The sequence below is a fragment of the Strongylocentrotus purpuratus genome, unplaced genomic scaffold, assembly GCF_000002235.5.
Source record: "Strongylocentrotus purpuratus isolate Spur 01 unplaced genomic scaffold, Spur_5.0 spur5_scaffold_4, whole genome shotgun sequence".
Taxonomy (NCBI): domain Eukaryota; kingdom Metazoa; phylum Echinodermata; class Echinoidea; order Camarodonta; family Strongylocentrotidae; genus Strongylocentrotus; species Strongylocentrotus purpuratus.
Window position 1 is genome coordinate 872964 of NW_022145610.1, and position 72089 is coordinate 945052.

Sequence of the window (72089 nt, forward strand, 5' to 3'; positions counted from 1 at the left end):
TTTTGCAGTGTAAATGCAGGTAATGTCTAATCATTTATGGGCACCATACCCAGCCAGGTAATACACCCTACAGCCCGAACAGCAGGGAAACCTTCTTATTTAGGTCAACCCAGCTATGTACAGGTCAAATGCAAGGTCAAAAAAATTCTCCTCCATAGAGTCCACAGTTAGGTTTAGAATGGTGATTTAATAGGGATAAACTTACCTGCAATGGACAACATGGTACAGGTATGTATATCAATTACAAAAAGAGAAAGCGAAGTTCAGAAAAGATATTAAAGCTTACATGAGGCATGAGTATATTCATTCCTCATGAATAATGATAGCAAAAGTATAATACCGGTATTCTGTTCTATCAATATCACCAAGTATGCATGAAAAAGGAATAATGACAAACTTAACTTATGTGAAACTGCCATTTTGCTTTCTACCACTTTCTAAACTCCCTAGGAGAGTTGAGGGTTGGTAAGGTCAAGGCAGACTTACACATGCCCTCCAGCATAGAAGCTGGAAGCTACATATAACAATGTTCACATGACCATCATGGTTTTAACCTGAAGTATTTGAAACCTTGAAGTTGAAAACAACAATCCAGTGAAACGAACAATGACAAGGGTTCACACGGGACTGAAACAATGAGTATAAGATTGAAAGTTAACTACCCTGCACAAGCAGGAGAAAGCATACAACTGCTGTAACCTCTAAGTTCAACTGAATCCACGAAGAACTAAACTTTGAGTGATGACCACCTGCTGCTCATATTTATCTCTAAATTAAATATCTGTCCTGGTTTGTAACTTCGAGTTAAGGTTTCGTAATTACGAGAGCATCCACACAGTCCCTAAAACTACAAGGTAAATTCAAAGTTTAAAACCACAACATAAACTTAAAGTTAGCGGACTGCCGTGTGAACCTCACATATGCCACTATCTGGAGCTAACATACTGTTTATGAGCTTGATTGTAATACAATGTGTATGTACTTCCATCTAGGGGCATGCTCTAGGGCATTTGAAGACAACATTAGCTACTGGTTAGTGACCCCACCATCTTACCTTCGGGATTGGGCCAATGTCATTTCCTACTCTCATGTACATCTCACTTGAGTTGAGATCCCCTGAGACAAGAGGTATACTCCTTTTCTAGACTTTTAAAATGGCTCAGAGTATGTAGGTATATGATATTACTTATTAGAGAACAAATTCTTGTTTTCGTCAAGTATTTTCAATTTTGGTAAAGTCATTACCGGTATCTTACATTTCCCTCAACCAAAGACTCTCCAAGAGACTAGGGGGTATTTCTTGATGGGACTATGGCTTTGCTGTGTGTAGGACTTGTACACCCATTGATGGTATTTCCACCAAATCTGGTATCAGTGAATTACGACCTACTGCTCATAGAAACTGATGACCATCTCTCTTTAAAGGTATCGTTTAACAATGTTAAACCTGAGATGCACGGCCCTACATGTTATCAGTGTCTGTAATATGGTGTAATATTGCAGACCTAAAACAAATGCGCTTCAAAATCATCAAGAAGTGCCCCCAAAAAGAAAAAAATCTTTGAGTGACCGGTTTTACCATACTTGTATCCCCAATAGACTGTAGTGTTATGAAAACCGTTAGGAAAACACAAAATTTAATTTTGATTTCCAATCATGAATATCTTGATAATCAGACAGGCGATCGGCTTGTAAACGTCACAGGGTTTCTAACTGACCTAAAGGTTTATAATTATCATTGCAAAATCCTAGGTTTTGTTTCAGAATCTGAGACAAAGTTACCCAATCCCTTTCAAAGTTCTACATAGGCAATCCAAAGTAAGCTATGCATGCAGGAACAGGAACTATGCACAGGTCTCACCTATAACATTACATGTATTTCAAAAAGGCATTTGTGACATAAGTCAAGTGCAATATTCTTTACAATGCTCATAGATCATGACTAATGTTTTTATAAGTACATTCAATAATAACATAGCTTCTGATTGGCTTACAGTGCAGAAGTTGATCTGCAATCCACTATAACCTGGCCCCTGATAAGTTGATATTAGAAGGTTGACAGCTAGCTCTTACCTGCTTTCTTGGCTGAATGAGCGAATGTAAGCATATCATCTAGATCTTGAGCGTAGTCTTTGAGAGGTTTGTAGGTAAGTTTATCGGTAGCTTCATGATTGAGATTGATCAGATAGGTAGAATGAACCATAGGAACCTTGAAAACTCCGGTCACATTACGCTTTACTATCTTCACATACTCCTTAGTACGCTTGTAAAAACCCTGTAATCAGAGAGAGAATAAATATGTTAATCATTTCAATATTTACTACCGGTACTAAAAAAACTTTGTTTGAAATATCAAATCTCAGTATGATTTCAAAACTTTTAATGAATTGTGAATGTTTGCCATTCTTGTAGCAGAATCCTAAAATCCATCTGAATATGACAATAATTCAATGTTGTGATTACCATCTGAGGCATAAGCTTTTTCTCATCAGGACCACATGTGACAATCATGTGGGTTCTCTGTTGAAGAGTAATCAAATATACCGTACTGAACATCTAGTTGAATTTCTAAAGTACATGTAGTCAGTATTACCAGACGTCAAGTCAATGACATAAATCTCATTTACATAAAATCATAAAACTATAAGTCTATCTGCAAATGTAATGTTTTAACAAAATATGTTTTAAACTTTGTTTTAACATAGAATCAGATTGCAGATTTCAAACCCACAACCATCAAAAAGTATTAGGCCTATACATCTAACTACCGTACTACGTAAGTAGCCCACTACATATGTTTATATGAAATACCCCAAACAAGAACTTCAGTATATTGCTGAGCAGATGGAGAGAAAAGAAGATGAAATAACACTTACCGGTGTAGTAGTAGAGACTTTACCCCCCCCCCCCCTGCCCCTCCCCTCACCCATTCAGACATCCCATATTCATTGTATGTCTATACAAGAATCATCATGCTAAATTTAAGTGTTGAATAGCTTTGTTTCTAGTCTGAACTGTGTAAAGCGAAAAATGCCGTATAGCAAAAGGCATGTTCCAACAAGAACTCATTTAATGCAGGACTGCACTCTTTTAGCTACTTGCGCCCTCTATATAGGAAACAATGCCTAAGCGGTGCCTGTTGTTACCTCATGTTCCCCTTTTTCTTTTGTTAATTGAGAGCTGATTTGATAAGATAACCACCTGTCAGTGACCTTGCAGGGAGGTCTAATCCCCCTGGCCAAACTAGTGCAGGCAGGCTTTAAGTATCAAGGTCCAGATCTGGTCTAAATGTAGTATTGTATGAAAATCATATTTATAACTGGGCGGGCTTATCTCGAACATGCACAGATGGTTGGCCAATTGTCATATCAACTGAACTCTTCAAAACTATAATGTACAGGTATGCATGCCTGCTATACATGTACAATGACCGTTTATTAAAAAAAAGTTAAAAAACATTTCATTTACTCCAGTCTGAACAGAGTAATGGAGTTTTGAGGGTTAAAGGTCACAAGATAGAGGTCAAATTCGACTGAATTTGATATTTATAAGTTCTAGATAGAACAGAGCAATCAATCAATCAACGAGTACTGATGGAGAAACCTGCACTACACAACAGAGATCAGTCTGCATCTAACAGATGGCAATGACTTTCATTACTGATAACAGTTTGTATTACAGGTCTGGTGGTTGGTTTATTTCCACCAGTACTCTATCAACCTACATGTATTCATGAAGTTATCTTGAATGCATCTTGAATGCATGCACTATAATATAATAACTAGGTAATATTTGACTTTTAAAATATGCTGTTATCTAACCACTCGCTAATATTTCAATAACAAAGAAAGCTCTCCTGGATAAAGCTACCCTATAACTAGCATCATTTAATAATGACATGATACCAAACAACAGGTGTCTGGCCCTGGAACAAATGTGGAAGTATCCATAACTTTGATTTATGTCATGACAAAGTGTTCTATTGAATAGTCAAGTTCTGTCTGTCACAAAATGTATGATGGGTTAAATTTCACAAAGTATCACCATAAATGCATCACTCATGGTTAGACCAGAGAATTAGTATTTCTCTGATTAGAACAATCTTATGTGCCACAATGTAAATTGAGGCCAATTGTTTCTTCATATTCCGCAATAATGACTATAATCAGTTACTAACATCAACGCAATGTCTACTTCAAAAATGCAATATTAGTTATTATAAGCAAATTACAACTATAAATTCATGTTTCTGACCCTTCGTTAATATTGCCAAGTCTAAGGACCTTGTAAATTCCTTTATTCTACACAAAATTAAATTAGTGTTAAGAAATCGACTAGTACCACTGCATAAATGCCTTGTCTTTTGAGTGGATTCATACGTGTTAGCATTTAAACAAAATATCATATGCCATAGATTTTAGCAGTTGCAAAAATGTGTTAACAATAACATTGTAACCACGACATCATTTTGTAAAGGCAAACATAAACTACATTGTAGATTGCTTTTCTATTTCCGACCTTTTTATGTTTTCTTAACATTTTCTGCTTCACTAATATTTTCTTTTGCAGCAGAAAAATGTGACTTTCCCATTGGAAAGCAAGTTCTACATATTTTTCAACCACACTTTTTATTCAGCTGAAGTGGCAGTGATATATAATAAGGAGGAAACATGAAACAGGGAGAAAAGGAAAGACACCAAGAAAGAGAGAAAGAGAGAGAGAGAGAGAGAGAGAGAGAGAGAGAGAGAGAGAGGAGAGGAAAAGAGTAAATGAGTAGGCCTACACTATGAGAGTAAGACTGGAAGAGATGTCTGAGAAAAAAGAAAGTCAACAAAAGTCAGAGAGAGAGAGTAAAAAGACATTTGTTAGAGGGAAGAGAGAAAGAGAGAAAGAGAGAGAGAGAGAGAGAGAGAGAGAGCCCCAAGAGAAAACTAATTATTAGGAGTAGACAAAGTTCAAATGACGAGACTCTCAGTTGGAAACAATCAAACATAGTCTAAAATAACCCAATGTTCTCCCTATGAAAATCAGAGTATCTGCATGCACATGTTTGTGCTTTTTAAATAAAATGAAGAAACTGATAATCAACATAGTTCAGACAAAGGACAGAGGTGACCAGTTCAATGTCATTCAAAGATTTATTCAAAACAACTTGTTTAACTTCCCAAGGTTACTTCAATTTGTAAAACTGTTAGTTGGAAGGAGTGTTAGTAAAAGAAAAAATATTATTTGAAGAAAGTACTACCGGTATTCATTTCATTTTATTTATTTATTAACAAAATTTCCTATTTTGCCTAGTATGGTGCAAGATAGTAGCTCTAAATTTTGAACTACCTGTATACTCATAATTAGATTGAGCAAGTTAAGGATGGAGAGAACATTTCTGCACATTCTGTGAAGTTAGTAAGACAAATTGCATAAAATTGACGATGACAATATTTATATTGATATACCTGTATACCCTTTCTAATCATATTAAATCATGTCGGCTTCGCTCATAATTCAATAATGACAATACTGGTATGTAAGTGGCCTGAATCTAAAATTAGCACTGACATTTGGTAGAAATCTCTAGGCCTGCTGCATCAGCAAAATCTTGGTACTGCTATACATTTACACTATACTTACATTTGAATACTTCTCGTTTGCAAAGGTATGTGGAAAGATATATACAAAGTTTTAAATCAAAAAATATTTATTTCTTGCATTAAAAATGAAAATACAACTTGACAGAGTGTCCATATCAATTTGTTGTTCACTGGAATCCCTCCTGTCAGCTGTAGGTCTGTCCACATCAGCCCGAGTTGGCCAAATTGCCCACTATTTTGTGATCTGGGAAATTAGCCGGAAGTACATCGTGTCTTCATCCGCTGGGAAACTCAAGAAATTTAGTTAGAGTTTCGAGAAATTTGCTCAGCGTTCGCGCATAGTGCGATTCTTCGGGCTGGTGAAGACGAACCGCAAATAGTGGGCTATTGTGCAAACTAGCCCAAGATATCTTGGGAAGATTTCCAAACCAAATAGCCCGCTATTTGCGTCTTCACCTGTCAAATAGCCCACTATTTTGTGATCTGGCTAATTTCCCGTTAGAAATAGCGGGCTATTTGGCCAACTCGGGCTGATGAGGACAGGCCTTACATGTATTTCAGTTTTTCCAGAATATGCTGTTCAAGGTCAGGTATTTCAGTTTTTTATAGAGTAAATATGGTACAAGGTCATACTACATTGAACTTTATCATGCATTACAGAACATAGGGAGCAAGGAATGGTATGTGGATGCACAAACTAAATCAAACATTCATTAAATAAAGGAAACACTTCATATTGTCCATGCTGCTAATTGGCTTATTATCATGTATTTTTCTTCTTCAAATTTGTGCATGTTTGTACTAGTATGCACAAAACAGACAAATTATACATTCCTTTTCACCCACTCTTGTTTGGCTTGTGCAGTAACAGTAAAACTATATTTTGATATCATTCTCTGTAAAAACATTTATTCTCCTTTTCTGAGCACCTGGGTAATTTCTAGTTGCTATCAATTTACATATGTAACTCTCGGCTTCCCAAAACATCCCATTAACCTTCCTTCTATCAAAATACTCTCATATTTGCTTTCCAGCATTGTGCAAAGCACCTTCAGTAATTCTCTCCTTTCCTTCTTCTTCAACCCCCCCCCCCCATCTTTTATTATGGCGCAAGGGGTTTAAATGATCAAAATGATCACGCATACAAACTCAGGTAATTTTAAAATATGAAGAAAAAAATACCTGCAGTACTGCATTGCTTGGCTGGTCTATTCAATTCCCCTTTCACCAAATCTGACTCCGCCTCCACACACATTCACATATATTCATAAAAACGCATAAATGTATTCATAACACTTTGACGTAGGACATATTAAAGATGATGTATTAAAGATAAAGACCAGTTATGGTCATGCCATTGCATTGTGAAAGAAACATTGTGAAATCGATCAGAAAAGGTTGATCATCTAGCATAGATGTACTGCAAGGTTCTGGAAACATCAAAATGATAAGAAATTTGGCCCAGTCTTCATAAAGTTACAAGCACTGTACACAGAAAGATGTATATGGGACTACGCACACGTGCGATTTTATCTCTCACAGTCCAATAGATAAACTAATTTACCAAATATATCAAATAGTAGGCGGTTTAATTTTTATCATCATGTATTATTCAAAACATATTCTTTCACATGATTGGTAATAAGAGCTTCCATTTCATTTCTTGAAATTGGTGCATTTCCAATACTGGTCTTTACCTTTAAGTACATGTATGACTTACTTTTGATGTGACTCCACCCCAGAAATTTGAGTAGTACGTAGTGGACTGAAGCATGGGTGCAATAATAGTTTTCTTCTCACTCATCAAAACATCCAAGATGTTCTGCTCCCAAACAAAGTTATCAACATCCATTGTCTGATGAATCAAAGATTTAAAAAAAAAATATTATTACTGTAATTCATTGACCGGTGAAAATAGAATGTCTGTTGAATGACAGATGAACACATAAATGGCATATTGAATGACAGATGAAAACAATAAATTACTCACCCATTCAATGACAATGCACTCCCAGGATTGGCTAAAAATACTTGAGACGCCTATTAAATGCTTCTTCAACCTCATACTTGCAATACTTAAACAAAATATTCTTCATTCTGTAGGATATCTGTTACCAGAATTCAAATAGACAGATTTTTTGTGTAAATAATCCAATACTATTATCAAATATTTTTCGATTAAAAACAGTATATCTTAGACCATGCATAGAGAGTATGACATGTAATAATCAAGATAAATTTTGTGCTGTGAAAAAATAATATGTGTAACAATAGAAAATAATAAGATCAATACAAGTTATTCCTGGATGTGCAATAACAATTGATGATGAAATTCCAAATAAAACCTGTACTATTATTATCATTATTCATTTTTAATCTCTTCTCCTCTTTTCTTTTCTAATTTGTACTGTACATGTATATTGTGTTTCTGTTGTATTTCCTTCTGTCTCGAATTGTATAGTATTACTTTGCAAATGCTATGTAAAACATATTTCCACTTTCTGTGGACAAGAATAACAAAAATCTATATCAATTATTATCAATAATAAATATCATGATTAGTAATTCATGTTATTACTTACATAGAAATAATCAGCCCAGACATTTCTAGCTTCTTGTAAAGCTTGATCTCTGAGGTCGATAAGATGATTAAATCTAGCAGACGGCCAATCATGGGGTCCCTTCTCCAAGGCGTAGACCTGAGGGTGCTCTTCAAACGCATAATCCACAGTGTGGTAATAATGTGCGACTCTTTGAATCCATTCCCTTAACATAGGGATTGTGTTGTCTACACTGTGATCAGCACGGATCCTGCAAGCAAGGCAAAGTGGAAAATGAAAATGATAATATTAATAACAATAACAACAATAACAACATCAATAATAATATAATTCATACATGTATCCTTTTAATGCTGGCAAATTGGTAGACCTAGGCAAAGACCAGAACTTCAGGTCTTGACCTTCGCAAGGGACAGATTACCTGTGCACTGGACATCTTCACTCTGGATACTTAAATGTTAGGAAAGACAATTTAACCTGTTGACTCCTGAATTCTCTCTTTCCCATACACACCACTCTATTCCAGAATGCAAAGAGTTTTTAAAAAAATGAAATAAAAAAAAATACAAAAAATACTAGTATATGATAAACTGGGTAATGCGCAATGTGAAGCCCTGGGTAAGTTAAGGGTGGGGTCTTCACCAAGCTGGTTTTCCAAGACTTATCCTTCTCCCTCTTATATATTTGACACAATTCATGTTTAACTTACAGAAAACAGCATAACCCCCCCCCCCCCACCCACTTTATTTCACCATTTAACTACAGGACTTTCTTAGTTTTCCACAAGATGCTTGATTGATGATTCTTCTTCTATAATACACCCTTTCCTATCCCTCTCACATTATCCTGTGTCTAATTAATACAAAATTATCTTTAATTTCCTATACTTCCTTCTTTGTACCCTTCTTCCTGTGAATCCTGTCCATCCCTACACTCACTCTTAGTGTTAGTTTTTTGTTCTTCAATTAGGCTCTTCAACGAGGCCCTTCAACGAGGCCCTTCAAAAAATCTAAATCCCCAGTTAAGATTCATCTTCTTGTCTCAGTTAACAGTTTAGAAATCATGATTTGTAGTCAGAAAAGCGTGTTATGATTCACACACCTACATGTACATGTACATGTTAGAGACAAGATTAGGTCTTTTTATCTTTGTCATAGAATGTAGATTGAACTGTGATTTTCAGCTCATCAATAGCTTTATTTACAACCAATATTGCAATATCAATGCTTAATGTGGAAATGTAATAATTGCTTTGTGATTTTGAATAAACATCTGAGACACACAAACATGTACAATATCTACAAAATATCTTGTTAAAGATTCTTTTAAAGGAGTCTTTATATTGTATTCAGTTACATGCAAGATTAAGTTTCCTGTTAGATTGGTGACACTTGTAAATTGCTCTTGCAAGTGGTTGGAACTAACTAACCAGCAATCCAACTTTTATTATAATAACTCCATTAGTGTGAAACTGAAAGCAGAAGAAAAAGGGTGCGTTTATGCTTGAATTTTGAAGGTAGAATGAGCGATCTGAAACGCTCATCGTAAACGCTCATCGTAATCGCAGTTCCACGGTGTACTGTTTATGCTCACTTCTCTGGCTCCTCCAGGCAAATCTGGCTGGGTGGCCTTGCAGCTGGATTCGCAAACCTGCACTGCGCATGCTACACAGACCCACTAGAGGTCAGTGCGTTGACCCCATTTAAATGCGTTTACAAATGATTGTGCGTTTATGCTTCCAAGAATCGCCGATTTTGCAGCATCGCCGATTGTAAACGCACCTTTTTGTGAGTTTACGATCGGTGATCGTGATCGCCGTTTTTCGGTAATTCTACAAAAATGAGAAAGGACGCAACCGTGTTTTGAACTAAACGCGTAACAGATGCCTGATTCTGGCCAGAAAAAGTTGAGCATAAACATACCTTAAGAGAAACAGAATGGTGATAGTTTGAAAATAAATCAGGCCAAAACAAGAGAGACTTTACGAATCTCAAATTGGCCATTTGGTCAGTGGATAGTGGCGTAGTCATGGGATAACTCTCACGCCTGTCATGTACATGTATACAAGTATTATTACCTGTATTGTCTCTTTCTCCTAGGCGCCTTCTTCCCTTGGGACACTACTCAAAATGTATCATGGATAGCATAATTATTACATTACAGGTCCTCCAAAACAAATTGATATTTTAATCATTTTGTATGTAGAAAGTAGTCCGGCACTACGTAAAAGTGGCATTACCAATTCAGCCAATTTGAAAAGGCCATATGTAGTGATTACAAATTTTTTAAATGTGCAATTTTCTTTCTGTTCGTCCGATTTCATTCAGACTCTCACCAGTCTGCTTCTCTGATTTTTCTGCCATTTTTTTTTAGATTAGTTGTCTGTTAAGGCTGGATTTCCCTTCATGTTTCAAAGTTTATTCTGTTGAGAAAGTGTTCTCTAGATGACTAGATGTATAGTAGGTCTTTTTTCTTGAAATTCCAGAATCCAGAATGTGGGATGATGATATTTTCTTTATCTTTAACATGATTGATTGACATGTTATAACACAAACTGTCAGGAGAACCCTGCAAAAATAAACATTGTGACTGCATCTACAGGGTATTGTGAAGTTCTTCTAAACCTCAGTCACACGTACGAGACTGACATTAGACCGACATCAGACTGACAATGATGCGAAGAAGACTCGATTAATGTGGATTTCATTGGGTGATGAGACTGACACATAAATTGTAAGTCTCCATGTAGTGTATGCTGATACAATGAAATGACAAATGTCGCCCACCGCAGATGTTTAGTCTGCCAATGCATTTGTTTTTAATAATAATAATAATATGGATATTTATATAGCGCCGGTATCCGCCAGGCTCTGACGCTCATGGCACTGTACATATTACTCTCACAAACATAGAACTTTCTTAACTTAAGTAAAATAAAGTAAACTAAAACAACATATTGGAAAGGATCCAGGATTACACAAAATAACAAAGCTAAGACCTCAGTCACATCAGACCCCGACAGCAGACCGACATCGAATAATTAGATTACACTGAATGGCCAAGAATCAGTCAGTATGGCTGTTATGTGTGGCAGAGGTATCAGATAAAGGAACTTGGGTGATTGAACTTGTGTAAATTATGTTTGCATGAGATGTGTCTCATACGTGTCTCACACCGTCTTATTTCTTGTTTGTTCGATTTTATGTTTGATCCTATATGTTTGACCTCATGTATGTTTGATCTCACTCTTATTTTTACTATTACATGTATATATACATGATTTATTGAATAAAGCACAGATGTATAAATTGTGTGTTTATTATAAGTTTTGGTAAATAATTTTTGAGTCAGACTATGGTGCGCTTAGAGACACCAGTATTAAGCGCCTAATAAATATTGTGTATTATTATTATTATTATGTGTGTGAAAGTGATCTTGTACCAAAAATACAAACCTGACTTTTTTTTTGTGGAGATGAACTACTGTATCCCTGCAAACTAGAGAGTAGATTGAAAATGAAAAAGGGATAGGTATGCAATGAGGTAGACATAACAAAAGTCAGACACCAATCGGAAATGAAAGATGAGAGATGACCACCCTAACTACAAACCATTTCCTCTAACTGATCTATTTTCCTGTCTTCATGATCACAAAAGGCCTGTCCTCATCAGCTCAAGATTGCCAAATAACCCGCTATTTTAACTATCCCGATCACAAATTATTCATCAGCCTGCAGTTGCAATTAGCGGGATATTTGGTCGAGATAATCATTCCAAGATATCTTGGGCTAGTTTGTAAAATATTCTGCTAATTGTCTGGTGCGTTTTCACCAGCCAGAAAACTCGCTGAGCAAACATCTCAAGCTATTTTCTCGAGCTCGAGTTGCAAGTTTCAACGTCTAGTCTCGAGCTGATGAAGACGCGATTTGTAACTTTGGGATTATTTCCCAAATCAGAAATAGCGGGCTATTTGGCAATCTCAAGTTAATGAGGACAGGCCTGATGACCAGAATTCAACCTTTTATCTCAGCAGAGACCTTGATCGTGAATGGCAAGATGGAGCTCCCGGGGGTAGGGCAATAAGGAGCTCACTGAGCAGCGTTTCACAAAACAGTTATGTAAGTACATGGTGTACAAGTTCGCCAACAACCCAATGTAATGTGTATAGAATAGAATTAAACACATGTTTCAATGTGATGTCGGGAACTTGTACCGGTACTTATGACAGTTTAATAAAAACGATGCCCTGATGTCCAAACGGTGACCAATAATTATTCAATGATTGTAGGTATAAGAAATGCAAAATCAAAACAATTTTCTACTTGTATTGTACATCACGTGCAATTGTACATGTGTGTACATACAGAAAGAAAATGGCAAAAATTTATGGATAGAACTTTTTAAATAATCACATCCCTAACCGAACAAATATATGTCTACAGGCTAAGACCAAATATGTTGATACTGTACATTACAAGATGACCATAAACAACTACAATATGGGTAAATAATTTATATCTCGCGCTGTCAAATTTGCAAAAATACAACATTTAATTTTTCAGTTTTCAATAGCTGTTTTCATTTTACAAACAAAATTTGCAAATATTCAAAGTCTTGTCAGACTTGTCATGACTTTGAAATGAGGGAGGATTGGCTACATTTTATGAATTACCTGGTACTCAATCTATTGTCGACTTGACTATATGATATTCAATGTAAAACGCCGCAGGGAAAAAATTAATATTTATTTTTCGGGGGCTACTTTTCAACCTTGCCTGTATGAAAATAACATTCTAAAATTTGTTTTGCTTTGAACTCTATGCAAATTTAAAGGGGCTCTTTTCTGATTTTCGGGGGCTCTTTGGGGTATTTCAACGGCTATTTCGCCCTGAGCCCCTATGTATTTTTTTCAATGTAAAACGGTTTCATTGGTATGTTGCTTGTTTTCAGTGTCCAGACACTCAAGGATAGCTTCAGAGTCCCTCCCACCTCCCTGGTTCAACCTAACTACATGTAGACTGTATGTGGATGTTGAAAATATTGGGTTGTCAGGTTCCTTCTGACAAGTGACAGATGAAGAATCCCCCTGCAGGCATGCAGGCCCTGCTTGACAAATAGAGTAGAAACTCATTTCCTCAATTTGAATTCGATGTCACCAGCATGTGCACTACCAAAACATGTAAGAGGAGCAAACAATACCTTTACAAGTTTTTAATATTGATATCAATTGATTAATAGCAAGTGACAGGTACAAAACTCTTAACAGCAGCACATTTCCGCCTCCAGAAGTAGAGCTATCAACTAAGAATGAGTAAACTGATTCATAACACCTGGCAACACCCATATTATAAATAAGATTGTTTTGTTACCACAGATGCATGTTAACCATGTACATGTACCACAGTAATAGCAACAATATTTTTGATGTTCTGATATACATTACTGCAGTGTAAAACCTAAATGCAGTTCTTATTGCACTTTTTTGTATCCCTTTCTGATCATTAAGATGCTTCAGATTTCAAAATATCACAATAATTGGCATCTTCTTAATCTCAAAGAAAGTCGCAGTAAAAGATGACTGAAATGATATCACACCCTTTATTGAATATAATAAATTTTCTTTACAATGTAAAATAAAAGACTGTACACTACTGACTAAAAAAATACATGTAGCGAATACATCTGAAAATCAAGTTGACCTTCCCTTGACCCCCACCTTTCAGATATGACCTATGAACCTGAAGAAGGACTCCCCAATGAGAAAGAGGATTCCTGAGTCTTGAGTCTTGACATCTTGGTCAGATGGGTACATGTACTGTTCATGTCTTATTAAACCTGTCAAAGATATATCGTTCCCATCATTGTTTTACCAGGGATAAGTCCCGGATAACCCTGGTTTTACCATGGTATTCTGTCATTTGTTTGTAGGCAACAGAGTAAGTAATGATCGAATTATCAAAATGAAAACAAAATATTATTTAATAAATTGTATCACAAATTGTAAACAAAACAAATTTTCAAGTATGTGATTAATGGATGATACCCTATCAAACTGAATTAAATTGAACTTTCAATTTCATGTAGATTTAAAATGATGATTACATTTGATTAATAACTCTAAATTTGATTTGATATGCATCTGAGAGGAAAACTTGAGAAATTCAGTCCATCAAATATCAAATTTTATTTCATCCTTTTATTTTCTTCATAATAACTTTAACTTTTGACATTACCTGAATTACATAAGATAGTATAATGACGCAAAGAAAGTACCGGTAATTCTTAGACTTGTAGAGGGCCATTCAACAAATTTGTTCCTGATCACTTGAAGCTCATCGAATCAATCTTCATACAGGGTCAAAATTTATTTCAAACAATTAGGTTCAAAATGACTAAACTTCTGTTTCCAGTGGTCATTGAGTTCTGACTTACTTACTTTAAAACATTATGGAAAAATATCCTGTTTAATATGAAAAAATCTAATTCAATTAAAAATTTTAAACGATTGTATAAATCCCATTTTTTATCATTGTATTCAATCTCTAATCGAATGATGCAATGCTTCAGTAAATGCACTTTGTAATGTATTCCCCTCCCCTTCCCTTCTCCTTCACTTTTTTTGTAGTATTGGGGTTCAGGTTTTCTGCTTTTCTTTTCCTTTTTTTCTTTTCTCAACAATACAGTGTATACTTTTTAAGGGGATGTCGTTCATAAGGCTAACTGCCCTTTTTGTTAACCCCACATTCCCATTAAATTTTGTTTGCTCCTTCCCTTTGTATTTTTTTTGTAATCGATATTTTATCTGTATAGACAGCAGTCGAGCTTGTATGTTTAATGTTTTTTATGGAGAATTAAATAAATGAAATGAAATAAAACATTGACTGATGATGCCTCAAGCCCTCCATGTCAGCAGAAAGGTCATTCCAAGAATTAGACCGAAAACTTCAGTCTCTCTAATCGTCGGCTCCACTATTGGGGAATGTCAACAAATGTCAGTTTTATTAAAGAAATGACCCAAATCAGATGGTTATTTCTGTCTATCCAAGAATTAGCTACCTTTTAACTGAAAGAATGTAGCCTTTTGCTGGTGGGATACTAAATATATTTTACATGCATACATGTACATGTACATGTAGATTCTACATCATGCACATTCAGTCCATTTCACTTTAGGCTCAGCCATTATTAACTGCCCGTATTTGGAACTGCTTGTTTGAAAATCTGACATTAACTCTCTCTCTCTTGTATCCTTCCTCCGCTCAGTAAAACATTGGCACGATTGTTAAAAGTTTTTTTTCAAAAAGACTTTTTTTTGGACAACCTACCCATCCAATTAATATATAAGGTTAAATGTATAGATCTACCGGCTAGTTCGCTAATCTTGAATTTAAATTTCCTTGATTATTATTTTATCATGTCATCATTTCGGCCATCTTCATAAAATCATGGACCCAAATAAAATAAACCATTTGAGATTAGAAGCATCATTGATGACTGCATCACAGATCACTTGCACCTGGATAAACAAGACACCAATCACTTCATATCTTTCATAACGTACACATACACATGCACACACACACACACACACACACACACCGTATTCATCTGCAAGAATCTGAAGGAGCGAAGGACACTCAATTTTCAAGGAGGCCCAATAAATATTATTTGATTTACTTCATTAATTTTCCACACACAGTTAAGAAGTAAGAAGTGCAAAATGCACATAATAGTGTACATTTCATACAATACAAAAAGGAATACACAGAGAAACAAGGTTATGAACAGGTAAATAATTTACAAAAGGGAAAATAATGAAAAAGTTCAATCTACATTATACTGTACATGTAGTAGCATATTAGTAGTAAATACAGATTGGGGGAAAACTAGAGCAATTTGCTTTGCCAAAATCAATCTCCCATATAAATTGCCAACCATATTGTAAAAGAAAGAGAAAGAGAAAGAGAAAGAGAAAGAGATAGAGAAAGGAAGAAAGGAAGAAAACAAAAAGAAAGGAAGAAAGAAAAGAAGAAAGAAAGAAAGAAAGAAAGAAAGAAAGAAAAAAAAAAGAAAGAAAGAAAGAACAAGAAGGAGGAGGAAGAGTACATGTAGGAGAACTGAGATGGAGGAAGAGAAGGATGAAGAAAAGGAGACTAGCTCAGCTCAGCTCAGTACTCACCATAATGTGATACGGTCTTTCGGGTAGTTGAGTCGCTCCAGGTAGCCGAAGAAATGGGGCAACGTATGTGCCTTGTTCCGAGCTAAAATTGGAATGAAAACAGTCGGTTTTTTAATCGTTATTTCTGATTCATATGCCGGAGGTGGGTTCGCCGCCAATACCAGTGAGATCGTCATGAGCGATCCCACCAAAATACAGCAGAAAAGCTGTGAATAAATACGAGAACACGACATCTTCGCCATAATCTTGACGGATTGTCCAAATTCTGGCGTAGCTACGTGGCGTATGCAGCAGACTGCTCACATTTCCTTCGGAAGCCAGCTGGAGTTCCACCCTGACCCGCCGGGATAGACATGCAGCGATGTGATATGGCTAATATCGTATTTCCCATTTTACGATGACCCACGGCATGTAGTATACAGTATAGAGACGTGTACAAATAATACATGCAATCAAATAATTGGACGCGTTCATTATTCTAAGGGGGTTTAATAAGTTGATAATGAGTCAGGAAAATAATATGTATCGAATTTGCTTCAGATGTCGACTGAAAAAAAATCAGATAATATAATTTATATAATATTATGAGTGATTACTTTTACATTACTAATCATCTTTCAATATTTCAACATTTTTTTTTTTTAAAATGTATCCTTGAAGAATCGACGCGTCCAAATCTTCCTTGTAATGCACTGTGCTATCCATGGCACACTCCTGCATCAAGCTCTCTATATAGAGGTCAGAGCGAGTGCAACACTCGTTATTAGCTCGTCCTAAAATAATTCGTTATAGAGATAAATCGCCCAAGATGACGTTCATAACATGTTACATACAAAGTACAAACGAGAAGAACTAAACTCTATGCAGGAGCGTAGCCAGGGGGGGGGGGGGGGGGGGGGGGGGGCGGTCGCCCCCCCCCCCCCAAAAAAAAACGCCGGCCAAAAAACAAAAACAAAAAATAAGAAAGAAGAAAAGAAGAGGACGTAAGAAGAAAAAGGATTAAGAGTCGAGAACTGTACAACGAATCGTCTTCTTTCTCTAATAATGTAATGAAACGTCAAAGCTTTCGCGCGGGAGGGTGGAAACTGAATGGCAGGTAAGGATTTAGAGTCGAGAACGGTACAACGAATAGTCTTCTTTCTCTAATAATTTAATGAAACGTCAAAGCTTTCGCGCGGGAGGGTGGAAACTGAATGGCAGGTAAGGATTTAGAGTCGAGAACGGTACAACGAATAGTCTTCTTTCTCTAATAATTTAATGAAACGTCAAAGCTTCCGCGCTTCGCGCGGGAGGGGGGGGGGGGAATTGAATTCTGACAAGGATTTAGAGTCGTGAACGGTCGGTACAACGAATCGTCTTCTTTCTCTAATAATTTATGAAACGTCAAAGCTTCCTCGCTTCGCGCGGGAGGGAAGGGGAAATGAATTCAGACAAGGATTGAGAGTCGAGTATGGTACAACGAATCGTCTTCTTTCTCTAATAATTTATGAAACGTCAAAGCTTCCTCGCTTCGCGCGGGAGGGAAGGGGAAATGAATTCAGACAAGGATTGAGAGTCGAGTATGGTACAACGAATCGTCTTCTTTCTCTAATAATTACACCCGCGCTCTATAAGTGAATCACACGCTTCGCGTGCTCACTATACCGCCCCTAAAATAAAATCCTGGCTACGCGCTTGGAGGTATGTGACATATTCAGAAGAGTTAATAAGATAGTCTGAGTTATAATGGCGATTTACACACTTCATAAGGTTTCTTACTGCTAGTAAATTTCATATTAGTATATAAATTTTACTATGCAGTCATTGCCTATAAAAAGGCGGGAACCTAAAATTTGGGAGAAGGGAAAATAGAATTCTACATTTATAGTAGGCAAAAGAACTATGTGTGCTTTCAGGAATGTAAAAAAAAATCATATTGGACTTAGGTCCAATGTCCATTGTCCGAGAGTTACTTGTTGAAACCATATCCTATAAATTCAGCCGGAACCCCCATCCCCTTTTCTCCCCCTCTTATTTCTTATCTTCTCTCACTTTCCTTTTTGCTATGTTCTCAATTAATTTCTCTCACTATGAATTTAATATGTTTGCTATGAAAAACACTGTCTGTTCTGCAATATTTCATCATTATTTTTCGTTCCAATATAATCAAATGGAAAGGATTTTAAAATTATGCAGAAAAGTACAAAAACATTTACTCCCGAAGATACCTGCTGAGTAATCTGATCCATTTAATTACATGTTCGTAGGCTTAATCAGTCTTGTATGATTACTCTTGTTGTTTGTAATAGTTAAATGGCGTTAATTCAGTATTGAATATATACGCCATATCTTCAGTTTTATAAGAAAATCAGTTATCCATAAAGAAAACTGAAAATAAAAATTTGCATGATTACTGAAAGGCTATATTATATAGTATTCACATAACTTCATTCAGCAGACTTGAATTAAGAATATCTTTTATTTGGGAATTTTCGTATTAATGATTTCATTTGGAAACCTAACTATTTGTTTAATTACGGAATAACGAACCATATTTCACTTTCAGGAATTATGAGACCTCATAAACCAACTTCTTTCAGATTAATAAGGAACATTCAGAAAGAAGAGCCGTATATCTGGCTGCAAATGCATTTTCCTGTTTAAATAGACAAATCTGTTTAATTATCTAAATACATACCTTGCTAATGCTAAATTGTTAATCACTGAGACTTTATAATATGATTATAATATTTGTGCATGATTTCATTTGTAAGATAGTTGCTGTTAGCAGCTGTAACACAATAAATAGTACCACGGTGATAAAAATGATAACAAAACGAAATATAGATATTCAGGTATTCTGGATGGAATCTTTAGATGAATTCTTTAACGTCATAATTGTATCTAAATGTGAGAAAATAAGAAATTCCAAATTATTATTTAGCACGTTTGACTTCCTTGGATTGGGTCGAATTTATTTACACCAGTTATTTACAGGACGACTTCTCTATATCCCAAATACTCACAATCACACAAAATATCATTAACAGCCCTATATCATATATGTGCGCGTTACAACTCGAATAATTAGAAGCAAACGCTATTAGGTACTCACTAGTAGACATTTGCTTGATTATACGTATTTAATGAGAGACATTAGCCAGTTTTGATACAATAATGGCAACCTTTGGAGTAGTAGAAGACAGCGATGGAAAGTTTTTAGAAGGAGGATCGGCCAATTCGGCAGACGAAATGGATTTCCCCCGGGCTGTTATTGATTTGGTGAAAACTTGTGAAATCCCACCGATGTATTTCCGGAATAGGATATTCTCTCCCCATTCCCAAGATATGAGCAGCTTGATGCCTGCAAGTAAACCAGCGTCAAGGCATAGATTGGTAGGTCAATTTCTTTTCAATTATATTTAAAACGAACACCAAACCACCAGTAATATTCATTGCTATGAAGTCTATGATCAGTGTTATCAATTCAATTATTAAAAAACTTCGTTTGTCACATTGCATAGAATCTAGACTACTTTATTTATTGAAAATATATTATCAACAACACAAATCATGTGGAAAGAAACATACAATAATCATACTGACATACATTTACAAAGAAATAAAAACAGGATAAACATACAATAGAAGAAATACAATGATCAGTTATATGGAATTGCTACGTACATATGTATTTGGGCACTTAAAACATTGATTGAATTGAATATTGTGTATTAATATTATACAACACCTACGTGGATCCTTGTCATTTGATTGGAGTAAAGTAAAATCTACTCACCAGAGTCGTCACTATATGTCAGAATCCGTCGATGCTGTCCTTTGCTGGTTGCTGTGATGATCTCCGTTGCTTGTAGTGCACTCCGATGCGTAGTCTATACTTCTGTTATCTAGTTACTGGTAATTCTGCTCCGACGGTGTGCGGATAACCTGCTTATATAGGACGCACGCATGTACGTGCTAATCAAGTATGGAACGCCATCCAACGCACGCACATGCGTGCGGTCCATATTAATAATTCCCCATAGGAGGATTGTTGGTCACATGATATTCAATAGACGTTATATTGCACAGCTGTGCATTTTTGGTTATATGTGCCGTGCATTTTTGGTTATATGCAGACTGCGTACCTCTCTGCCGTGTGAGCACGTATCCCGGCATGCATATGACGCGACGCGAAAGCAATCTGAATGTAATCGAGAAGGCTCGACTCCAACTTTAATTTATCTTTAATATGAGGAGTTTTTTAGCTGCACATAGAATTCTTGTAGAGCCTTTTTACTTGCACTGTACACTCGGCACTTGACAAGCACAAAGTACGATAATACACCAACAGCGGGCTGTACTATACTGGAAGAAGAAGAAGTATAATTTGTTGATTAACGTTCTATTAGATCTTCTTCGATGTTGTATAAAACAAATAATGAATGTTTTTCATTCGTTCAATGGTGCGAATATTTTCATGAATTGAAAGATTAACGTTAATTCTATTCAACTCGGCTGACGCCTCGTTGAATAGAATGTTAATCTTTCAACTCATATTCGCACTATTGAACTCATAACCATTCATTATTTGTATACTATAATATTGTTTAAAAAGTATATACAACACATATATAGCAACAGTTGAACAGGTCGATTAATAATCATTCAAGAAAAAGGGACTTCTGTCATGGACAAAACTGGTCCGAGAATACACCCGACGTTGGCCTGTAGCTGAGAAGAAGAAGTGAATAATTGATAAGATATATGGCATTTTAACATAATGTACTCTGACTCGGTAATTGTATGAATGTCATTATACTAACCAATTTACTATTAAACTGCCATTTACCCTGTCGGATTAAATAACAAAAATGATTTGAAATAAACGATATTAGATTAAAGGCCATAAATAAGTTAATGTTTGGGGTCAGAAATTAAGCTAAAATATCCAACTTCTGCCCGATATATATGTCTGAAAATAATTGTCTCATACTTATAGTAAATCATGTAAAAACTAAAACTCACTTTCCATGCCTAAGTGAAAGAGAGAGACTGAGAGGGACAGTGACAGAGACAGACAGACATACAGACAGACAGCTAGCCAGCCAGACAGACAGACTGACAGACAGACAGACATACAGACAGACAGCCAGCCAGCCAGCCAGACAGACAGACAGACAGACAGACAGACAATGGGGAGGGGGTGTAAGAAGGATGTACAGTACATGTAATAGACATTACAGGTTAGAGGAATGCACCATGACCATGTTATATTAGCATTGCACCATGCACCTGGCTTCGTAAGTCGTAAGCAAGTACACATACACTCATCAATTTGCAAGAATCTTCAACTGTGAAGGAGGCAGACCCAACCCAAAGAAGAAGAAGACAACTTATTAATACCTGTAATCTATCAGATTGTCTACACATTCCTGTTTCAAGTGCTTTATCAAAGACTGAACCTTGATCCATATGTTCAAATAATTAATCACCAGAAAAAAATAACACAAACACAACCTTATTCAATGGATCTCACTAAAGCTACATACATGTAGCTGTATGTCTTTAATTAGATCAGTATAAACTCCTAGGAATCCCTCTCGTTCCATGTCTTGTAGACTTGTAAATTTGTGACTGGCTCATTCATATGATCATATCAATGACGATGTGTGTTTACCATAAGAGATATATAGCATAATCTTTGGATTGTTTATTTTGTATACAAAATTATACTCATTGAATTCTTCAGGACAAAAATAAAACTGAATTCCAACTGCTTCCACCGTCTCTGAGAAGATTTTTGTTTGATGAAGGATGAAATAAAATAAACTCTAACCATTTTGAGTATTTCTTTAGCAGAAAGATACTATTCCTCATATTTATCAAACTATTGCAATCTCATGAATTTCATTGTAGACATGTACAGTATATCTATCTTTTCAAATTTATTCCATATTTTTTCAGAAAATGTAATGTTTATTGGTACTAGATGCATTATCAATGAATAGTCTATTTAGTTTTACTGAAAACTGTCCTGATATTGACTATAGCCAGGTCAAAAGGTAATATTGAATTGTATTATACACCTGTAGTACTCATCAAAAACTTTATTCTAACAAGCCAAAAATATTACCACCAAATATTTTGAAGTCAGTTTTTTGTGATAGAAAACTTGTAATAATCAAGTCATTTGGTGAAATGTCTCAAATTTATCTAGGCCATTTTATGCTGTTTGACGCACAGTTTGTGTGTATTTTTTTGCTGCATTGTTTACATTTGGCTGACGTAAACATCACCATACAATGTATGATATAGAGATTAACTCCTTTGGCATTCACAATTTTTTTAAAACCAATTATTCTCTCAAAGTAAAGTTTTTCTGCTTGTACTTTAGATAAGCTTCATTCTGCACCCATATAATTAGCTGCTTTTGAGTAACAAGATTACTTTTCAAATGTTACTTGGCTATGTTCAAGTAGAGTATACCGGTAATGTAAAAAAATGGAAATAGTATTATTTTCATATCCCAAATCTGATGGATAAAATTCCACTTTATTGGCATGGTGTCAGGAGTGGGATACAAACTAATGTCATCAACATGCTTGTTGGCTAGGACCATAGACCTACTATGGAGTACAGTAGGTACATCTACATGAACATGTGTACGGTAATCTAATGCGTACATTCCACTTCATTAGAGTGCTTTCACAAACATGACGGAACGAAGACGACGGGAGAAAGATGGCGATACAGCTCTTCCGTCGTGTTTAAGGAACGAACACTATCATGGCCGCGTACGGTCATGAAAATCAACAAGACAGAAAATTCTGGTTCGCGCATTTTTTTCCGCTCGCGCTACCGTCTTCTTTCCCTTCCGCCGTGATTGCGAAAGCGCCCTATTGATAGGATGGCACCGGTGGGATGCAAACCAACACCATCGCAATGATTGATCACTCAATCATTGTTTCATTGTTTTTCATGTACAATGCAATCCCATGTACTTCATTTATTTTGTTGGAAATGGAAATGGAAATGTTCATTCAGTTGACCAAATCTGATATAAAAATTCAACTTCATTTGTGCTGGTTTGGGATTTTAGTAATTCCATGTAGAGGAATGATACAGCTCTAGTTACGGTATATACAGTCAAACCTGCTTTAGTGACCACCTGTCTACAAAGGCCACATTTGCTGTTTTTTTCCTTGAAAATTGTTTCTCATTGAATCATGTACTAGAGGAACCTGTCTACAAAGACCACCTGTCTACAAAAGCCACTTTTTGTGTTTCCTTGGGTGGTCGCTATAGACAAGTTTTACTGTATTGAGTTTCGTTTGATATGCAAACATTGCTGTGAAAGATAATAGATCTTTATATTTGCCATATATGTTTAATTATAATGTTTCCACTTTCACAGATTCACAGAGAATGGGGAAAGAGTGTATCTCGCAGAGTGGAAGGTCAAGGAGTGATGGCTCTCTTGACGATAGATGACCAAGCACTGGACGAAGATAAAGCTAAGAGAATAGCACATTATATTCAGAACATACTCAAAGAAACTCAATGTGAATTTCTAAAGTAAGTACCATGAATTTTGTACTGAGTTCCATACCTTTCATTTATCATGTGAATGAAGCATTAATATTTGAGTGTTTACCATGATTCATTTTGCATTATGCATGAAGAGCTTTAATTAGAGCCTGTTAGACCTCCCTGCATGGTCACCGACAGGCGGTTACATGTATCTCATCAAATGATCAAATCAGCTCTCAATTAACATAAGAAAAGGGGGATCATGGGGGACCAACAACTACCGCTTAGGCATTGTTTGCTACAAAACATATAGAGGGCGCAAATAGCTACAAGTAGTGCAGTCCTGCTTTAAAACATATTCAACTGAGTTCTCTGTCATGGATTTAACTTATGTTGTTGTTGAAATAATTATTTATATCTATGAAAAAACAAGTATCAAACAAATTAGATTCCATGACCCCAGGGTCCTTGGAGTACATATTAACACCATCACATTTCACAGCAAACCTTTTTTTGCCAGCAAAATAATTACTGGTATATGCAAGTGCCTTTATACGTTACATGTACATGTATGGGACTATGCTGGGACGGGAGAAAAGTAGACAGACAGGGACAACACAAGGGTGTTCATGTGAAACCAAATCAAAAGAATTCTAACTACGGTATAGATGAGTGGGTAGATTTAGAAGTTTCAATAGAGATAGATAATGTGGGAGGTCTGTCATTCATGTATATATTTGCCATAATTAACAAATGATAATACATGTAGGTGCTTGATTGGAGTTTGAGGGATACACATGTATAAGCACATTGTTCACGTGCTGGCGTATATTTAGTGAGCCTGCCTGTCCTGTAATATTGATTGTAAACATGAAACCTGTATGCATACATGTAATCAAGTTTAATAGAGCCATGCAATGCCACGCATATCAATCTCATCTTGAGTCACCTCGTACATGTTTTATCACTCAGTTATTATCTTCTTATAAGTAAAGTTATAATGTACAATGAATTGTGAGAAACGAATGACCGCTTATAACTGATTCAATTGATTTTATTTCTACTGCAAAACATAATACAAAAATAATTATATCGCAACAAATATGCCTTGAAATGATAAATATAATGAAAATAGCACGAGAAAAGAGGAACTAACTTGAAACAGAGCTTGTTGAAGTGCAAAAAGGTTTTATCCTTGATATCTGTATGCAATGTGTTTATTGAGACAAGCATGTCAAAATAGATCCTGTGGCTTTGGAAGATCTCAAGAATAATAGGAAAAGCATGTGTTAAGTAAATCATGTGACACAGTAATAATTACTGGATTGTTTTTGTTCTTTGTGATGTAGATGGGACCAGCAGTGTCTTCTACTCTACTTTAGCTCACCCAACGATTACCAACGTCTAGGAGAACGTTTTATGCACAGAGAACTGGACGATTGCGCAGGATCAAGAGTCATGCAACTGGAAGGTGAGACACATTGCTTATTCTTTTATCAGATTACTAATTAGAAATTTTATGGATTGAAATACTTGTGTTCTGTAATTTGTAGGTGTATTATTGTAAATTCTAGATTTTGTATTATTTTTCAGCACTTAGAAATACCCACTCTTATTCCTATTTTTTACGCAGATATATGAAGTAGACCCGCGACTAGCATTTGAATATTCAAATTATGTTGTATTTGAATAAATCAACAAAACAATGTAATCAACTTTAAACCTGCAGGTGGCATATTAGTTGAGACCATGTAGATGGCTACTACACTGGACAAGCAATAGTCATACACTGAATTGTAGTGTTAATTTGCTAATGGCTCATTTGATTTTGGTATCAAACTTGATATGCAATTATTTTCCAACTATTCAAATACTCTTTTGCCTGAAATATTCGAAAAGTACAAAAAATGTTCATCACCCACATCAATGTAACTATATTTTAATAGTGTCGAGTTAGTGGTAGGTACCTATTAATTTTGTTTTTACTCTGTAACAAATCTCTTGTAATATCTTTTCAGCGGCTAAACTGACCAATCCACCTCGCAGTCTGATAGAGATCTCAGTACCTCGTGACCAAGGGGATTCTACAAGACATACCATATCATCTTTCCTCTCATACTTCTCCGGGGCTTTCACTCATGCAACCATCATGGAAGAAGACAACTCCACTGCCAGCGCCGCCGTGTCCTCCGATGGCATTCCATCCATGGGCGTGGTCATGATGTTCCAATCAGGTGCGGGCAAGGTCCAGGAAGTGTTCTCCTCTCAACCTTGGAAGAGCCAAGCATTCTCTGACGAAGTCTCCCAAGTAGAGTTCGCAACCCAGTTCTACGTCCACACACAGAAGGCGCTTCCATTCTGGGGGGTACGTACAGGGGCCCCCGCAAACGGCGTGCGCCTCCTGCTGTTTGTCCGCGATCCTAGGAAGTTTGATGTCATGGACGAGTTCTATCAACAGTTCACCGGTGTGACACCCTTAGAGCACAAGTCTACGGCCAGTGCGCTCCGATACAGTACATATACCCTCTCACCACGGTGTGAGTTTACACTAGCTCATTATCCTGGTCTGAAGCCCTACTCAGTAGACTCGTTATCAATGGGATTTCATATAAGAAATTTGAACAAGGCTGCAGGGGCCGAACGACTAAACGATGATCACTGGTCCACTAGAGATCCCGAAGATAACAAGGTTACTCTGTTCTCTGTCAGAAGGTAAATCTATTCAACAAGTACTACTACAGTCATCCTCTCAACACAAGTATTTAATTTAGGTACACATCCTTATTTTACAATGTTAATAATTGTTTCCTAACAACTTTTAGGATTTTAGGATTCTTTTCATAGAAATGCTAGTTATCTCAACTAAACAGTTTAAGTTGAACATGTATCGTATTGCTTGGTGTGTAGTTACTGAAAATGTGCACTAATTCAGTACATTGACAGTATGCCTTGATAAGATACATCGAATAACAGAGATCAGAAGATATATCAAATCAATCCATGTTTAATACATACACTTATGATATGAATGAGCACCAGTAATATACATGTAGTTATCATTATTTGATCTTTCAAATATTTATCTGTTCATTTCTTGTGAGTTTATTTGCTTCTCTTACTTCTAGAAATGAAGAAAGTCTTCTTCTGTACAATACAGGCACTTTTAGTATAATCTTAATTTATTGATTATATTCATGTACAGTATACATAGTCCGAATTTGTCATTTGTCCGAAAAAATATGACCCGAAACTAAAAATTGTAAGAATGATAATAACTTTTGCAATGTTTTGTGGCAGCTCGTTGATTCTCCTTGATTCATAAAGTATTCTTCTATCTTTTCAAAACACCACCTTCTGATTTTAGCTTTAAGCTCCATTTATTTATATGTTTTCTTACCTGTAAACTTATACAAATACAGTTGTATATCATATATTCCTAACATATTTATGATCTTATTAGTTAAAACCCAAAGGGGAATCCATTCTTATTTGTAGTTTTTTATATTACAATTCCAGTCTCTTTCTAAAGATAATTATATAAAGGAATCACATGCACTGGATTCCAAAAGCTAAGTATTCAGCCGCATAAAGACTGTAACTACTTTAATATTAAACTTGTGAAAAGAATGTGTTCCTCTCTTCAAGGATTCTTGGATGCTTAGTGTAAGAAGGTATATATCACCATAAGCCCTCCCAACGAAGAAAAGGAATATGATTTGTTCCGTTGAATTTCATGCAAGTGTGCTGATATTATATTGCTATGTTTTTAACAGGTTCTGAGGAAGACCATACAGGTTGTGTTTATGAACTGCTTTCCAAAGTACCGGTATCTTTTTATGTTAGGACAATTTAAAGATCCTGTCGGAAGTGAAAAATGAAATGGATGAATTATATATCAATGGAAAGTTTATAAGCTTACAAAATCAGTTATATGCTAGTGTCTATCAGAGTTGTAACAGCTCTCTGAAAACTGCTTTTACTAAAAGGGAAGATATTTTGTATTCCTTTATATTTGTATTCTACATTCATTCAGCTTTCCATTGATATAAAGTTGTATTGTGTTTTATTGATTCTAACATAAAGACAAGGTTACATGTAGCAGTTAGTCTAACACTCAATTCTGTTGCAGATAACCAGCAGTATGTAAGCAGGGACATGTCAAGTGCAAAAAGAATGTTTAACTACCGGTAGAAATATTTTAAAGGTAATTTGTATCTGTGAATTAATAAAAATACTTTATAGAAATAGATTCCATTGAGGGTGTGAGAGACTGGGAGTGCTGTCCACAGTGTTGTATTTTTGTGTATCTGCACGTATGGGTTATATTAGCCTACATGTATAACCTGATCTATATGTTCATGTGTAAACTTGTTAGCAGAGAGAAACAAAAATATGTTTTAAAACTGATTTGTCTTCCTAATCTTAATGCCAATTTATAATTATGGTGCAAAGTGACAGAGTTAAATTTTTCAGATCGTATTTTCTCCCTTCCTTAGAAATATCAGTAGAATAGATGGAGTTTGTTATCTGACATCCCTTTACTCTTTGGTAACATAAATAATTTTGATTTCGTAAAATTAACTTTTGTTCCCTATCTGTTTGCATGCTAAGCTTTTGTTAGTAGCCGTACTTTAAAGATTTTCCAAACATTTCTCTGTTTTATTAGCTTTATTGTAATTTATCAATGGCAGGACTAATGTTTCCATGCCACATATAGCTATGCTATACTCACAGATATGTTTGTACATATATAAGTAGTACTCGTAGTTAGGCTGAATATTGTTTACATACGATTATTAAAAACGAGGCATTGCTCAGATTTTGTAGAAGAAATATGATCTTTACTTGGGTTGTAAAGGATGACTTGTTCAGGTAGATCAAAAATTGCATCAGATTTACCATTTATGACGATGTAATAATTATGTTATTAACTTTCAGTTCCAAGTTTCATTGAATGATTTAGGGTATGCAATGTGTGTAACTTCATTCAAAGGCCGGCGATGCTATGATCTGAATACACACTATTTATTCTCATTCAGATAAAATGCGGCATTTTTGTTATGATGATGACGCTTTAACCATTTCTGCATCTCATAACACAGAGGAAGAGAGAGCTCAGTGAATACGCAAAGGACCTTTGTTGTGTGCAGGTGTCATTCTTTTACACGTTTTAGAAGAAGAAAAAAAACATGGTAGCTTTACCGCTTCTTATCTGAACAAGCCTTAAGACACCATCCACTGCTATTTATAGTGCCCATTTTGTTAATGTCTGTTTAAAAGTTTTTAATATGAAACCTATAGCGTTTTTATATTTCAATTCAAATATTCTTGTTTTAAATTGTTTCGTACAATGTACTGTTTTTACATAACTTTTTATGTTACTTTAATGATGGTTACGTTAATTAAGACAAATAACAGATTTCTTATTTACTTTATGTTTAAGATGCTTTACAAAACATATAGAAAGCTCTCTAATGCAATGAGGCAGTGTTCTGAAAACATGTTCATCTCTTGAACACATCAAAGTTTCCCATCAGCAGTTTGTCATTTGATATTACAGGTAGTGACAAGAGCTACATGTAGATTTCATTTGATATCTGAGACTATGTTATAGTAGTCAACTAGTGGCGTGTACACTTGGCTTGGGCACAATAGGGTACCTGGTAGGATTTCAACACCCAAGAGAGAAATGGGGACCTGGTAGGATGACAAAAGCATTTGTGTGAGTAATTGCCTATGTCCTCACGATTACTAGATGGTAGGAATACTCCCCAGGGAGTGGAGATGGTGCACATTGTGCATGAATGAATCCGATGACCGGTGTAATAATATCTGTAAAGCGCTTAGAGACGGTATTCCATATGAAGCGCTATATAAATCTGGATCATTATCATTAGAGCTGGACTATTTTTCCCAAAGTACTTTGGAAGTGCAATGTGATATGATATTGGCTATACAAAAATAGAAAATTGTTTTGTCACAAGATATATTTGTGAAAATACAGATTTCACATTTATTGCACTTTGCCAAGGTCAGTTAATGTCAGTTGAGGCAGTGATACCAGGATATCAAATATTTGGGGACTGTTAAAGTTGGTAAAATATTTCTTCCACTAGAAGTGGTCCCTTTTGAGTTAAGGAGGTGAGTCATTGATGTTTCAACCTTTGAGCCATGTGATAAAATTTTGTTTCATTTTGTTGCAGAGAATGATATCTGTCTTGTCTGTTTGTTTTGCAGCATTATGATAACAGTCATCCAATTGAAAGTATGTGTACATAGAAATTATAACGTCCCACATTCCATGATTTAATACAGGTCATTTTCTTTTTAAAGTTTGTTTGATTAATGCTCTGAATTATGAATCAACGACTTGGTGACAGTTATAACTAAATAAAGGTTTCATGACAATAATGTATAAAATGCTGTCTTGATTGTTAGAATGAACTTGCAACAAATGCCACGTGATTGATTTTTATGCGCATTTAATGATTTAATGGGGCGAGCGTGTATGTGTGTGTAAAGAGAGAGAAGGAGGGGAAAACAAGAGTACTGGTAGGCTAATTCTCAACATAGAAAGGGAGAGAGATATAGAGAGGACAGAAAGAGAGGGGGTAGATACTGTATGCAGTTCCACCAGGTCAGAAAGGGGAGAATAAGGATAGAAGAGAGGACTGGATAAGAGGAAGGAAGGGTTAGGATGAGAAGGATAACAGTATGAAGATATAGACAGAAAGCAGGGGAATGGGGATGTTATGAACACATAAAAGGGAGAGAGAGAGAGAAGGAAAAAAGAGGATTAAAAAGAGGGGGTAGATAAGTAGTACCACCAGGTCAGAAAGGGAAGAATAAGAATAGAAGAGAGGATGGATAAAAGGAAGGAAGAGTTAAGATGGGAAAGATTATGAGAATGAAGGTAGAGATAGAAAGCAGAGGAAGAGGGATGTTATGAACGGATAGAAGGGAGGAGGAGAGAGAGAAGAAAGGGAAGAATAAGAATAGAAGAGAGGATGGATAAAAGGAAGGAAGAGTTAGGATGGGAAAGATTATGAGAATGAAGGTAGAGATAGAAAGCAGAGGAAGAGGGATGTTATGAACGGATAGAAGGGAGGAGGAGAGAGAGAGAGAGAAAGTGCAGTAGTGGTAGGCAGTGTACCATCATGTGTACACTGCAAGCACACAAATTGATTTAAACAAAGATTTAAAAGGAACATTTCAATCCAGTCTTCAAACAACTCTCAAAAGAATACACCGACCAATATTGATTCATTATTTCAAATCACTATCAATCTTCTGTTTCTGAGATTATTGAAGGTCTATGAATTAGGACACATAGATTTAAACTTGCCATGTATTGGTTTATTTGTTTCAATTATATATTCTCGCCTTCATGGTTGTTGAGTACATTCAAATCAATTTTAGCTTGTTTGAAACATTTTACCAATTTAAATAACAATTACCGACATTGGTCACTATGGTAGTCACTTTACTAAGCTAGCTGGTTGAATTTGACTTTGAAATGAATTTATTTAATCATGGTAAAACTCACATCGGCCTAAAAGGACTACTTTTTAGCAAGTCCGTGGTAAAAACAGAAAACAAATCATACAGGCACCAAAGTGAATATAAATACAATGTACATGGGTAAAAAACACTTAAAGATGACATATATATATATATATAAATATATAACAAAGTCAAGAAAGAAAGCTAATACAAGAAAAGGAATTACATGGGTAAAAAACACTTAAAGATGACATATATATATATATAAATATATAACAAAGTCAAGAAAGAAAGCTAATACAAGAAAAGGAATTACATGTACAGAAAAAAAAACAATGTATATAAAAAAAGTGTCACATGAATGAAAAAGGAACAAAAAAATTAAATTAAAAAGCTAGCGTATCAAATGAATGTAAAAAGCATAAAGATATATGATATAAAAAGTTTCATATGAATAAATTAGGAAGAACAATTAAAGTAAAAAGCTAACAATTTAAATGAAAATAACATACAAAGATATACAATATAAAATGTGTCATTTCAATTAATAGGCAAAGGGGAAGAGTAAAATGGGTAAGAAGAGAAAAGAAAAGGGAAAGAGAGAAAGAGTGTGAGAAAAGGAGAAGAATCTCAATAATGAAAGAGAAAAAGGGAATCTGGAAAACAGGAGTGTAAGAGATGGGAAGGGGCGAAGGTGAGAAGAGAAGGGGAGAGGGTGAGAGATAGAGAAGAAAAGGAGTGGGAAAGACAGTGAGGGAGAGAGAAGGAGAGATATAGAAGAAAAAGAGGGTGAGAGCGACAGACTTTTGAACCCATCGACTACCAACTTCTCTCATTCCATATGCTTTAATACAGGAGCCAACTGGTTCCCATACGCAAAATGTTAACTATGCTAAGCTATGATGCATTTATCAATCTAAATTTTTCCTCCCGATGTTGTTTCCTTTCTTGCAATGTAAAACCAAAACTTAAGCAAATTGTGAATGAAAGATGTTTGACCATAAAACTACATTGAGAATTGGAAAAGGATCGAGGTAATTCAACAATGAAACCTTGATATATCTTTACAAATCTTTCATGAACTTTGTGAAAGTTTCATACACATGCAAGTGTCTGATTGAATTACTGATTATTTAGATTATTTTGAATAATACCCAACCATCTAATGGAGTTTTTATGATGAAAAACAAACATGTGTATTTTACAGCTTTAACAAAATTAAATGGAAACAGTTAATATAACACACAAAATTGGAATGAATGAGATGACAAATTAGCACCAATTTTTATTGTAAACACCCATTTCCATTCTGTTAGCAAACCAGCAAATATCAAAGATAAAAAGTCTACACAAGGACCGATACATGATGGGAAAGAATGAAACTAGTGACACGCTACATACCTGTACATGTACATCAGGGTAATACATAGGGTAGGCATGTATTAACCTGAATTACATAAAGGCCACATCCAGGTGTATAATAATAATAATATTCTGCTTTTATATGGCGCTTAATACATCAACGATCATTTCCCCAGTCGTCGGATTCAGGGTTGCACACACACAATGTATGCACATTCTACGCTCCCTGGGGAGCATTCCAGCCAGGCGTCATTTTACAAACGCTCCCATTGCTTAGCAAACTACATTAGCTTTCGCATCCTACCAGGTATCCATTTAACGCCTGGGTGGAGAGTGGCAAATGTAGATTTACATCTTGCTATAGGACGCAAGTGTGGGGCTGGGATTTGAACCCCGTACCTTACCTGCAGTCGGGAGACTTATTCACTAGACCACAATACCTCTACATGGTACGCCCTAACCATTTATTTTTGGGGTCATATTTTTTTAACTTTAAATCATAAATAGGACAATAATAGCAATATGAAGCTGATTTGTAGTTTCTACCTCCATAAGTGAAATATAAAAAGCGGTAAAAAATCATTCACATGACTGACCGAATACCGGTACATAAATTCAAACAGTGTCACTGTGCCCAACACACATGTGCCTTGTGTGTTTGCCACACATGATATCTTCAAGCATATGTGTGCAGGAAGCCATTGAGATGGCAGTGTCCTAGTGTATGAAAGTGCCTGGCTGTGATATAGTGTTCTCTTCAGGTATATTACGCTACTAATTCACTGGAAATCATGGACGGAATTTAAAGTATTTTTGCACTTGTATCATTCGATACACAGAAAACAACAGGAAACTATATTTCACACATTCATTCCAATATCATTTTTGCTACCAAAACTGTACATGCATGAGATGTAACATAATTGGGTGAAAATACATGAATGAACTTGGCAATTTACACATACAGCTAACAATCTTCCTCTCCACACAATGTCATAAAGTGTAAGTACAATATAAGTAAATGGATTGAATTTATTTTGTATAAAAGTATACCAGTCTGTTGCATACAAACTAGGCACTTAAAGAGATTTATCATATAGACAAAAATCAGTCTGAATACAAATGATTCTCTTTAGTTTTAGTATAGCATAACATGGAAACAAGATTTGAAGAAAGACACCAACAAAAAAAATCTTATTTGGCAAGATAAAAGAAGCAAGGAAGTAATATAATACAACCTTATACATACATGTGTAGATCAAAGGTTTTGACATGAATTAACTACTATTTGGTCATTTTGCATAGATAAGAATGATGTTATAAATTTGAGGATTTTTTAAGATCAGAGCCATCTTTTGAAGAGTTGCAATTAAGCAATTTCAAACACTAGTTGGTACATTTTACCCTTTACATATCATTGTGTTCATATGTATATCAAAGGTTTTGAAATAAATGAAATATAATTTTGTTATTTTGCATAAATAAGAATGGTGTTATCAATTTGAGGGTTTTTTGAAGATGAGCTAGGGCACTCTTCTGAAGATTTACAATTAATCCAAATGGATTGCAGGTCCTCCAATCAATCACAAACTTGCAAAAACTATCCTTACTACTAATATGTAATTTTCAAATAAGATTTTATGCTGGGTGAGTTAAAAGTTATCAAACATAAAGATATATAATAGTTTTCTAAGAAAATCATTAAAGGGAAAGTCCACCCTGAAATTAAGTTAGTTTTAATAGGAGTAGAAAAATGAGAGAAACAAGTCAGTGAAAGTTTGAGCAAATTCCGATTAAAAATAAGGAAGTTAGGATTTTGAAGTTGTGATCAATCAAACACAAATTGGCAACTCTATGACGTATCATGCGAGCTCAACTTCCATTTGCTCAGTACTAAAAAAATCTAAAATTTTCTTTTTCCCTCAAGAAAAATTTCAACCATACATGCACCCTAAATATAATAATTGCAAATATGTTTCTATTCCCTGCAAGGAACAAATATATATTCCGTCATCAATAACGAAGAAAACATGATTTTATGAAATATTATGCACAAAGCAAATGAAGGAGAGCTCGTATAATAAGTCACAGAGTTGCCAATTTGTATTTGATTGATCACAACTTCAATAATTCATAACTTTCTTATTTTCATTCAGAATTTGCTCAAACTTTCACTCACCTGATTTTCTTATTATTCTGCCTCTATCGAAACACACTTATTTTGGGGGTGGACTTTCCCTTTAATGTAATAGCATGCCCAATGTCAATCAAAATTAGGATTTTAGTTGAAAAGATGGTCTAGTAATGTGAAAGAGAAGATTTTAAGAGAAGACGTTTGGGTTAGACATTTCCTGTGTTATAAGGCACAGTGTCCAAAATTTACATACAAATTGTAGACTGAAGATTATTTACCAAAATACAATAAAAATAGTCTTTACACTGCATTAGATTTAAACCAATTACTCAGTGTTGGCACATGGCATAAGTTCTTTAAGAATTATCTGGTTTCCTTATACCATTATACATGTACCAGCACTTGCATTTACTAAACAAAATGTAAAGAAATATAGAAGCAATATGGCCACCTTACAGACCACATTTTCCACAAAGCTCTGATTACAATCGACAAAAAGCCTTTCTTCATTTCAATGAATTATAAAAGATTTACTGGTAGTTATAAACATTTGAAAGACATTTGAGTGATTGAAATCACACTCAATGTAACACCAGCTTAATATACTTGCCATACAGATGAGCATAGCAAACCAAACAATTCTAGAGCTCAAATAGAAGATTGGGTTAAAGGAATTTTCCATCTTTAAAAGATTGGGAAAATTTGAATGTTTTGAGTATGATATTCTATGAATGAGAATCATTTCTCCTATCATTGATCTCAAACACAGCTGTTTACCATTGAAGTCTTTCACGATTTGCTTTGTCACTAATAAAGAATAATTTAACAATTCAATAAACCAAATTATACATATATAAAACAGAGTATCAGCCATAGAAAAGGGGGCCACATATGATAATGTGACCTTAACATTAATAAACACCCATTATGAAGATCTGAGAGATTTGACAATTAGAAAAATAAAATGATCTAAGTAAGTCTAAACTATTTTGTCATAGGTGTCCCATTTTGTCCAAGTATTAGGAGTCACAAACATAAATTGATAATACAGGTGTTGATTCAATTCATGTTAGGTCTGATATAAGCTGTAATCTGGTAATACAACAACAAGGGCCATGTCTTATCAAGAATTGATATTAATCACAACTAATACCCCTTTCATAGTGCTTCTATCGGAGTTACACCGATGAAAATACTGATTGAATTTTCCTTAGGTAAACAAAGGTGAAACCGCCGCTTTCCCTGCTGTCCTTTTCATACTGCGGGTAAAATTCACTCGCTGTGGCGCAATTATTAAGCCCGCGCTCTATTTGGCAAGCACGCAGCATGTTCAACAAAAAGTCAACAAACACAGTTGGTTACGATAAAGCGCGTGTACACTGCGACCTTTGATCATTTTCATCGGCCTTTTAATCGGTGTTTTGTCCTGAACGCATTCACAGTGGCTGTTTCATCAGTGTCACACCGATAGAAAGAGAATTTAATCACCCATTTCTCTTCTTTTCATCTGCTATTCTATTGGCTTTTTCTACTCGGTACCATTCATAGTGGCCGTTTTATTGGATGCGTCCGGATGCGTCCTGTGAAAATTAGGCCAGTTTGAAAGGGGTATTATTTACGACTGATATGCAACTCTTTATAAGACGGGGCCCTGAATACAAAAAAATCCCATATTTGGTGAGTAACATCAGGGACAAGATAGGTTAGACTCGCCTATCTAGGAACAAGACCAGTTTCATTGACATCAGACGTTATAGTTCAATATTTTTGTTGACTACGATGTTTGGGTTTTGATGAAAATGAGTAGCATGATCTCTGCCCATGAATAGGGCTTCACTCTGGAGGGCTTCATCTAAACTGATCAGATCATCTTTGTCAGTGTCAGCCATTACAATCAGATGGTCAACCTAGCAGAATGAAAACAAATCAAAAAAGAAAGAAAATACTAGTATTAGTAATTCACTATTGACCCTGAAGACTATATAAAACATACTGGCCTATATTTTCAAAGACAATTACTCAAACCAGGAATATTTATCAAATGATCTCTTTTGCGAAAAGTTATATTGGATATCATTTATGTTATAACAAGATAATAATACAAGTATAATGGATTATGGGTGAGTGTTCTGAAGCATAAAATGCACATGATTATAGTTCTGTAAACTATATTTATTTGCAATTTAATCTTGCAAGTTTTATTTGATATTTGATGGGAATTCAGAGATTATAGTATTGTCAATGTCCGGGCGTTGTTAGATCACGTTTAGCGAGCATGCAACGTTTGCGTACATGATATTTCACTCTGTATGCACTGTACGTACACTGCAATGTCTATGCAGACTTCCTATGACTGTACGTATATGTATGATTATTATGGTATGACGCGCCATACTCCGTAATCGCTCCGATACACACACTGAGTTTCCTTCGGGAGATTATGGCGGTGTCCGCCGGCTGCCCTCTATATACCCAAGCGTGAACATCTTTGAAGATAAGATGAATGATAAACTCACCTCCCTTTCAGCCTGCTCTCGGAATGATTTCTCCTGGGATTCTAACTCAAAGATTTCTGATCCTTCCAGCTTCCCGTTCCCGTCTAGATCGTGCTCTGTCTCAAACAATCTCTTCTCCTCTATCACCCACTCTGGTAGTTCTTCCTCATCTAGATAATATAAAGGTCAGTAATAATCATGCCATTACATTTTACATATGAAAAAACAACTGCCTGGAAACAATAATTATTATATTAGGATTATGTAGAACAAAAGAATTAATGTGTACTTTGAGGTATGATCAAATGAAAAGAATCGATTCGATCTTGCCTAAAAATCACATGCACAGCACTCAGAAATGGCGATATAGGACTGCAAATGAAAGTTAGGTCCAGACTTTTCAACTATTTTTCATATTATTTCAAACATGAGGGCATGTCAAGAGCAGGAAACACTTCTATTATATACCGGTACTCTTCCACACCAACGTACAAAGAGTAAGAAAGCTTACAAATACCATTTCATCTTTACCAGAACTCAACCTTCTCCTTTAAAGTAAAGATCATATTCCATTGTGTCATTTCCTGTTTTTAATAGCTAATACACATTGTATTAGCCCAAAAGGAACTACTAAAGGGTATTGTACATAGTACATACACCATCTCAAATCTGCTAAATATAATGACATCACCCAATAGTAGATTGTACTTCATCATCAGAAGAAATTAAATATGGTCTCATATATCATAATAAGGTCTCATATTATGTACTTTCAGCTTCTACCAATATTAGATTTAGTAGCAGGTGACTTTTCATCCACAACAGTAGGCTTTCTCAGTCAAGCCAAATGATCCTAATTCACACAGTTTCTTGTTGTCTGCTGCCTCGAGATCACTGGAGCGAGGATAGACAACAGTATACTGGTAGCCAAAATACCTATTCAGGCCCGAGATTAATCCTTTTAATGTTATTGGATTCTTTCACCTAGCTTTCTTGGCCAGAAGTGTTTCAAAAATAATAATATGAGTATTCAATGTCGTGTGTATTAAGGATACTGCTAAATGGTACATGAACACATTATTCAATGTAAAGCTCTTTTAAATTCTTTCAGTCTTTCTTTTAGTGTCCTCCCTGTTTCTTCAGCAAAGGAATGTCATTATAACGATGCCAGCTATAATATAGCATGCTTTTTATTTTCTTTTATGGGTGACTTGTCCTTGTTGTGACCTACATGTAGCTTGCTCCACAGTATGTTTGAGCTTGCTACACTTTGCTACAGCAAGCAAATATTAAAGCCCCACTGTCCTACTTGCTCCCTCTATATAGAAAACTTCCCCAATCGGTCCCTGTTGGTCCCCCATGATCCTCTATTTCTTATGTTATTTGACAGCTGAGTTGATGAGATAGCCACCTGTCAGTGACCTCGCTGTGTGGTCTAATCCCTCCTATATAGCCACACTAGTGTTGATAAGCTTTAAAGGTAAAGGCCAGTATTGGAAACGCCCCAATTTCAAAAAAATGAAATGGAAGCTCTTATTACCAATCATGTGAAAGAATATGTTTTGACTAATACATGATGATAAAATTTTCCTGGGAAACCGCCTACTAATTGATATATTTGGTAAATTAGTTTATCTATTGGGATGTGATAGATAAAACGCATGTGTCGCGCACATGTGCGTAGTCCTATATACATCTTTCTGTGTACAGTGCTTGTAACTTTACCAAGACTGGGCCAAATTTCTTATCATTTTGATGATTCCAGAACCTTGCAGTACACACCAATACTTACAGGCTAGATGATCAACCTTTTTTGATTGATTCCACAACGTTTCTTTCACAATGCAATCGCATGACCAGAACTGATCTTTATCTTTAAACATGATGTTGTAAGGTTAAATAAGGTAAGGACTACTTCCTGAACATACTCCTTCTTTCCTTCCTTCTTACTGTGTGAGTGTGTGTGTGTGTGTGTGTGGGGGGGGGGGGGGGGGGGCTTGTAGCTTATATTTTCTTTGCTCCTTTCAAAGCAGGGTTCCAAGGAAGATTGGTAGAAACTCATACTACAAATGTTAGTCTTCTTGAAAGAAAATTGGTATTCAAATATATAAATATATACATTTGTGCATTTGTATGCCTTTAAAAACCAATACCGGTACCTAAACATGTATACAAAAATTTAAAATAATCCACAAAAACAAAATCTTACCATCTTTCAGTAAAAAGTCTCCAATGAACTCAACAACTTCAATGCCGCCATCTTTATTTGTATCAAAATCTTCCAGTGAATCCAGAATGACCACTTTCTATGCGCAAAATGACAGAAAAAGAAAAATGGTACGTGTAAGTTTTATTTCTTGCGGTGCTGATGTCGTTTCAGATCATTTCAATCACACGTTACTCCACTAAGAACTTTGTATATGGTGATCAATATAAATCAGTCTTTAAGCATGAATCAAGAATTCTAAATAACTAATTATTATGATATGCTAACAAACAAGAGGAGAACAACTGGAGAAAATTTAGAATTTTGTTCAGGATCTTATCTCAGTATAACATTGAACAATGCTCTACAAATGAGGAACAGGAACTCATACTTTTTTCTCAATAATGTTCATGCTTGAAACGAAGTAATACAAGAATTTTAGTTATCCTGTGAAAGAGTATTACATTTCCTACAACTTTTGAACGCAGCAATCTTGCATGTAAGTCATGATTAAAGAAGTGCAGGTGTTTAAACAGAAAGCATTGTTCATGTCTTGGTAAAATCTTGAAACAAGCAAAACTACACGGCACAGTATTAAAGGGTTAATAATTGAAAAGGTCATTATCACTGTTTTTTAAACAAAATTTGCAGTTATAGCCTTTTACCACTTTGTTTGCGAATTGTTTTCAGAGACATGGCATTTTATTAGAACAATGTAGCAAAAAAAAAAGAAGATAATTGCTGCCAATTTTAAGAATAAAAAGTGACCAATTAAGCCTGTCCTGTAAAGGGATATTAGTTCCATCTTACCTCCATTTGTTTGTAGAGTCTTGGATTGTGAAACATGTGAAACTCATTAGGAGTCAGGAACCCATCTCCATCACTGTCTGCTAGATCAAATGATCTCTTAGATCGCTTGATATGCTGTAGCAAAATAAAGACAAAATATTATTCAATTCCGATACCAGGATTTATGTTGCCATTCACAGAATATATCAAGTGATTTGATGCTTCTCTCCTCATTTTGGAAGTACTTTGCTGCAGTATTTTCATAATCAACATTTTCAGGAACTGTCCATTTTATATGAATTACATGTATATTTTACTTAATAATTTATACCCAATAGTGTATACCACTCTCTCCAGCCAGCTTCATACCGATGTCTTAAATTATCTTTTGTTTTTACACTAAAAAAGAAGTAAAGTACATTAATCTCATAGTGTCTAGTGATATTTACTAGTATATAGCATGGTTATCTGACATATGCTTCAGCAACATCTAGCAAAGGCTTATTTTACTGAAAGTGTATGATGTGGGATTTTGGGCCTTTTGGAGTTAGGTTTAGGCTTTGGGTTTAGGGTTAGGTTTAGTGTTGTACTAAGGGTATATTAGTAATAATTTCCAACTTAAACTACTGTTATAAATTAAATTCAAAGCTTTTTTGGCAGAACATATATCATAGAATTATGGAAAGGTGACATTATATTATCCTCTGCATTTAGAAAACATTGATAGTACAGTCAAACCTGTCTATAGCAACCGCCCAAGGGAAACACAAAAAGTGGTCTTTGTAGACAGGTTCCTTCAGTACACATTTCAACGAGAAATCCATTTTCAAGGGAAACAAAACAAATGTGGTCTTTGTGGACAGGCGGTCGCTAAAGCAGGTTTGACTGTATCAGTAAATCAGTAATGCATCAAATTAAAGCCTATCTGCAGGTATCTCATCAAATCAGCTCTCAATTAACATAAGAAAAAGGGGACCATGAGGGATCAACGGGTACCGCTTAGGCATTGTTTGCTATATAGAGGGCGCAAGTAGCTACAAGTAGTGCAGTCCCACTTTAAGTCATATTTTCCAATGTACAAATTGGCTTTTGTTCAAGACACACCTTTGTATACTCTGCCTGGTTTTCTTCCATCTCCTCTCCCATTGCATAACCATAGACATGATCATGATACTCAAACCAAGACACCATCTTATCTTTATTCTCATCAATGGGATCCATGGAATTCACTGCATCTTCTTTATCTACCGTCAATAAAGCTTGGAACATCCACTCAGTCAACTCATCTAGTAAGGAAAGGAGATAGGAACCAAGAATAAAGTGACAGCTTCTTATATCTATATTCATTCTCTTTTTAATACATGTTATCATGTTATTTCAACATTTTTGTTTTTGTTTCTAATTTTAACTCGTAATGGAGTTCAAATAAAACTAGATGGAACTTCGACTGCGCGCAGTCGAAAATGATGCCTCCGTCATAGAGCAATTTTACAAACCAAAACAGAAGAAATTTTTCGAATTCAAGTTCAATTGTAATCCATTAACAGGTTCTCAGAATATTGTGATTACAAGCTATTTTTGCATACACAATGAGCCCATGACCTTTGACCTTATAAACCAAGAATCTACTCAGTTCATTGGCTCTGCAAGAAACATACATGACCTAAGTTGGCAGGAATCCATCAATCGGTTCTTGAGATAACGCGATCACAAGCTGTTTTTGCATACATAATGTGCCCTGTGGCCTTTGACCTTTGACCTTGTGACCCCTACATCTAATCAGTTCATCGGCTCTGCAAGTAACATACATGACCTAAGTTTGGCAGCAATCCATCAATCGGTTCTTCAGATAACGCGATCACAAGCTCGTTTTGCATACATAATGAGCCCTGTGGCCTTTGACCTTTGACCTCGTGACCTCAAAATCTAATCAGTTTTTCGGCTTTGCAAGTAACATACATGACCTAAGTTTGGCAGCAATCCATCAATCGGTTCTTCAGATAACGCGATCACGAGCTCGTTTTGCATACATAATGAGCCCTGTGACCTTTGACCTCGTGACCCCAAAATCTAATCAGTTCATCGGCTCTACAAGATACATACACGACCAAAGTTTGGCAGGAATCCATCAACCAGTTCTTCAGATAACGCGATCACGAGAACGGGACGTACGTACGGACGGACGGACAACCCGAAAACATAATGCCTCCGGCTACTTCGTAACGGAGGCATAAAAATTGTGCTTTATTCTGTAGCAATAAACTTGCATATAAGCCGAGACAAAATAAAAGTTTATTAACCCAATGACTGATGAATTCGTTGATCCCCATAGGCTTAATAGAAGAACCACCTGGAACCGGTTTCACAAAGCCTTTTTACAATGCAAACCTACAGGATAATGACGCAAATTGACAAATCCAACCCCAAGAATTATTTTCAGTTTGCTAACTATGAAAGAACAAGAGGCCATTCCATGAAGCTAGCCAAAACAAGAAGTCGCCTTGACATCAGGAAAAATTTCTATAGCCAGAGAGTTGTAAGCAAATGGAACAAGCTGCCACAAACTGGAATTGATGCTCCCACACTCCTCAGCTTCAAAAGCCAACTATCCAACCTGGGTTTTTAAATGGGTCCCGTGGGACCCCCTTAACCCTGCCACACCACACTATCTACGGGATCTTCATCACCACGATGGCGAGGTGTGGACTTCAAGGTATATTCAAGGTAATGACAAATGACAAAAATAAGTGACAAATCTGCTGATAACCAATCAGAAGCAAGGAGTTCATTAGCTTATAACCAAAACTGTCATTTGTCACTGATGACAAGTGGGTTAACTATTCTTACAGTATCTCATTTTTATAAAATTGTTACTACAATCTTCATCTGTTTTTAGTGAAATTAGAATCAGGAAGGTCACATAATAGTAACAATAATAGTAACAATAATTCGATAACAATACAATAATAATACTAATACTAATATTAATTCTGATAATAGTAAGTTCTTGTATAGCACTCATATCTGTCAGACTCGACACTCCTGGCGCTCCATGGTTATATTCCTGGCTTTGATGCTAGTGCTGTGGCAGGGATTCTAACCTGTATACCTTTTTGGTAGTCCCAATCCAGATATGTTACTACTAGACCACAGCATCTCTACATCTAATTAGACTAACCTTTACTGATTTGTCCATCTCCATTGGTATCGACTAGTTTATAAACATCTGAGAATACTTCCTTTCTCTTCTCATCTGAGAGACCTCTGAATATCTTTGCTCTTGTCTGTGGGGTCAAATTTCAAAATGATTTTACTCATGTAAATCACAGGTTTCTAAGTGGCATTATTGGTTTCTTCTCCATACATATACATGTATACCTAGGAGACAACTTCATAGCTCACTGGCCAAGACGATGGGAGAGCCATTATTCCAACTCGAAAACGAAGGGAGAATGCTTCACAAAGCTATCGCTATTTGGCTCCTGCTCTCACACCTCTCACTCTTTGACAATCTCTCTCTCAGTTTCATACTTGGCCTCCATGTAAAAACGTTCTACTACATATATGTGATGCCACCTTTAAACCTACCTATCCTTTTTATATGTGTACTACCAACACCTGCACCAACTGCAGTTCTCCAAACTGGAGGAAGCCAAGCAAAGAAGAAGAAGACCTAGGTATCTTCCAAATTCACACCAATATTCTAGAGAAAATTCTACACTTTACAAATACAATATGAAATTTGAGCTCTTAATTTTGTTGATACTGTAGAAGAATAAAAACACAAAAACACAGATAACTAATATTGTTATTCAACTATGTGATAAATAATCACAATACACATCAACATTTTCAGAATGCTTGATCCATACATACATGTATATGAATTTTAAAACGTACATGGTATATTTTTCTAGCTTTCTATAAAAGAACAGTTTCAAAACAATGTACAACAAGGAGTCAAACTGTTCCTTTGATGGATGAGCCACTTATTTAACATCTAAATATTGAAAGTTTTGAGAGAATTTTTTTTGCCATGTTTCAATATAAATGTATCCAGTATTCATATCTTCATAACATGAGCAAATGTGATTGGATAGTGGGCAGCATCTTCTTAGCGGAATATTTCTGAATAGTGCATGAATATCATTTATTCTTATATAGAGTAAACAATCAATCACTTACCTGTCCTCCAAGAAAAAGTGTTTGATCAAAAGAATCCAGATGATCAGCTCCTGCATAATGAGGGAGGATATCTTCAATCTTATGTGTGTCTTCCTCATTTAGTGCATTCTTTGTTTGAATAATATTCACCCCTATGCACAGTATCAGTACTAGTACTATGATAAGACGTGCCATGATTTCGCTTGCTCTTGTACAGGGGAATTGCTGCAGGGATAATAAAAAAACAACAACACATAATTATAACAACTATGAGAGTACTAAAGTTAACCAGAAAAAGAAGTTTACATATATATATCTCAATTTGCAATAATGTACTTAGATGTAATATAATATCAATATCTCATGGTTTTACTTGTGCAAACCATGAAAATTGATAAGGATTACACAATGGATACATTTATGAGAAAGCATTGTACTTTTACTCTGTAATCAACATGAAAAGATATTATAAAACAATGATGAAGATTGAGGAAATGATGTGTCATGCTATGAATATCAATATCAGACCTTAATGGCTTTGCTATAGTACAACGTACAAAAGTACAAAGTACTCTTCTTCTTCTCTCTTGTAGAGAGTCTAGTGACCACAATTATCTTGCAGAATGTTATGTCACTTTAAGGAAAATTTCTTCTTGCCATCAAATAAACAAAAAACCCTCTATCGATTCTCAAACACTAGTGTACAAAACTCAACAGAATTCACTTCAATTGTCACTTCAGCGACAATAAATAACACCTTAACTATTAAATAGCAGTAAATAAAATCAGTTAAATTCATTGATTTTGGAAAAAATCCCCCCCCCCCCCAAAAAAAAAAAAAAAAATTGAAATCTATCATCATCCCTGGCAAAATCTGAAAATGTTGCTAGTCTACATATTCATTGTGTGCATTTTTGGGTCACAGCGCTAGGGGACGAGTGCTAAAATCTCTGAGATAATTTGACCCACAAATAAAGGGTTTCCTATTTCAAGTTAATTCACAACATGTTGTTTATTTTGTTTTCAACCATTTATTTTATGGATGCCGAAGATCTATACATATTCCTTAGACCCTATATACATTGCGGGTGCCTAGTTGTCGATAAACATATCTTCTTTTTCTTCTTCTTGTTCTCCCTTCAGTTTTGTCGGAGATCAGCAATAGGATGTTGCTTGTGACCACTAGTTTTAACTGGGATGACGTGTACTTGTGTGCGAAGTTCCGAGACCCTATTTATAAGACGTATAACTAACGCAAAATACATTTTATGGGACTGAGCTAAGGCTAATATTCACATTAGCAGATACTAAATGGACCCGATAAGAAATATGGCGCACACATTTATAACATTTATGATACGAAAAGGTACTCAACAATATAAGTTCAATACCAACCATGAATACAGTGTAAAATAACAATAACAAAAGTGATACTCACAGAATACTGCGTCTCTTTTCCGCTGGACTTTTGCTGATTCTTTATTTCCGGTCGTAAGAAACGCGTACGCGTACGTTCAAAAGTTTACCTCTCAATTTGAGCAATCGGTGACGCTTTTAAAGCTCGTAGTATCTTTTTATGTAATAATTATTTCAAAATTCATGTAATAATTAAAAAATAATATATTGAAACTAATTATTAAATTTAAATTGTAAAAACTATAATGAATTTGGGTGTTATTAAATATTACTATATTTTGTACAAATAGTAATTTGCTTTTGTCGTCTGCTAGAAATGCGTCCGCGCGTACGTCTCATAGAGTTGCTCTCTCATTCGCTCTCATCTTATGATAATACATTAGAAATGCGTACGTCTATGTGTTTTTTGTACGTGCCAAGCCCTTATCCAGCTGCTGGGTCAGGACCTTTTGACAGTAAATTGACGAAAGAAAAACGTATATTTCTTCGAATTACGTGGTCCTTTGTATCCGATACTTCCCTTACGATTTCTTTTCGGCATTTTGTTTCGATTGGTAAGTCTTTCAATCATTAATTCAACGTTATTTTACGGAAATATGTGATAAGACATAAACAAAGAAAAAGAAAGACGTGTGGAGAGAGTGAGAGACAGCGACAGTGCATAGTGAACATGTGTAGTTGAGTGTGTATTGATGTGTATGCTGCTGCTGGCAAGTAGTGGATGATGTGTGTGGCGCTCTCGGAGCTCGTGGATGTGGATGAGATGGGAGTGAGGAGAATCATCTACTTAGCTTGTTTTTCATTACTTCCCATGTTTCTCTTCATTCAGCTAGTTATATTTCGTTTATTCATCAGTTCAAGGCATTTCACTGTCATAATAGGAACATTTTAAACAAATAGTGTTTGAAAAGTGGGGCGCTGGAAATGTGTTATGATTTGGCATGACCTTTTTTTGCAAGGGAATCGAACAAGGCGAGGGTATAATCTAGATCTAGTGTTTTGAAAGTTGAATAGACCCTATGTAATGTTCAATTTTCAGCTTGAACATTTTTGTAGATTGTATCTACATAGCTTTCAATTAAGAACTATGTGAGAAGTGCTTCAGAGTTAGATAGACATCACATCAAATGTGACTGTTTTGGTTTTATGTCAAGTTGACAACTGATAAGTTCATTTGCTGAGCAGTGATTGTAATGATAACAATGGAGTATAAAATAGGATCTACTTCTCATAGGCCTACTAATACTAGTCTAGGAATATGAGAATGTATTTCATCATATCAAGTTGTAATCTCTAATATCTGTTGGTTGAAAATAAAAATTAGTCAAGATTCTTATTTCATCGAGGAGTATATTACTTTGATTCACAGAACTTTTTTTCAGTATGTTGATGTACACTGTATGATGTACATACACAATATTCAGGGAAAAAATTAATATTTATTTTTTGGGGGCTACTTTTCAAGCTTACCTGCATGAATATAACATTCTAAAAATTTGTATTGAATTGAACTCTATGCAAATTTACAGGGGCTCTTTTCTGATTTTCGGGGGCTATTTTGGGCATTTCAGGGGCTAATTCGCCCCGAGCCCCAGTGTATTTTTTTCACTGACAATATTGCACACAGGGCACTACACTCTTCAATATACTTTATTTTTAAAGTTGGTAAATTTCATAATTTTCTTTCATATTGAAGTAGGTCTGAGTATATTTTTGTGTATTACATATTTTTATTATAATAAAGTTAACCCATATTTCCATTCAAAATATGATTATTTGTACTTGTAGTACTTGAGGTATACAAGATTTTGATAGTTAAATGGAAGTTAACTCATTGGAAAATAGAGTAAAAAACTATTGGATTTTTGGGCAACAAGATAATAATTTTATGTGTCAAAAACTCATAATGGTAATTTGCCTCGGGTAGTTCTTTGCTTTGTGCATATTTTTTCCATAAATACATGGATGGTACTGCATTCTGATGAGTCTACCCTGGATTTTAAAAAAAGATTATGGTGATTGTGATGTTAATGGTTATTATTATAATTATTGATATTTGTATCATTACAATCATCATAATTGTCATTAGTTTTATTATTATCAATATTATGATCAATATTATCATAATTCATATTATTATTATTTTCTTAATATTATTTTAGTAGTAGGCCTAGTAGCTTTTAATACTATCATAACATAAAAGCCCCATCTGTTGCTGTCTCCAAAGTTATGTTGAAGACGCACTTTTTTCAGGACCTTTCAAATAGTTTTTGTCATTGTGTATCTGTAAAGTAGCACTGTTCAGAATTTTGTTTCATCACAGCCAGTAGAATATATTTATATAGGTGCTGCAATATATATATACTGTAGATTGATCTAATTACAACTTTTTCTAAATTATAGCCATAATTGTGATTGGCTGAAAATTCTATTCTCTTTCCTACCTTGATAAACTAATTTGGAGCAAAGCAGACTGGTGAAAGTTTGAATGAAATTGGACAAAGAAATGAGGAAGTTATGAATCACTATAGATATGGGCTACCGGTATTCAAATTTTTTGAGTTGGTAAGCTTTGCGATAAAGTGGTGGACAGCTACATGTATGCCATCACATAAAATAACTAAAATTTTAATTTTTCACAAAATTATGACTTGGGGTTATGGCCGCTTTATGCTTTCTTTACATTTTAATCGATGATGTTATCTGAAATCCATCATATTAAATATGTTTCAATTAAGCTTATATTTTCCTTCTTTTAAAATTAGCTTTAATACACATTGAACGGTGTCAGGTGCACGAGTTGAAGTATTTAACATTAAATCAACCTCTGTATCAACTGTTTAAAGTTCAATAGAGGAAGGTCCATATGTGTGTTTTGTTAATTTGGAGTAGCTAATTCTGGTAAATGGCACATGGGAATGTGTGTGAACACAAATGCTGGTATTATTAGGAAAGGCTACCAGAGTGTAACAGAGAATAATGTAATTATAACTAGACTACCAAAGTAGGTAGTCTCATCCATCTAAATGACTAAGACCTTGTATGATGTTTATGTTGCCTTCGTTTCTTTTCATTCATTTTATGTACATGTACAGTACGTATACTTACCCCACCTCACTCCCATGTGTGTGCGTGTGCATCTCGTAATCCCCCTCGCCCCCTCTCTATATTGTACATGTATCTCTCCCCTTTCATCTCCCCCCCCCCCCCCCTCTGTTCCATACACAGAGAGAAATGTTTTGTACGTATGTATCTCACCCCCTCCTCCCTCTCTCTCCTCCTTTCCCCTCTCTCTCTCTACTCCTCCCTTTTCTGTTCCCCCACCTTCTTACTGTTTTTTCTCTCTCTACATTGTAAAGATTCTCACCCCCTCCTCCTCTTTCTCTCTCTTTCTCTTCCCCTCTCTTCACCTTTCTCTCCTCCCTCCTCTTTCTCTGTATCGTGAGATATACCGGTACATGTATGACACTATTTATGAGGAATGATGAATTTTACAGTCTCTGGGCGACCCATATAAATGTAGTTTATCTTACAGACAACCCTATTCCAATTGAGCATTTTCAAAATGATGATACTGTAAGTACAATTTCCAATTGGGGTAAAATTTCGAAAATGTGAAGACTACGAGATAGGATGTACTGGTAGTGAATCTTTTAAGGGATTGTTCAAAATAAAGGCATATGAGAAAGATTATTGGTGTACAACAACATGATGGAGTATTATATTTTTCAGCAAATTATATTTCATATATTTCATATTTGATGGCTCTACTATATCAGAAGCACTTCATCAGATTATTTTCTGTATTTCAAGTTTTCAACAAGGGTTGTTTCATTTGTAAAGGGGACCATTAACAAACTAAAAACTACACATCATTGCCTTAACCACCTCCCCCCCCCCCCCAAAAAAAAAAAAAATAGTATGAGACATTCAAATGGCAACAGATTAAAGAGCATAGAGTGATCTCACTTAAAAGCCAAAATCATTTTCTAAGGGTTGTGTACCAGTATGTACTATGAATGTTCTACTGACAATTTTTTTTTACAGTACACACAACTTATTTACAAAATACAAGTACAGTGTATTTTAACCTTTTTTTGTTAATAGTGAATAGTGAAGTGTTTCAATGTGTCTTCTTTGCTTCATCTTCATAAAGCGTCTGATGCACTATAGACTGCATGTCATGCATTTGTAAGACTTGATCAGGCTTTGAAAAATGTGGAGAAAAAAATAATGTTCATCTGAACTCTGAAGTTCTTGAATTATAAAAGATACCTAGAATTATATACAATTTCATTAAATGAAATTTCATCAAAATTGCCAATACATGGATGTATAGTATCTGAAATAGCACATGTATTTCCTTTTTTTTTTTAGATTGTGAGGTAATTGTAAAAATACTACTTCTACATCTTCTAGACATGCAACCAACTTCAAAACATACAAAGTCAAAGGATTGTACGTTTATGTTTATTTCCCATTCGTCATTGGTGGGCTTCTATACAAATCAATGATATATCAGAATATTGGTAGATGATTCCATTTGCAAGTTTCAAGTGGACATCATTAAAAGTAAGCCATCATCTCTATATTAGACAAACATAATAATTGATCAGTTTAAAACAAAAGATGTACATGTATTTCAGATTGGAATATTGTTTGTAGGTACATACTTTTCAGATTAAGCTGATCATAAGAACACTACCGGTAATACATATAAAAGAAAGAAATCAATTACAAATTGATTGCCTAAAAAGAGCACCCTCATTTTTAAAGGTACAGTAAAGCAGAAAACAATAAGCCACACATACTACACATGTATGTCTATTGAATTTGTAAAACACATACAAACTAATGGAAGTTTAAAAAAAGAACAACAGTTGTATATTTGCATTACATTCAAGACTTCAAAGTATTTTTAAAAGTTTGGTATGAATTTAAGTACATCCATGTACAAGTAATATTACTGGGTAAATGACAAGTAAACACGGTGCAGTCCTGATAATTATTTCTACGCTCTTTCATTAATGCACTCTTTCTATTGCTTACTAAAATTATGTGAAATCGTTTTAAACTATACCGGTAATCCTCATTGCAGAAGATCTGTATTTTCTCAAGTTACAGAAAAAAATCCAACCTGAACAGCGAGTTGTTCTGAAGGGAAGAAAAAAAATCAGAGAAACACACAAGTGACAGTTTGCACACCCAGGTAAATAAAAAATATAAATGTTTAAAAATAATATACAAATGTACATCTGGGAATTTAAAACTGACAATTTTGTAATGTCACTGTCATGTTATGTTGGACAACTCTCAATAGTTGGTTGCAATGATTTGAAAGTTTTGTATCACATCCAAAAGGACAATCACTGGTGATAGGAAAAGTGGCGGCTTACTTCAGTCTGCCAATTCATGTCTGAGGTAGACATATCTGAACTCTAGACATCGAAACTGTTACAGGTAAATATTCCTTTTGGATGTGATACAAGAACTTTTAAATCATTATAACAAACCTAATGTTACTCTCCAGTATACTCTCTCATACAAATGATCATTCTCTAAATATTTCATTGCTAAGATTCACATGGTTAAGAATTGATCTTGACATGCTATCATTCATAATTTCATACCGTTCTTAAGGTTTGTTCAGTTTCCAACATTTCATCAACCCCTTTTCTGATCTATCTGCTTTCACGTGCACATGTAGTTTAACTAAACTTGTTACAAAAGTTGGATTGCTTTAATTCCAGAAGACCAAGCACAAGTATTAAACAGAGTAATGTCAACAAAAGAAAGAGATGATGGTCCATTTTACTTAACAAATGCAATGTTATTTGACACTCTGCTGTGCATTGCCATGATTTTGTCTTGCAGCAATTCTTCTGGGCATTGTGCCCAAATGCTTCCCAGATGCTCTTGAACCAGTTCCTCTATACTTTGGGCTATACTAGACACTGTCGTCTCAAGTTCTACGGTGAATATAATGACAGCATCTTTGTGTGGAGCATTTTCATTGTCGCAGTAGCTGTGGAAGAGCATGATAGAACATGGTGGTAGCTTGTCAAACTGACGAAGGAGGACAACTTTTCTTCCATTGTTGAAGCCATTCTCGAGGTCGTTGTCCATGTCCAGCTTGGCTTGATCTGCTTCTTTCATGGCTTGCCAGCCACCATCAATGTCTATAATGCTGTCATCTCTCATTGTAAACACGTTGGAGTACAATCTAGCCACATCCTTTGCAACTACATCTAGGATAGATGACTTGGGTTGTCCTACGAGGAGTAAGACCACTGGTTGCTTGATTGTTCCATTCCCTTGTATGTGACCCCACGATGATCCTACAATCACATCCCAGAAAGTGTCATCTAAGGTTTGATACTTGGCCTTTACATGCTCTAATTCAGTCGTCAAGTTTTCCAAACGATATGCCACTGGCCTCTCATTGGATTGAACATTCTGGTTGCAAGTGGGGGGAAAACTTACCACATCAGTGCCACAACGAAACTTCACCACCAACGAAATACCGATTGCAAGAAATATGAATATCTGAAGTAAAGTAGGAGTAGGAATACTCTGTTTTCCTGTATTCTTCCTCCTTTCATATATCTCCTTACTGTCACATTTCATCTCAGCCTTTAATTTATCTGTACGACTGTCTTTACTGTTATCTGTAACAGTGACATTTCTAGCAGAAGCACCGGAAATCCCAGCATCTGTTTCATCAGCTTCGATGTCCGAAGACTTGATTTCTTTTGTCTCTTCATCATCACTAGCAATATCTTCGAAGTCAGAACTCTCTGGCTGACTGTCATCTGCTGCAATGTCCCAAGACTTGGTTTCTTGTGTCTTTTTCTCATCAGTAGTAATATCTTCTGTGTCTGAACTCTCTGACAGACTGCTTGGAAAGGTCTCTGATGCTTCCTTTTATTTTGAGGCTTCCCATCAGGAGAATTCTTTCTTGAGCGGAGCTCGTATCGAGTGGTCCTTGGCGAGCGTGACATCTGAAATGAAAACAAGAAACAAAAATTCAATCCTTGAATCTGACTGTGTAGTTGTCTAGGTCAGAGGTCTGTTTCTATCATCTTCTTGTTCAAGGCAGAAGATAGTTGCATTCATACAGCTTTATTTTGTTGTTTATCCATGGAGAGCAGTAAAAGTGAGGAAGAAACCCCACCAAACTGTCCTTTGGGAAAGCTTTGCCTCCTCCCCCCTACCCCCCCCCCCCCACAATAAAAATTATCTTGATGTAAAATAAAAGCTTTTGTCATCTTCCAACTTTAATAAATCATGTCTTTTATGAAATTCAGTGTATTCTTAATCTTCTTCCTCAAAATAAAGCTGAACATATGTTCAGGATTATGTTCCACTGATCATCTTCACCTTTTTACAATACTAATGGAGCTAAAATGTGAGTTCGCCAGTAGACTCTTGTTCCTTCTCATACAAAGCACTTTGAAATTGGTCCAGAATTCAACTCAAAATGTGAACATTTGATACTAGAGTGATAGCACTTTGATAACTTCCCACACTTTCCTAATAATAATGAGCTAACATGGGATTTACGTTACAAAAACACTGACCTCTCGTGAGAGTTTACAATGTACACAAAAAAAGCTCTTTTTTGTGTTGCCAATTTACTTCCGGCGTGTATGCAGGAAAATTGCAAGATTCAATGAATTACATGTATGTGCGTGCACCTTAGTATACTTAATTAATGGATATTATCCAAATCGGCAACACGAAAACAGCTTTTCCCTTGCTTCGAGCACTGCAGCAGAACCAACATTGCAAATCTTGTGAGAGGTCAGCATTTCTGTAATGTATTTCAAAGCGCTTTGTATGAAAATAAATAAGAGTCCAGTCCACTAGTGAACTCCGAAGCTAGCTCCGGAGTGCAAGGTTCATCGTGTGCAGGAATAGATTATAAGAATCCTTTTTAGGTTTTGTTGACAATTTTACATCACTCTTCGTGCAGGGCTATCGGTGCCAATTACAAGTGTATAGGCCTACAGTAGTACAGGGCTAACTTCATGCACGCTTACGAGCCCACACTCCATCGTATAACGCGGTTTGCACCTGTATTGTGCAGCAGTTTGCCATGAATCCTGAAATCCTGAGAATGTGTATAGACCTAAATCTATAACTAGATGATAGATCCGCTAAGTCTTTGGTTTTCTAGGGAAAATACTTCAAAAAAGATAAGAAAATTGACACGAAACAGGTAAGACTAAGATTACATAACAACATTTAAATCATGACCATTGTTTGAGCAATTGTTGAGGATTTAGTGGATTTTTGGTATTTTTTAGTAGGGTACCTCCTAGACCGAAAGCTTCAGTCTCTCTAATCGTCGGTTGTTCCACTGAGACTACGTCTGGCTCCACTAGACCTCCGATTACAGAGACTGAAGTCTGGGGACCTCTTTCTGTGAGGCACTGTACGGAACAAATGGTTCGGTTCGACCGGACCGCGATGAATGAGATATGCAACGAGATTTTCACTCTTTACATCCTCATACATGCTGCAATATGACAATAATTTAGAGTCTAATTAAAAATAACATATATATAGCTTATTTGACTTACGATAGCTTGCTCATTTAGATCCTAAATTAATGATTAATCCGAGAAAGTCTCGTCGTCAACATAATCCGTCTTGGTTTTAGTTGATGAATATTCATTTTTTCTTTTCGAGCGTCCAATAGCTACCGTAGCTACGTACGAGTCGGCCCAGCTTGACCAACGAACTCCCACGAAACGAGTGCTCTGATTGGCCATTTGGCTATGTTTTGGTAGGTGGACCCGGAAATATATCGGCCGCCGGGTAATATTTCGAATGCATGAACGTACCGTTTCACAGTTCGGAAATACAAATTGGATAATTCATATAAGTAAGTCCGTAAATTATACATTTAATATTAAGTTATCAAATTTTGATAACTGTAATTAGGACAAATGACATACCGACCTAATTTACATCTGATTTAGAAATCAGAAAATTAGATCTAAATAAAGAAAATCGGGGAGAAAATTTTTTGACACAAAAAGCTGCCATTGTTGGCTATAGCTACCCCCGCGGTACGAGATCTCTGGGTTGCCATCTGTATTGGGGAATGACAACAAATGTCAGTTTTATTAAAGAAATGACCCAAATCAGATGGTTATTGCTGTCTAGGTACCTCCACGCCGGAGTTACGGGTACGGGTCAAAGTATGGGTACGATTCTGAATAAATTAGCGCCCTATAAACTTGCTACACACAACACAAATTAGCGTCTACGGGACCGGGCCGGAACTGAAAGCCAAGGGAAGCTACTCAGCTCACGGGGTTACCTGAAAGAAGAGTGATCAAACACATGTATATTAATTCAATGTATAGCGAAACAACCAAGGTGATTGAAAAAATATTGTACGAACCTTTTACGAGTATTCTTGGCCACACATAAGGTCAAAAGATGCCAAAAGAGGTCGCGTTCATAGGTCAAGCTCGTGGGGAAATCCAAATAACAGACACCTCTCGGTTAGCAGACGTGAGAGGGCGGTAGAAAAAAAGCAAAGCTCGTGTCCCTGAGCAAAGCAAAGTATAGCATCAATACAAATGTAAATAATGTTTTTTTAAATCAAAGGTTAGAACCGAAGGATGAAAGATTAATTCATCAATTCAGACTTTGGAAATTTAACTTGAATTACTATAAATATCTAATTAGAAAACACGACACTGGACTATGTGTAGAATGCCAGACGACAGAGACAATTGAGCACTTTTTATTATCATGCCCAAAATATGAAAGACAAAGAAGGAGAATGTACAGAGCACTATAGACCAAAAATCAAAATCTAGGTCATTTACTAGGAAACGAGGAATATATAGGAAAGGTGGAAGCTTTTTTAAAAGGCAGTGGAAGGTACAACGAACTGTGATGGTCAGCTATAAAAAAAAAAAGTATTAATTACGTTTTGCTATATATTATCTATTAGTGACAGACTGACAGTGGTATCCTTGGTATAAATTGCTTCATTATATAAATTATATAAATTGCTTCGTTATACGGAGAGAGGCTTAAAACTAACGTCATAACGTAATGGACTGATCGCAACTAATATTCAACCACTTCATCCTTTCCTTCCTAATCAATTCTTTAAAATAACAAGCTGTATAACAATACAGAAAATAACTACTAACAATTTACTGACATTGTTAATTTCATAAACACAACGCCACTAGGCTATCGTCGATCCAACATCAGTAACTACGCCCTCTCACATTGCCTGGCGAAAATCATCCAATGATGATGGAACGCCATTCATCTCAACAACAACAACAACAACAACAATCGAGGGTTAGTCGATCTTGCATGAAATGAAGGACGGGCGCTGCAAAGATTTGTTATTTTACAAAAATGAGGAGGAGGGTTTCCAATTCTATGTTTCATATTTGTTATTTATCTTGTACGTAACAATGGTATATCCGTATAGGGTCAGTTTGAACATAAATCGTATGAATTGCATTTACTTTGTCCAACTAATAATAATAATAATAATAATAATAATAAATAATAATACTTTAAGGGCTACAACTAATAATCATAATTATCATTATATTTATAGGGCGCTTAATACGGGCCTTTTCCAAGCGCACGGGTGGTATTTCTAACTCACTATACTTATTCAACAAGTTTAATAGATTAAACGCAACAAAATATAATAAAATATTACTAATAAAATACAATTCAATTGAATGGAATTAGCTACTTGTGCGCGCCTCCAGTATTCTATAACTGATTAAAAATGTGGGTTTTGAGAATAATGATTCATGTTATCTATATGTCCTCACATTTACATTTATTTTCATTTCACAGCCAAAATATCAAATGACAAGAAAAGCAAAAAACGAAGTGGGGGGGGGGGGATCAGAAAGTAATTGTAACTTTCTTGCAAATGTCAAGAAAATGATATAATATACAGGTTAGTTAGTGACAGGCCCCGAGGAACATTTTTCAAAGTGGGGGGGGGGGGGGGGGGGGACTCAAAGTATTTACAATTAGGTAGAGCGTAGCGTAAATTGGCATGGGGCCTAGTAAGTCTGTTGGGTCCAGAGGGTGGAGCCCCTGGAAGCTAAGTGGTTTTTAATAGGTATTTAATTACGGTCAGATGAGTTTATTTTGATACTTTATTTGTAACACTGACAGGTCGCTATAATTTTGTTTAATGACGTATAATCGTGGTCTGAAGCAATATTTCATACAAATGAGACACTTGTCAAAGATTAGAAAAATTAAAGTTTATTTTTATGAGTACAGTTTACAGGTGAAAATTACTTCTGTTTGAAATATAATACAAGTGAGTGCCGTATCGTCTCTCCTTCTCACATATTTCTAAAGTTTGTGGCAGATTTGTTTTGTAGAGCAGTAAATATAGGCAAGGGTCGCACTTGGCAAAAACAAAATTGAGTTTTTTTTTTCCGGGGCCTTAGTTTGGACCCTCGATATTTGCTTGGGGATTAAAATGCTCATTGATGTACCTAAAACACGAGGTTAAGGTATATAAAGCACGATTCATTTTGTGTTTGACAATTGATATAAGTAACACAAATAATCTCTCAAATCGGGACTGTACTATTTGTAGCTACGTGCGCCCTCTATATACAGCCAGCAAACAATGCCTAAGCGGTACCCGTTGACCCCCCCCCCCCCCATGGTTCCTTTTTGATGAGACAATCACCCGTCAGTGACCATACTTCCTTGGGTATACTTGGGTGTAGAGACAAGCTTAGCTTGTTTGTCCCTCTTTACTGTTGCAATTGTTTCTCCAATACCTTTCTAGGGATGACTTGACCAATTATTTCAAATTCAATTCAAATTCAAAGTTTATTCAACACTCTTCATAAAAACATTTAAAACATACAAATACAGAATGGAGTTAAAATATAAAAAATTAAAAAAAACACAAGAAAGTGATAACAAATACAATGGCAATTTATAAGAGCATTTGGGATAGGGAGAAAGGAGGGAAGTTCCTTATATAAAAGCCTACCCCTAAAAACACACATACAGGAAAACGAGAACAAAAAAACAGAACAAAAACAAAGAACATATTAAAAGTTTAAAACTTACTATCATACAAGATCAGAGTATAAAAAAGATGTCAAAAATTTGCCCATACAATTGATACTGATTTTTATACTTGTTTAACAAGTAGCTTGTTTAGCTTGTTGTCCCTCTTTACACTCCTTATTGAGAAACTATACTGCCTAAGTCTTGTATTGAAACGTTGTTTGACAATCTTGAAATCATGATCATGCAGGGAGGTATAATTCCTCCTTGCCAAACTAACGCAGATAGGCTTTAATATAAAACCAACTAACCCATAGAATTTAATGGCAATCATGTCTGAATTTTTCACATTTCGTCCTTGCATTAAATCCCTTTACGTCTGAGAAACTTAAATTAATTTACATTCTATACGGTGCATCAGGTCAGTTCACTAAAGCATATCGGCCTCCATCCCTATAGACCACTTTGATAGGCTTTTAACCATGTCTTTGATTTGCTATGCATACTACCCTTCCTTTGATAAGCGTTCCAATGTAAGTTTTCCGTTTCGAGGACGTACGATGTTTTCTTTCTTTCTTTCTATTTCTCTTTAACAAACTTTTCCAGAGAAGTTGGGGGGGGGGGGGGGGGGGCTTGAGCCCCGCCGTTCCGTGGACCCTGAGTGAGGCATGCATTAGTAGGCATATTCATTGTTTGGATGTTAAGAATTCTATCCGTATCGCAGTATACGAGTAGTATTCCCCGTCCAATTTCGTTTCCTTTAACTGATTGATTTCTGAAGATAACTTAATTTGACAACTCTCACGTCAATAATAATCGATATGAAATCAATAAATGTGTATTGTAACACGGATCAAAGTGGATTTACGATAGTGGTTTATTTTTCATTCTTTTAACCCCACTTTGCGGCTTTATGGGCAGTTGGAACTATCTACCACATTTATGGAGACAAAACAAATCAGTACACTTTACATCAAATTTTCGCGGCAATGTAATCTTAAATCATTTTGCGTATACTCATTTATTTTCCAAGCTTGATGATATTGCATAAACATTTACTAGTTCTTATTAATGAGTAAATTAATGAGTAAAGTATGAGGAACTACAGCATTACTATTTTTGTCTGTTTAGCCGTTTAGTCCCCCATCCCTCATCCCCCATGAGGTTAATATGCATTAAAAATGTGCCATATTTGTCACATTTTACACGTACTTTGTTTCTATTATTAGCCTACTAACAATAGCATCTCCTTCCAAAGTCGAATGGCATAAAGAGATACAAGAACTGCATAAAATATATACAAACAAAATATGAAATAGAGAGAGGACGACAATTTGAGAGGGGGGGGGGTGAGAGATACAGAGCCAGACATATACAGATAGAGATAGAGGTATTAAGAATAACTGAAGGGGGCTTTATAGACTCTCCCTCTTCAGAAGAAGACGAGGGATACTTTTAGTTGTGTTATTTATACAGGGAAGCATTGACAATGTGATTTGCGAAGCGAACCATTGCTCTGGCATAGTTGTATCAAACAAAATGAAAAGGCCCGCATCCTGTGCAAGACCATTACACTTACAGGACAATCATCGATAATCAAGATAGTTTGGTTTTTCTATTTTGGAATAGGCAGTTCTTTCCAATGTAGGGTCGTAAATATGTGAACTATTCAAAGATTCGCGGAAGGGTATACCCATAATCAGTTTAGCCTTTGTATTATGTAATATTAAGGGTTTATCCGAAATTGTTTTGATGAGGTATTTGTCCATGGAACGTCGCAATCATCTCAGAGTATTCTTAACAACTTCAAAATGAAATTTGGTAATACGGGTTTTGGAGATTTCCTAAGAACACTATTCGTTGAATGACCTCTCTGGAGATTGATTGATTGATTGATTTATTTATTCATTTCATATTACAATTGTTTGCACAACAAAGAATATGGTTGACAAAGGAAGATCAAAATTATGAAATGAAACAGGAACCTCCTGGAAAGCATAGCTTGTTTTTGTAGGTTCCCAAGAATACATATAATATGAACATTATTATCATAAATCATTTTTAAAGTGTCTTAATAATCACAGTATAAAATAGATATAATGTAATAACATACTTTCGTAAACCATTTTAAAGTATCTAAATAATAATAATATTTTTTTTTTTAAATGACAAAACGGGACACAAAGGACAGGAAAATTACATAAAAAGTAAGACAAAACATGATAAACACGACAGGATGGGACAAGACACACAAAAGGACATGACAGGACAAAACAAGACGAAAACAAAACTGCACATAACAGAAGTTAGAAGAAGAGATTGTCAACATGTTATTTCCACAAGTATTATTGTTGATTGGGCATTGGCCCAATGATCTAGAAAACACTAACTATTTCGATTTACTGATTTGAGAAGATTACATTTGGAAATTCTGCAAGCTTTATATATATACGGGCGCATAATATAATACAAACAATGACTCTAATAATATTTTCTTCAAACTTAGTATCAGCTTAATATGAACCAACCATTCCTCTTCCATCAGGTGTGTGTATGATTAAGGCTGCGATGCCGGAGTACTCGAAGTACTCGCACTGTTGATAACTACTCGAGTACGATTTCTCGTACTCGAATACTCGGCCGCCATTATTATTTTTTGCCGTTCACCTGGCACTGTCCAGGCCGACGCTTACCCGTGCCCGGGAGAGCGCCGGCATGGTACCGTGGGTAAAAAAATGTTTCCCAGCTCAATCACTGTCAACTCAGAAGCTGGGACCAACTGTCCGGATTTCTGTTTTGACTCGGAGATAAATTAGTCTGTCATCTTTGGTTTTAAAAACAGCATTGTTACTATTATTATCATTAAATCGGTGCTTTCAACTGCAACTCTAAATAAAATCGCGTGAGTTTTCAGAGACGGACCTGGGATCTACCGTAGTATGGTAGTGGCAAAAAACCACACATGGCGTCCGAGTATTCGCCTGTAAGCCATTCAACCCGATTTAGCAAGTCTTATCCTATCATCAGCATACACAATTACACTGTAAATTATTGAAACAGACTACACGTAGTCTGTTGAGAGTTAGAAGGGCGTTAACTCATGTACTACGAAATAGATTTAAAGCCTTTCTGGCTCTCAACTGACTACAAGTAGTTTACATTTTATTTTGTACACTGTAAAGAGTAAAGGTGCTATCTCGGATTTTTTTTATATCGTCAAGATTTTACAGTAACACTATGGGTGGTATTCTCGAAAGTGGACTAACTTTAGTACATGGTTTAATCCACCGACTAAGTATGGAATGCCAAGCGTCCATATGAATATATTTTTGAATAATTTGATATGTCGCTAAATTACCATGATAACATAATTATATCATAGTTATATTGTTGGTTATTAATATATAATAACATTTTATTTTAATTTAGTGACAGATTACATTATTCATAAAGGTATTCATATGAACACTTGGCATTCCTTACTTAGTCGGTGGATTAAACCATGGACTACAGTTAGTCCGCTTTCGAGAATACCACCCAATGTACCACCCAACTTTGTGCATAGTCTATTTCTTAATGATGACTATATTATTTGCAATACGGCTATGCATTGCTACCATTTTAGCAGGTGTGAATTCTTCAGGACACTGGCTCCACCCTTCATTAAGCTGGGCTTGGACTGCCTTTTCATCAACCATAGCCTGTGTGTCTTCTGCCAATTTAGTATTAAGTGTCATGGTAAAGATGAAGACTGCGTCTTTATAAGGAGCGCTATCGTTATCACAGTAAGCGTGGAACAAAATGGCTGAACAAGGAGGTAGTCTATCCACATCGGTAATCAGAACGACGTTAGAGCAGTTTTTGAAGCCTTCTTCGATGCGACCATGCACTTCTTTCTTCACTTCATCCGAAGCGGATTTCTCAAGGTCTGCGCCGACGATCCTTACGATGTCGTTCTCATGATGTTCTGGGGAAAAGACCTTTGCGTACATCTTAGCGACGTTGCTGGCGACGTCATTGATGTCAGTCTTGCCTCCGTGTTTCCCGACGAGTAGCAGTACGACTGGTCGTACGAGTTCACGATGTTCTTCAACGTGATCGAACGACGCACCGGCGATGATAGAAAGCTTTGATTCATCAAGACTCGGGTGCTGTTGGTGAAGGACATCTTGCTCCTGCATTAAGACATCAAATCGATCAGACCGCTCTCTTTTCACACATCCAGCACGTCCAGGTGAATCCAAGAAGGACCCAATATCTTTTACAATAGTTTGTACAACATCGGTCTTACCAACATCCATCTTTGAAGTATGAGGTATGAAGGCCAACGAAGCCAAAACAAAGGCAGTTAGCAATACCAATAGCAAGATGCAACTCTTCTTGCACATATGAGAAGATGATACTCTGTCTTCTCTGCTTGGGGCGCTTTTCCTCTCCATTCTATTCTTGCTTGTATACGTTGAGTTGGTGTATGTTCTCTTGGTCTCAACGGTTGGCCTGGCTTTGTCCAGCCAGGATTGCTGGCAGTGCCTTTGCCGACTCTCAGGACGAACGTCTACATGAGATGCTTTGGTAACACTTTTTTTGTAAGGAGTACTGGGTCTGATATTTGGGCGAGGGGAGAGGTATGGCACTCCCCTTCCTGTCGTTCGAATATCACGATTCATTTTCAAGGATGCACTATCTGCCTCGTCTAGTACGGCTGTGTCTGGTTGGACCATGGGTTTCGTCTCTTGTTGCCTTTTACTGATACGCTGCTCCACCGACCGGAAACTCTTAGAATATCCATGTTGAGTCTTGGATCCTTCGGGCTGCAACATGGAAGTTGGAAGGAAAGTGTCACTGCTGGGATCTTCTATCGTCTCCTCTGCACAATCCATGGGTTCGTCCTCGTCTGTTTCGTCTTCCTCTGTTTCGTCTTTCTCTGTTTCATCTGTCTCTATTTCGTCTTCCTCTGCTGTCGAATCTCGATCGTCGTCATCTGGTTCATCGCGACAAGCTTTCGCTGTGATGGCAGCGGTGTCGTATTTATCGTCTCCATCGCGCCTAGTTTCCGAGTGCGCTTCTTCACCCCCTCGATGTTTCTTCCTTTCCTTCTGCTTATACTGGTCAAGTCCAGTTTCCAACTCTGTTTCCTCATCCAGTTTTGGTTCCTTTCTTTTCTTCTCCTCTTTTGGGATGGGCCTTTTCCTTTTTCCAGCCTTCGTATCAGACCGTACTATTTCAGTTTTGAGCTTCTTTTCGTCCAATCGTTTCTTTTTTGCCTTCAGTGCAGGTTTGATGTCCTCCGCACTGTCTTTGACGGCCGTCTTTCCTGTTCTTTTTCCTTTTCGCTCCATAGTTAGTCTGAGAGGTACACCTATGTCCTGTTTGTGTGACAAGAGGATAGTTCTTGTTAAATAGGTTAGCAATCACCCTGATCTTGAAGTACTCTATTACACCAAAAGTTCTTTTCCCTTGAATGATACACGTATTTATGATAATAAATATTCGTCATTTTTTTTTAAAAGTATTGTGGCAAAATGAATTACCCACATGTATACTCCCCCAAATTCACGAGAGTCGTGGATATTGTCTTTGGCAGGTGAACAGTTACTTTTTCTATCTTTGAGTTAAATGTTTTTATATCATTCTTTGAGTTGTCGTTCGCATTCGTATTATATCCGATGTATCTAGTAGGGGTATAAAGGTTAGGTTTTTAACCTCCTATCCCTATTTCTTGGTTCATGTCCCCAATTGACCTTCACCTAAACAAACAAAACGTAAACTTGGTGAAGGAAGTCCGTAATCAGAAAAGAGTATTATCAGAATTATGTATATACTAACTATACTAACTGGCTGAATGGCATATATGCAATGCTGTTAGGATTACAACTTATATTATCAGAGCGAAAGCAGAACTGCCCTTCCTCTGTATCACTCGGTATCACTACCACTCGACAAACCGTTTTAATCTCAATATTGTTCTGTTTCTTATCAATGCTTGCCATATTGTTCACAGGATACACACCAGACTAAGTAATACATGCGCTCCACTATCACGTACACATTTGGTTTCTTCCTCTCTCTCTCTCTCTCTCTCTCTCTCTGTAATGGCGGGCTCGATCGTTCATTAATGTGGGGATTCCCCCAAATTTCTTCTTCCTCCTACTGAACACACACGCACACACACAGAGCAAAAGGCAGTTTGAAAATCGATCTTGAAATTCGAATCAAAATACAATTTGTATCTCTCTCTCTCTCATGATATTATTTAATGGACAAAGAATACAATGAATGTAACAGTGGCAGGAACGATAATGATTGTGTACAGCACAGTACTCACAGTAGTAATGTAGTTTGCTCAGTAGTTCAGTGTGATGCTGACATGTATTCATAGAGCGTTGGTATATAAGCGTATGTGGACTAGACCAATGCCAATGGCACGCTGCTGCGATTGCAATTTCAAGTTCAGTCTGGTACGTGTGTGTATGTGTGTTAACGGCTTGTGTCTACATTGGAAAGTTACAGGAGGTTCAGGGGCTGCTCCCCCCTTTCCCCTCATAATGCATTACTCATGTCCGCGAGTTATATTTACTCATCTACTCTTTCGGGCTACGCCACTGATATGAATTGGACTATGTTCTGTAAATTTGATTTGTGTATCCTCAATATGAAACTGAATGAACATTAATCTAATAATCCAACACAGACCAATTAATGTGCGCGCCAGACGAACATAGTCCGATCAAAGTTCACGTAGTAGCTCGTATGTATAATAGGTATACGTTTTGCATGCATGGTTGTTATAACTCCAGGAAGTGAACAAGAACATTATTGAATCGTTCCAATATTATCATTCTCTATATTCCATATTAATAGATAAGTTTAATTTGCAATATGTATACAAAATTCGTATGTATATAATAATGCGCTTCATTTTCTGTTTTATGATATAGCCTACGCATGTATATGTCAGCAAAGGCAATCACTACATTATTGCGCAGTATTAGAGTGATGGGGTTATTACCATTAGGTCCAATGCCAATTCGTCTAGTACCCAGCCCGTATTCCCACTTCGTATAGCCTAGGTCTAAACTGGTCTAATATTTTGTCAACACACTACATTCGTTTATTTCCCATGAGGTGCAATCATTACTTCTTTGTTACTCTCTAGTCGATTGATTTAATGACCATTAATGAGCTGGTAATCATTAATTTTTATCTGTTTGGAGCTAGATGGGCATAAAGCCATGATAGTTTAAAACAGAGGCCATGCCCTTCTGTTTATATATCAACAAACCATTTTGTCTGGTTCGTAATTGGTATCATATTCCAGTCTCGCGACAAAGCCATCTCTAACCCTTACCTGCAGTTTTAATTCGACCAGGTGGATGAGATAGGTCAATGAGTTCTGAGTTGCAAACTAAACGATCTGATGGCCAAAATTAGCATATATCGTTTCTCATACGGGCATTTAAACAAGGTGACAAGTTTGACAAGTAAAAAAAAATAAACTTCATGGAGAGTGATGAAGTGGATCTAGACTTTAGACGAATTGACAGATATGAATTAGATCAAATGGGAATTTATCCTTTACACGATAGAAGCATTAATTAACTTCGTTCAAGCCGAGAAGGGGGTATATTGACAGATAGCGCTGGGAACATGTAATTATTAGTTTCGTTGAGTGGTGATAAGTAAATGACACACGATCACAAGCTAGGACCTTCGAGAAATCATATCATATGTATTGCTATAAGATATCATATTCTGATTATGTAATAAGGCCATTGAAGGAATACTGTTTACAGTTTTCATAAGATAATGAATAATGCCTTCACTTATTTTTTTTTCTTTGGAATCGTGTTATGAGTGTTCATAACGGTATGATAATAAGCACGTTTTATATATCTCACGTTGATCTTTGCTCCCATCACACCACATGTCATGCACACTCATCATGTTTGTCATTCTATCTATTCGTTATTATGATATCATGAAAGGCAATATTTATCTTAACCAGAGAGAGAAAGGGGAAAGAGAGAGGACAGATAAGGGATAGGTGTGAGGACAGCAGTAGGGATGGGCTCTCTCTGTGTGAAAAAGAGTATTACTTTTTTTTCTTTCCCAAAGCATCCTCGTATTTCATATCGGCTTATATCGCAGAAAAGTGGATATATCTTTTCGTGTTTTATCCATCTCTCATTCCTACGCACAGTTCGTGATTCGACATTCCTCATTTGTTAACTTTTATTACATTTTTCGTTGCGATCAACTGTGAAGGCTTTTATTAGAGAGTATAACTAGAAATTCGTTTCACCGCCCCCTCTCAGTTTTGTAACATATCTGGCCATCTGCATATGTTTACAATATCGATTGTTCTATGAAACTATTTGTGGAATGTAGGTTAAATCTCGTAGGAGTCGATGGCGTGTTATTTCTATGAGACTGTTTTTTATGTCTGGAAATATTTGCACAGCACTCTGTGTGATTCTTTGTTCATGTAAGCATATAGGCCTACATATTATTTTCCTGCATGAGTCATTTGCCTATGGTATGTGTAGAAGATTTGTGAGAAGATTAAATTTTATTCTTTAGTACCATGTACCTGTAGTAATTACCAACGCTGGTAGCAGCTGATTGAATTTTTATTTTCCGCTGTATAGTATGTGTAGGCGTTTCCAAACTTGAAAAATATGACAATTTTAAAAACATTACACACGCCCAGTAAATCGCTTCGACTTAGGATTCCATTAATTTGATTTCCAATATATTTTATTTCGATCACCCTTGCACCCTTTTTTTTTAAAAATCAACCTTTATTTCTTTATATTCCAACGTTTACACTTTATAGGCTTCGTCCCTATATGTACACTGTTGCTCAAAAAGTGGGAATAAATGTTCTTATCTCTTTTCATGAGAATAGTATCATTAATTTTTGTGATAGTAAAAGGTGATATATTCTCAGAACAGTATTGATCACTCTATTTCTGGGCCTATCAGAACAAATCATATTCTCACAATCACTTCACGTAAAGGTGTCCACAAATATTCAGATATTATGGTCAACAATGTCTCGTCTCTCTCTCTCTCTCTCTCTCTTTCTTTCCGCCCCCCCCCCCCCCTCTCTCTCTCTCTGTTATAGTGACTGGGGATATCTTATAGGAGCTTATGGGAGCGGTCACATACGCCCCCGCCTCCCCACCCCATGACAAACAAATTTGAAAATATCGGCCCCCGGCCCTGCTTGCGAGTGTAGCATTTATTAATTTGGGGGAAATTCAGCTTTCAACTACAATACCTTCTAATAGTTTTGTATGACGTCTTCTAATACAACAAACTTTGTACACGCATGTATAATTACATTGCTGTTATCATCCAAAGTATTGAGATAGCTTTTTGTTTGAATTGTTTGCGGTCGTGTTTGAAATTATAAAGAAACTTCTTATACCATTCCCTCACTCTCTTGTTAATCCCCCTTGTCTTCCTCTCCATCTCTCTCTCTCTCTCTCTCTCTCTATCTCTCTCTCTCTCTCTCTCTCTCCCTCCCTCGCTCTTTTTGGTCTGTGCTATCACTGCTATGTTATGCTCTGATTCCCGTTCCTTTGATGGTTGAGGGACTATAGTCAACATCTCACGTTCACAGTACACAATCTTCCATAGCTTCTATCTACTTGGTCTTACGTTTTTCCTCTCTTGACATAATGACGAATGATGTTACAAGTATACACATAGTTGTGAAGGCAAGCTGATGTGATTTTTATTGCTACATTAATCAACCAGGCATTGTAACGAATGCAACTATGAATAGAATGGATTTCTTTATAATTTGGCATATGCATACAATTTAATTTTACCTAATGTAATCAATCAATCTGACTCACAGCGACAGCTTTTAATGCTAACACATGAATGTAAATGTACTTGGTAATAATGTTCATATGAGAGAAAAGGGTGCTAAGGTATAGTGATTTCAATGCTAGATGTGCAATTAAAGATAATCTGAAAGTTTGAGTGAAAACGGACCATTATTGATAAAAAAAAAATAATTGGGAAAACTGGTCTGATCGATTCCTTAATTCTCCCAACTATATTATTTTAATTAAATTAAGTTTTAGGTGAATTTAAATAGTTACAAAGCAATGAATTGGCTCTATATACCATTACAAACATGTAAGTGTTGAAATATTTTTAAAAGCCTGTTTAATGTCTTATTTTTTTAATCGAAAAACGGTTGGGAATGTTCCAAAATTGGTTGGAAGAATTTACTGTTAGAGGGTGTCGCACAGTGACGCCTTCAAACAAAACCATAAATATCTTTGTGGTTTGAGAATTTTTAAGGATTTTGTCCATGTTAGAGGGTTAGTACAATGGAAGTAGTATATTAAGTAACATTTAAACCAAAATTACGCAGTTTTTTCGTCAACCTTCAACAATATTACCGAGTCACTTTAAATTACTTTACATGGCATGATCAATCAATTCGGTTGCACCAATACGGAAAGATTTCTTTGTAAAACGCTGTGGCTTTGCAAAATTACCCATTTTCAGCTTTGATTAACTCCATGAAAACTTTTTAAACACTGGTATATATGTATAGATTAGTCTTGCACTGGAAACAGTTTAACAATCTTGAAGCCTTTGGTACATGATAAATACAGGGTGGCACAGGGAGATTATTTATATGTGTGGCATACAAAGAGTTAATAACATTGTTAAAGTAATGCGGTAAGATCGGTTTCAGATCGACGTAGTTGTTACGTGCACAATAACTGTGTAAGAACTCTCGAATAATTTTACATATTATATGTATGAAGCTGAATTTGAGGAGCCATGAACTATTCCAGAAGATAGGACAATATCTATACATTCATTCATAAATTCAATATTAGAAGTTTTGTATTGGATACTCATAAATATCTATGAAAACTACTTCTAGGCCTACTCCTAGACCTAGTCCAAGTAACAGTATAAAGATTATATGTTTGATTACCACACCATTATTGTTCTATAAATATATATTTCTTCGTTGTGCAAAGAAGAATGTTGTGTAATTCAATGGCTTTTTGCTGATACTTAAAGCTAATATATACCGGTAGCATTTACAAATATGTCATCTACATTCTTTTAAATTGCAACAATAGAAACAATAAGATAAAGTCAGAACCTATCGCAAACTGAATATTAGAATGACTCGTAAGATCTATCAACAAATGAAAGAGCATGAGCACTGCATCATTGTTACTATCATGTTTGTTTTTTAATTTAACATTTTCAACCATCAGTCTCCACGCTCCTTTCTTTCGTCAAAATATTCCACCACCGCACACCATACAAACACACCGCCCACACCCTCACATATAAACACGCAATCACTCAAATGTAGGTGAAATATTATGAATATACAATTATAGATATCGCTGACATTTTATGATATAATTCATTAAATATTTGTGAACAGATACATAATATCATATGTGTAACACAATGTGGTACCCCCCCCCCCCCCAGGTTTGTCTTATAATATGAAGGATCAGGAGAAGTCAAAATCATTGCTTGGTAATTTAATTAATCAATCATGACTATGTTGTTGGCGAGACGACTATTCATTGCTGCAATTTTGTCTTTGGGGAAACTCTTTTAGACATTGACGCAAGTGTTGCTCAAGAATCCCCAGTTTGCTGGTGTCCTCCGGGAAAGAATCTTCTCGCGTGAAGAAGAAGACAGCGTCCTTGTACGGTGCTCCCTTGTCAGTCACCCTGGTCAGTCACCCATGTCCGAATGAGCGGTTTCGTCCGGAGCTGGAACACTCGGTGATGCTTTGGTAAAAATGATGAAACCAACTATGAAAACTGATATGACGATCAAGGTTACAATAGATCCATATTTCCAAATAGATCCATCTGATGACGGTGCTGGACCTTTGTTTTCACCTTGGTCAGTTGCAGACTCACTCGGGGTATCCTTACTTGCTACTTTACGTCGGGTTAGCTCTGTACCTTCAGACACTTCAGCAGGTGTTGGTATTGTCTCTGTCCCTATTGCTTGGTCCACTTCATCGGTACCTTCGCCTTCCATTTGAAGTTCCTCAACTCTATCTTCGTCTTGCTTTCCTTCTTTCGCTCTCATTTCTTCCTCTCTAACCTTTTCTTCTTCAGCTCTCTTCCTTTCTTGCTCTCTTTGCCTTTTCTCTTCCTCTCGTTTCCTTTCCTCCTCTATTTCCCTTTCTTCTACTCTTCGCTTTTCCTCTTCTGCTCTCTTCATTTCTTCCTCTCTCTTCTTTTCCTCCTCTCTTTTCTTTTCTTCTTCAGCTCTCTTTATTTCTTCCTCTCTTCGCATTTCCTCTTCCTCTTCCTCTCTCTTCTTTTCCTCCTCTCTTTGCTTTTCTTCTTCTGCTCTCTTCATTTCCTCCTCTCTTCGCATTTCCTCTTCCTCTTCCTCTCTCTTCTTTTCCTCCTCTCTTTGCTTTTCTTCTTCAGCTCTCTTCTTTTCTTCCTCTCTCAGTCTTTGTTCTTCCTCTCTCTTCTTTTCCTCCTCTCTTTGCTTTTCTTCTTCAGCTCTCTTCATTTCTTCCTCTCTCAGTCTTTGTTCTTCCTCTCTCTTCTTTTCCTCCTCTCTTTGCTTTTCTTCTTCAGCTCTCTTCATTTCTTCCTCTCTCAGTCTTTGTTCTTCCTCTCTCTTGTTTTCTTCCTCTCTTTGCTTTTCTTCTTCAGCTCTCTTCATTTCTTCCTCTCTCCGCCTTTCCTCTTCCTCTCTCTTCTTTTCCTCCTCTCTTTGCTTTTCTTCTTCAGCTCTCTTCATTTCTTCCTCTCTCAGTCTTTGTTCTTCCTCTCTCTTCTTTTCTTCCTCTCTTTGCTTTTCTTCTTCAGCTCTCTTTATTTCTTCCTCTCTCCGCCTTTCCTCTTCTGCTCTCTTCATTTCTTCCTCTCTCAGTCTTTCTTCTTCCACTCTCATTTCCTCCTCTCTTTTTCTTTCTTCTGCTCTCCTTGCCTCTTCCATTCTATTCCGTTCTTCTTCTCTTTGCCTTCCTTCTTCTTCCACTCTCATTCTCTCTTGTTCTCCACCATCATCCTCCATCACTCCGTTCACGTTCTTGTCTACTTGGACTTCTGCTGTACCTCCATCTCCAGGACCATCTTGCTCCTCTTTCTCTCCCGATGCTTGAATGTTTGACGCCTGTGATATCCCATCCATGTTTTCTGAAGTTGTACTCTCTTCAGGAGTAACATCCTTGGCATCAACAGCTACAAAGTCATCAACTATAGTATCCATACTGGTAGAAGATTGTCCTCCTAATTCTTGAGGTTCTGTCACGCCCTCCTCACTCTGTTTCACTGCTGCATCAGTCAAGTCAGACATCTTGAGTCTGTATATTCACGAATACTGTGATGGAAAGATGAAAACATTGGACATTATTTCACTTCATGATTATTATTTTTTTTTTTCATAGGTTTTTATTCTCTTCTCTCATAAAGAAAATTGTACATAATTTATAACATATTATACAAATAATCTTGACATAGGCCTAAATAAATTTGCAAGTGAACTTTAACATTTCCATACAAGGTTACAAATACATTTTCGTATAAAATATATTGCAAATAACGTTACACATTTAAAGAAGAAAAATATTCACTTGCATATAAATTTCGAATTATTTCTTTTCTCTTCCACAATATTTTTCATCGGCTGGTCAAGAATTGAAAAGAAGTTATATATTATGTGTCTATTATATATAGAGGGGTCACAAAAGAAGGTAAATTCTCAGAAAGGGCAGTTAGAGCCGGCGGATGACCGGAGATCCATTCATATCCCACAAGACAGATAATACTAATCAGTTAATATAGCCTACAAATCACACTCCACCAACCAATGCACTCCAAGTCTTACAATGTGCTCATGGTTTGTCATTCCTCTTGCTCTAAAGATTTTTCATATGGGTATACAGAAGCATCCTGATCAACTCTATAAACCGTAAACGATTCGAAGGGGGGGGGGTGTTGGAAAAGTTTCCCTAAATTAGTCAACGAAAAAAAATGAACAAACTTTCAAACAGGGAAAAGAAATTGTCGTCACATAACAAGTTATGAACAAAAGTGTCCAATAATTTCTATTGCTGAATAAATATTAAATTAAGTAATCCTGACT

The 72089-nt window shown here is 36.0% G+C and overlaps 6 protein-coding genes across 7 annotated transcripts in view; 1 reads left to right on the forward strand and 5 right to left on the reverse strand.

Moving 5' to 3' along the window:
• Window positions 1–2062: 2062 nt before the first annotated feature.
• On the reverse strand, window positions 2063–16767 carry LOC105445346 (procollagen galactosyltransferase 2-like). The gene is made up of 4 exons (XM_030997939.1): window positions 16328–16767; window positions 8171–8399; window positions 7309–7443; window positions 2063–2275 (listed from the first exon to the last, which is right to left on the reverse strand). Exons 1-4 carry the CDS (start codon window positions 16567–16569, stop codon window positions 2063–2065), a joined length of 819 nt encoding a protein of 272 aa, XP_030853799.1. The 5' UTR covers window positions 16570–16767.
• A 2567-nt stretch (window positions 16768–19334) lies between these two features.
• On the forward strand, window positions 19335–26795 carry LOC100889127. The gene is made up of 4 exons (XM_003726788.3): window positions 19335–19702; window positions 23724–23884; window positions 25189–25310; window positions 25858–26795. The coding sequence occupies exons 1-4, from the start codon at window positions 19484–19486 to the stop codon at window positions 26553–26555; spliced, it is 1200 nt and encodes a 399-aa protein (XP_003726836.2). The 5' UTR covers window positions 19335–19483; the 3' UTR covers window positions 26556–26795.
• A 9540-nt stretch (window positions 26796–36335) lies between these two features.
• LOC752346 (calumenin) lies at window positions 36336–46047 on the reverse strand. Its single transcript, XM_001178487.4, has 8 exons — window positions 45931–46047; window positions 44514–44717; window positions 43507–43612; window positions 41433–41614; window positions 40350–40463; window positions 39543–39639; window positions 37355–37503; window positions 36336–36745 (listed from the first exon to the last, which is right to left on the reverse strand). Exons 2-8 carry the CDS (start codon window positions 44685–44687, stop codon window positions 36590–36592), a joined length of 978 nt encoding a protein of 325 aa, XP_001178487.3. The 5' UTR covers window positions 44688–44717; window positions 45931–46047; the 3' UTR covers window positions 36336–36589.
• Window positions 46048–49601: 3554 nt separating this feature from the next.
• LOC100889561 (torsin-1A-interacting protein 1) lies at window positions 49602–55447 on the reverse strand. Its single transcript, XM_003726792.3, has 2 exons — window positions 55324–55447; window positions 49602–52909 (listed from the first exon to the last, which is right to left on the reverse strand). The coding sequence occupies exon 2, from the start codon at window positions 52533–52535 to the stop codon at window positions 51720–51722; it is 816 nt and encodes a 271-aa protein (XP_003726840.2). The 5' UTR covers window positions 52536–52909; window positions 55324–55447; the 3' UTR covers window positions 49602–51719.
• Window positions 55448–61359: 5912 nt separating this feature from the next.
• On the reverse strand, window positions 61360–64571 carry LOC105445345 (torsin-1A-interacting protein 1-like). Its single transcript, XM_011680805.2, has 2 exons — window positions 64285–64571; window positions 61360–63325 (listed from the first exon to the last, which is right to left on the reverse strand). The coding sequence occupies exon 2, from the start codon at window positions 63296–63298 to the stop codon at window positions 61526–61528; it is 1773 nt and encodes a 590-aa protein (XP_011679107.1). The 5' UTR covers window positions 63299–63325; window positions 64285–64571; the 3' UTR covers window positions 61360–61525.
• A 4608-nt stretch (window positions 64572–69179) lies between these two features.
• The window catches only part of LOC752318 (golgin subfamily A member 6-like protein 22), a 14524-nt gene continuing 11614 nt past the window's right edge, over window positions 69180–72089 (reverse strand). For both annotated transcript variants that reach the window (XM_030997552.1, XM_030997551.1), the window contains exon 2: window positions 69180–71324. In XM_030997552.1, coding sequence (XP_030853412.1) covers window positions 69705–71300 — 1596 coding nt within the window. In that variant the 5' untranslated portion in view covers window positions 71301–71324 and the 3' untranslated portion in view covers window positions 69180–69704. The remainder of the gene's footprint in view (window positions 71325–72089) is intronic.

Bases quoted from the DNA above. Each gene is read 5' to 3' on its own strand.
- LOC105445346 (XM_030997939.1), bottom strand. From the start codon at position 16,569: ATGGCGAAGATGTCGTGTTCTCGTATTTATTCACAGCTTTTCTGCTGT. The intron at 8,400-16,327 runs GTGAGTACTGAG...CCTTGCTTGCAG, and splicing joins AAAGACCGTATCACATTATG to GATCCGTGCTGATCACAGTG. The intron at 2,276-7,308 runs GTAAGTCATACA...CTCTGATTACAG, and splicing joins GGGGTGGAGTCACATCAAAA to GGTTTTTACAAGCGTACTAA.
- LOC752346 (XM_001178487.4), bottom strand. From the start codon at position 44,687: ATGGCACGTCTTATCATAGTACTAGTACTGATACTGTGCATAGGGGTG. The intron at 43,613-44,513 runs GTAAGTGATTGA...TTGACCCCACAG, and splicing joins CACTTTTTCTTGGAGGACAG to ACAAGAGCAAAGATATTCAG. The intron at 39,640-40,349 runs GTAAGATGGAAC...TTTTGCGCATAG, and splicing joins GACTCTACAAACAAATGGAG to AAAGTGGTCATTCTGGATTC.
- LOC100889561 (XM_003726792.3), bottom strand. From the start codon at position 52,535: ATGAAATGTGACAGTAAGGAGATATATGAAAGGAGGAAGAATACAGGA.
- LOC100889127 (XM_003726788.3), top strand. From the start codon at position 19,484: ATGGCAACCTTTGGAGTAGTAGAAGACAGCGATGGAAAGTTTTTAGAA. The intron at 19,703-23,723 runs GTAGGTCAATTT...CCACTTTCACAG, and splicing joins CAGCGTCAAGGCATAGATTG to ATTCACAGAGAATGGGGAAA. The intron at 25,311-25,857 runs GTGAGACACATT...ATATCTTTTCAG, and splicing joins AAGAGTCATGCAACTGGAAG to CGGCTAAACTGACCAATCCA.
- LOC105445345 (XM_011680805.2), bottom strand. From the start codon at position 63,298: ATGGAGCGAAAAGGAAAAAGAACAGGAAAGACGGCCGTCAAAGACAGT.